The sequence below is a fragment of the Clupea harengus genome, chromosome 2, assembly GCF_900700415.2.
Source record: "Clupea harengus chromosome 2, Ch_v2.0.2, whole genome shotgun sequence".
NCBI classification, from domain to species: domain Eukaryota; kingdom Metazoa; phylum Chordata; class Actinopteri; order Clupeiformes; family Clupeidae; genus Clupea; species Clupea harengus.
This window is the reverse complement of record NC_045153.1, coordinates 19,110,518-19,182,427: the sequence shown is the minus strand read 5'-3', so window position 1 is coordinate 19,182,427 and position 71,910 is coordinate 19,110,518. Positions and strand designations below refer to the sequence as shown.

Sequence of the window (71,910 nt, the reverse complement as noted above, 5' to 3'; positions counted from 1 at the left end):
TCTTAAATTGTCTTAAATTTCACGTAAAGTTGCAGTAGGTATTACTTTTTTGCCGGTGCGCTTAATGACGATGAGAAAGCACAGTGGCGCATCGTAAAACATCTAATAGTTGATTAATTTAGTATTGTGTGAATTGAGTCTCCGCAATTTAATAGCTGTTTACGGTAGGTCGGCTACAGACGCTGACGTCAGGCTGCGTGTCGCCATTACGCGGTTGTCGATGTGAGGTTCAAAATGCAAAGAAGATGGGGAAGTGCAACGCAGATTTCGGTGCTTCATTTCGGTGCCTGAGCCAATTGAACATGGTCGCTAGGAAGATTCCGTGGGGCACATGTAAAACTGCCCCAGCTCCCAATGTAAACGTTTTCCTGTGTCGCTCACGCTCATTGGTGTTTTCATAGCAACAGTCTTATGACAGTGAAGAGCAGGCAAGCACAAACAGAACTAGCCAATCAACCTTTTAACAGAGAAAATACCGAAAGGTAAACGGTCAAAAGTGTCACTGTATTTCGCACAAAAAGATTAAAACATCGCGACGTGCAGCAAATGCAACAAAACAATTGCGTGAAAAGAGGGGAGAGAAGGCAAGAGTCAACAGCAGATCAGCAACCGAAGACTGAAAAATAAACGGAGATGACAGCTAAAGATAGTCTCTTAAAGGGGCAGTTCACATTTTCTCGTACTCAGTGTGTTCAAGTAACAAGATTAACTATAAACAAGATAGAAAAGATAGGTATAAACAAATCATAAAATGGTGAAATTTCATGAAATAAATGCAAACAAAATAATACATTTTTGACTCCAATAATACTATTTTTTGCAAAAGAAGTTTGAAGCTGTTTTTTGTATTTATTTATATTTATTTAAGTATACTATAAACTGTTGTTTACAGTTAATATAATGTTCATAGTTTGAAGTTAAAGAGTTTGAAGCTGTAGTTGGAAGCCAAGTGTTTTGTATGTATTTATATTTATAATATACTTTGAACAGTTAATATATCGTTCAATTTGAAGAAAAAAAATTGCCTTGGCAATAAAAAAAGCCTTTCTTTAATGTCGTCAATCGTCGCTTTGTGCTTTAAAAAAAGTATCGGTTCAGGCACCGTTTATGCACCGGTATCGTTTTAAAAGTATCGGTTTAGCACCGGTATCGGAAAAAACCCAAACGATACCCATCCCTACTAACGACGATACAAGTTCAGACGCCACCTCTCAGTCGGCTGTAACAAGTTTAATTTCACCGCCAGACACCCAAAAGGTAGAGGTACTGTGGGTTCTCCATACTGTGACGAGGCACAATTCATTTAAATCTAACGATGACATACGTGGCGTCTTTGCTGCCATGTTCCCCGATTCGCAGCTTGCAGTCATTCACCTGTGGTGAAAAAAAAACGGCATATGTCGCCAAATATGGCATCGCTTCATTCATCAAGAAGGAGCTATCGTGCAGCGTTAGTGAGAAACCATATTTAATCCAATCCGTAATCCAAACTTATGTATGTTATGTTGGCTCTGTTCTGCATCACAAAGGGACAAAACAAATGAAAATGCCAACTGTGAGCTTTGATTGTTTACATTTATATTGGCCAAACAGTGTTGGAAGGGTTATTGTCAGTTATTATACTGTCTCCTAATTTCAAAAAAAGGTCTCATGAAAAAGTATTTTTGCAGAGTTTACACATTTCACATAGTTGATAACAATTTGAAAACTTTAAATTTTGATTTCCATTGTAGGAGGCAATAAATTGAGTATTCCAAAGAAATTGTGACATTTTTGGGTCTTAAATTATATTTGTTGAGGTCTTAAAAAGGTCTTAAAAAGCATTACATTTTACTTTTGAAATGGTGCAAGAACCCTGCTCTTGACTTCTGGTTCAGGGCCTGTATTCACAAAGCATCCTTAGGCTAAAAGTAACTCCTAACTTGCTGGTTTAGGAGAAAGTTCTGATAATAATGGGTGTGGAAATACTGGGACTCCAATTTGTTTTGGCTTAGAGTAATTCACAAAGCCCCTTAGCACTTAAACTAGCACCTAAGACTGGGAGAACTAAGAAGTAGTCAAGGGGATTCCTAACCCACTAAGACCAACTCCCAAACGAAAAGGAAACGACAGTTTCTAATATTCCACATTTATAGTGTTTTTAGATGTAGATGCAAGATTACTGAAAACATACAGTCTCAATCGAGGGAGGGAGGGAATAAGAGTGTGTAAAGGAATCAATATGTCACTGACCAATCAAAACAACTGACTCAGTGCTGAAATGGAACTGAATGGAACGTTTTATTGTATAAATAAACCAGCTCCTGTCTACACAAACATGTCATACAGATGTATTTTGGAAAAACTGCAAAGATACTTGGTCTGTAGGAGCGTATTCTGTTATTATTTAATAATTATTGTTCTTTGCAGTAGGCTATGAAGCACAGATCTGTCACTCATCAACCACTGAGGTCATTGAAAAGCAAGCTTGTGCCTGAGACTTGATGTCAGCCGTGGCAACAGAGTCTTTCTCTGAGATTAGGAGTTCCTGCTTTTCCTTAGAAAAAGAAAAAGTCTCAGCAGCTTTGTGAATAGGGTTTAGGAGCAAGCTCTTAGTGCGACTTAGAGTACTCTTAGTGGTAAGACAAAGTGCTGGTCCTGCCCCCACATATGCAACTGTTTGTGGTGAAGAATTGTGTTGGTGCCACCTGGTGGTACTGTTGTTGTTTGTCTGACAAACTGGTCTCAAGCCTATCAACAGTAGTGGCTGGATACGGTGTCGCTGCCAGTCAAAATCATTCTCTTCATTATAGCTGTGTTTTCTGTATCTGTATTATAACAGTGTTTAGAAAAGGGCAAATAAAACAGACAATACAGTAAACTAATCAAAAGTAAATTCATTTAAATCTTTTTTGTCCTTTATACAGCTGTAATCAATCCTGATGCAACTGTAATTTGCTCAGATTAGATGTATTTATCGTGTGTGTGTTTTAGAGTCCACCCGCAGGAGAGCCTATGGGCTAGTGGCCCAGGCCTACACCTCCATCATGGCCGAAGACTTTGCTGCGTGTGTGGGGTATTCTGTTGAGGACGCTGTGAAGGGTAAGTCACTATGCTTTTAGTCAGTGAGTGGTCTTATTCTCAGAAATTAGAACAGTACTGTACTTTTTTGATGCATACATAGTGTAGAAGTGTTTTAACAAATTTACAGTCATGGTTCTTCCTACTTCTCCTTCATTTGTTATGTATGCAATATCAAAATAATTTATTATACTGTATTATTCCGTCTATTCCCATTCTTCTTGCCAAGGTCTTTGACCTTTATTGTCTCCTCAGTTCTCTTTTTCCCTCCATTTACCTTTTTAGTGTACTATTAAACCTCTCTTGAACTTTTTTCCACCTCTCCTCTCTTCTCCCCTCCCATCCCCCTCTAACTCCCTCTCCCTCTCTCTCTCTCTCTCTCTCTGCTCCCCCTTTTCTGCGTAGGAGTGGTCAGCCAGGGTTGGCAGGCGGACCCCAACACACGGATGGTGATGCCGCAGAAGCCAGGTAGGGGACACTGTTTCTCTTCCTATCTCTCTCTCTCTCTCTGTGTCCAGCACCCCTCACCACACTTGCGCGTCTGGTGCGGAGAGCATGTATCTAGCAGGCCGTCCATGGGCCTCCCACCCCCACTCCGTTTCATAACACTCACATGGAAGGAATTGTGTCCACCGCCGGGAATTATGGGCCACATTTTCCCTGTTCTCTCCCCCGGAGCCCTTCTCTGCCCCGTCATACTTTGCTGCTCTGCTTTCCCTCACACACGCACTCTCTCATGCACCGCTGTCCCACTTCCAAACATTTCCCATGTAAACACATTTGTCTTTAGGTAATGCTTTCTTTTCTCTTTTTTTTTTTTATAAACATGTTTATCCAAATAGGTAGCAGGAGGCGCACTACCATTGAGAAAATCAGTAAAATCAGTGGTGCATAGCGGTGAAACACACAATGGAAGTGTGCCCGATCTGGTAATCTTACGCGGTCTCACTCGCTAGATCCTCACTGACTTCCGTCAGGCATGGTCATCTGTCTTCATCTGACTTCCCCTGAGGATTTCCCCTAGCTGCATCCAACCAATGAGCCCTAGCCCAGAAAACCCAAGCCTCTCGGGCATCCATACTCCGTGCCGCTTGACTGAGACCCTTTCTGCCTGAGCTCAACTCATAGCTGCACGCAGAGAACAGAGGACGTTGTATCAGATATTGCACCGTAAAGCCCCGACTTTTTACATCATTGTTACGTCACCAGTTTCTCACAATCGGGTTCGCGTTGGTCCGTGGCACTTTCTTGGCTTTGATCAGTCATTGGCTCCATTTGATTCACATGCACTTTTTCTCTCTCTCTCTCTTCCCCCCTACAGATCCGCCCCCTGTCTCTCTGGTTCCAAACGAACAGCAGCTGGCCAGACTCACTGACTACGTGGCTTTCCTTGAGAACTGATAGATGGCTTCCCCCTCCTCTTCTCCTTCCCCTGCGCTTCGACTGCCTCAAAGATGACACTGCGAGAGCTGTCTCCTCTCCTGAATCTGGCCTAGAAGGACTTATTTCGCACAAGGACTCTGCCATCCAGTGTAATATCTGCACACCATGGTTCAGTTGCACAGCCCAGTCCTCTGCCGACCCAGAGTGCTCCAGTGCTTCACCCCCCCACCCCACCCCACCCCCGCTTACTCCAGATTGGTTTATCCTAAAACGTTTTCTTTTCTTTTTTTCTGATTTTTGTATTTGTCTCTTTTTTTGCTTGTTGACGTCATGATGTGGAAGGTCAAGGCGACACGGAAGGATGTCGTAAAGTGTTGTGATGTTAAGCGCTATCATAAGAGCATCGATGAAGGGTGACTTGTTTCCCATAAACCGCCTCTGAAACCTAAAACTGTTGTGTGTTTTGTCAGTTGTTAGGCACCGTTATTTGTGTGGTCCTCCAGCTGTGCTGAATCTCTCAACATGTGATAAAAACACACAACTCTCCAATTAAATTCTACAAGATACAGATTCATACTTTGGTTAATCATTTTATAAAGGCAGGTCTAAATTGATGTTTGAATAATAAATGATGGACTAAAGTAAAGGAGGTTTTTATTATGGGCAGACTGGATGAGCTATTCTGTTGTTTATTTAACACCAGAAATGCAACAATTGTATTGATTCTTTGCACTTAAATATATTGGTAATGACTTGGTGAAACAGGAACTCAATAATTCCATGGTTTAACATTGCATGTGGGTTTTTTTGTCTCTATTTTTAGAATATCAGTGTTGTTTGTGTGTGTGGTCTCCTCTCTAGATTATTGTTGTTCTTGCTGCCTCATACACAGATTTGACTCATGTTATTGTAGCATGCGGTTTCTGCATGTACACTCGAATGAAGAACACAAGGTGAAATTCAAGGTCATCTGGCTTTAACCCATTTTTTCAAATAGGTGAAGAGAAGTCTACGTTCAAAAAAAAGATTTTTTTTTTTCATTCATCAACATTCACATTAAAAAGCAGGGCTTTTTGTCTGGTCCATAAGGGAGTATGAGGTATAACATTATCTGTGTGGCATCTGCCCTTATTCAGAACGTGACTAAATTATGTGAAATGAATCCCAGCTTCATCAAAAGAGGAGCACACTTTAAGGCTCCCTTTGATCCTGTGGGTTAGTGAAAAGGACAAATGAGGTTCTTCAAACATCGAGAAAAAAAAAAGAGAAAAAGACATATTTCCTCTTGAGCGTTAGCCACCATAACATCTGGGCCCAACCTTAAACATGCGGACCAAATGCTCCGTCTGTCCATGCGATGAAAAGAATGGGTCATAGGAAATTAGTTTACCGTGGTTAAACAGGAAAATCAGGGCTGGCTCCGGGGGCTGTGTGTGTACTGCCCTGTTTACAGAAACAGGCCCACAGGGCTCCACGTGAGGGACCAGGAATTGTTTGCTTTGGATAATTGTGTCTTTTGCGTTTACCTCAGCAGTCTCTTCAGTTTATAGAGAACAAAAAGTGTGGGTTTGCCTAAGAGGGCAAGCGGAAATTATTTTTAGCCAATGAGAATTTGTTAACTGTCATGTATGCTGTGTCCCTCAACCAGCTTGCGCCTTTTCTACCCTCACGATTGCTTGTTTTAGTACCCCTGAGTGGCTCGATCTTAATGAACTTAAGGCATCACATAACAAAATGTAATCTTGACAAAATGAAATCTTATCTGTCAACTCTGAAAGTCCCCGAACCTGTTACAGTTCGTTAGAGCTTGAGGATTTCAAATCAAGAATTATTTATAGTTTATATACAATGGCAGAGAGCCGCCTATTATCCCACTTCTAAGTGATTGTTCCCTTATGTGTGATGGGGTTCAGCTACTGTCTATCAGAACTGGGGGTCCCCCACATCAGTGCCTTACACAATTCACTTGAAACTGATGGATGACTGATGCAAAAGGATGGGTGTCCACCAACTTTCCAACTTTGGGTGTCCACCAACTTTATGCCTGGATGGGTGCCAGAGGTATTTTTATTAGTGAGAGATCCTAGTCCATAGTGAAGGTGTGGGTTTACTTTAGAAACACTCACTGAAAAATGGTAGCAACCTTGTGTGAGGTCAGGCGAAGAGGCTCAATACGACCATGACTACAAAACTGAACCACATAGTACCGATCATTACTGCACTTAACAGGCTAGTTAAAACACTTGGTAATACGGAAATGGGTTGATGCTCACTCATTTTCAGACTAAGCATATGTAGATCATTTGGTGATTTCTACAGCTTCTACTTCAAAACCTGTAGCTATTCTATCTGTTTCTATAGTCAGTTTGGTATGAGACATAGGTGGATCTCATAGACATGCATTATTGGGGCAGTTTTTATTCATTTGCAACTAGTTTTCTTTTGCTGTGCGTCTAGTTCACATTTTAAGGGTTTTGCTTGACTCTTAATGACTGAAAATGTCTCATATTAAAGAACGTTAAACGTGGAAATGACTCTTAATTGGCATCACAGGCCGCATCTCGTGATACAACTGCAAATGGGCCAGCAAGTTGATTAGAGAGGGGTGACAGTAAACAAGACACCCATCCACAAAATGGCGGTGAATATCCAGTATAAATATTTGTCACAGTGCCCTCCCTCAACATTCCTGTGGAGAGGCTCTTCATTTTGCACAAGCTAAGGGTCCAAGAGTCCGAGTGCAGGAAATCAGGAATGTTTTTGAAATATAGGCTGGACGGCCCCAGGAAACTCGGCCACTTAGTGCTTGTCATCTGGGTAACACATGCCTGAGGGCTGTTTTATGCCTGTGTCTTGAAGGGTACCAACTACAGATGTAAACACGGCTGTTAAATATGTAAACTTGTACAGTATGGTGTCAAAGGAAAATAAATGGACTATGCATGTTCATGTTGGGAGTTGTTTAGAGGAGCTTATCTTATACTGTAAAAATACAAATGTGCTTCAACTTTTAGCTTTACAAATACACGTGTTTTGTGATTCCCGGACATTGTTTTTTTTTGCTTGTGGAGATAGTTTTATGTTTGTTCTGTTATATTTGTTTATTTATCAGGCACTTTCCCATGAGGTCTACTGCAAAGGTAAGATACAGAGTACCGATTACTTGACTAGGTAGTCTAGAAGGTATTTGTCCATAAAGATATACTTAATGTGATAAATGGTTACTGAACTAAACCCTTGCTTGGTCGAGTTAATGAAGCTTCTCCTACATGCTGTAGTGTACAACATATCTGGCCCCAGGTGGGTTATCCAACCCAAGACTATAAATACTGATGTTCCCACACTCATCCAGCATACCCTTTAGATAAACTCTTGATGAGAGGTTGTTTGAAACTGAGTGATAACCCTGTGGGCATAGTGAAATTTATCGCTGCACTTTTGACAGCTTTTTGTCATCATAGCACCTTCATGTGGCGACTGAAGCGGGGTCCCCTGGGGCGCGACTGACATCACATAGTTAGGCCAGCTGTTCGAACTCACTGAAGTCACGGATACAGCACACTTGGCCATCTGTTGGCCAATATGTGCCTCTCCTGAAGAATTCAGCCACAAGTGGCTCCCCCTGTCTTCTCTCCCTTTGTCTTTACAAGCACATGTTTCGGGTTAAAATACATCTTACCACGTTTGACACCAACTAACTTAACTAGCGACCATATCTGATGCAGAGCAGACACTGTTGGTTAGGACCATGTATTGTATTTTATGTATTTCAGCAAAACTAATGTGGAATGCATGTTTCAGGATAGTGAACTATTTGCAGACTGTGCAACAGGAGAATGTAGCAATGAAAACCTCAAAATTGTCTTTCAACATCGTTTCCTCATCCCAAGCTTTCAGACTTTGACTGTCGTGTCTGGATTCTAGAACTCATCAACACTGATGTCTTCATCGACTGTAGGCCTCCTTGTTGGTGTCCAGGAAATGACGATACAGCCCCATATGTATTTTCTTTATTTTACATCTACTACACTGGAATCGTTATAAAGAGCCCTTTGTGAATACTGCGAAAAATGCTAAACAGTGTGAATTTTAGGAAACAATTATGCATGCATGTATGTGTACCATTTTCAGTCTAAAAAGAGTGCAAAATAGGGAAATTCAGTCGTTTGAACAAAGCGGTATTGATCCCTGTCCTTGTGTCCTTTCACTGTGGAGGACTAAATGTTTCCATGCAGGCTGATGAGTCAGTGGCTGAGACGGGGGATGGGAGCTGTGGAGTAGAGGGGGAGAAGGGGGGGCCCTCCCCCAGCTTTAAGTATAAATCAGAGAAGATTTTATTGGAGCCTCCAAAAGAAGCTGCTTGCCTGGACCGTGTGATTGATGCAGTGGGCTCCAGACAATCTTTGAAGTCATAATTAACCAGTACAGATGTTGGAGGACGATGATGTTTTGATTCAAACAATATGGTGTGACCGACACAGAGAATTCCTCCCCAATGAGAACCTTGGTGAAGGCAACGACTCGATGAGCACAGAGCTCCAATTAGAAGAGAGGAAAATACCATCTCCTCTTATAACATGTGGCTGTCTTGTTGGTGACTTACACAGTTTTGTTTAAGATAGCAAAGTTACATGTGTGTCGGAGCAATGGAAGCCTGCTTCTAATTCCTTACTTCACCGGTAATACTCACAGATAATGTGAATAACACTTTTAAAAGTGTCTTCATACTGTTTCCTTGAGACAACCCTGCTGTTGTTCAAGCATTTAAGTTTGAGGCTCCTCTTGTACCTGTGCAATATAAAGATGGCAGGCGTGTCCTCATTTATCTCCCAGGGTTAAGTAGCATGACCTCTGACCTCTCTGAGTTCATGAGCTGGGGGCTGCAGGTTTCTCTGAAGTAGAGATGAGAAAAGAACTCAAACCTACAGTTGAGTGAAGATTCTTATAGACAATGTTACCTTCAAATCACACATAGCTTTTCTTTCAGCTACATTTCAGCCGTGCTTGATTGAAATCACCACAATACTCTGAGAATGTTTTGGGAATTATTAATCTCTTAATCTTAATCACATTAGAATGGGAGGACCGGTCGTTTTTTTTGCTGTGTGTTTGTGTGTGCGTTTTGGTTATTTTCAGACATGTAGTTGGCTTCAGAAATGCGAGTAGAGCTTCAGTAGCCCCTGGAACAGATACAGTCTGCCTCAGCAATGTCTAATAGCAGACTGGTGCAGACTGGGGATGCTGCACAGCTGCCACGGGTGTTTTGAAGATGGAGGGAAATGTTGAGCAAGGAGTTAAACACCAATCCGTCACTGAGAGAAATGTGTATGTAATTAAGCACAATTGTAAAACAGTGCAGGGTTTGTGTACTCTATAGGTTTCTATTGTAGCATGTGTTAGTGCTTGCTCTTGAAAAAGTCTGACACACAATTCCTTCTGGTAAGCTGTCTGAGAGTCAGTAGTCTGATAAGGCCTACATTGTCACAGGAATGGTAGATTCTACTAAATGTGTTTAAGTTTTAGTGTTTAAGTGGTGAAGTTACTTCTCACACCAACGTGACAAAATATGTTAAATGCACCAAAAAGGGTGGGAAAATGGAAACAAAGTAAAGCAAAACTTTCCACAACATAATAAATCCTCCTCTAAAACACCTCACTCATTTTTTCCACAACTAATTGAAAAATAAGGCTGTGATTAATTTTAAGAGGGAAAGGTAAATAGTTACCCACACGCTCCAGTATCGCTTAACCCTGGAGGTCAACTCTGGCTAAAATAAACTGTAATCAAAATCTGAGTCAACACAACTGATCCGTTCCATTCCAATCAAGGCCAAGTGTCCACATGCCTCTCTCTGAAGCACACACAGCAGGCTCCTGACTACTGCCTCTCTCTAAAGCACACACAGCAGGCTACTGACTACTGCCTGCAGGGAGACGCCTTGAAGTCACAACCACATCCAAGGGATACTGGGATGGACATCTTAAGACGATCACTGCAAAGTGAAGTGATTATAATAAATGTATAGTTCCATTATAATAACATATGAAATGTCATGCTGGCATTACAGTTCCATATCAGCATATTCTTTTCAAGCAGTGGTGAATTTCAGTGCTTGCAAATATGCAGCTGCTTTTTCTTTGAATATCCCCAATATATCCATCATTAGCACCCCTCTCCCCCAACCTCTTTGAAGTTTGACCTGGTTTTGACACTCCAGTATAAATCATGATATACTGACCTTTGTTGATAACCTGAGATCTCACAGGACACTCATATAACATAGCATAGCCAATCACAAGGCCGTGGCCAAGATGGTGAGAGAAAACCTGATCAACCTAGAACAGTCTCGTCCAGTAGGGAGGTCAGTGTAAATAAATTAGATTAGTCTAAAACAAATCAGTTCAGTGTGAAAGAAATTAACTCCATATATTGTGGAATCTAATTTAGTTTTGACCAAACTATTTGGTTGATATTAAGGCTACTACATCACGCCTGGCTTTAATTGTCCAGCACTGCAGAGGTGCAGCAAGCAGAGTGAAACATGGCCTGGCTGGCTCTCCACATGGCTATCCAGGCATCTGGTAGCATTTCTTTACCTGGAGAAAGAAGGCAAACTGGTCTGAACTGTTGCAATTTTAATGAATTGATATTTTGGCATTCTTTTTTAGAGTAGATTCAACTTTATTGTGCAGAGTATAGGTACAAAGCCAATGAAATGCAGTTAGCATCTAACCAGAAGTGCACAAAATTGTATTTTTCTTGAAGTACAGATAAGTGCATGCACAAGTAGTACTACAGCATAAGTGATGCTATATCTTACAGTATGTAAGGTGTTATTGACACTTGTGAGCAATATACATACAGATTATACATAGAGGGCGAGAGAGGAGGAGGAGAGGTTTTTCTAATTGAACAGATTGGGGTCTGTTAGTCAGAAAGTCCAAAATCCAATTGCACAGGGATGTCAGATTGGAGATCAGCTTGGAGGGAACCACAGTGTTGAATTTGAGCATCACATGGTGATATTTACCTGATATAGCCTCACAGAAAGACATGTTATCACATGGCTGTTGACACTGATCTGAATATCTTTCCGTCTTCCATTCTCCGTTTAAAGACGTTTTAGTGCATATCCTGCTCCTGTCCCTTGTTTCAGCGCATATCTTATTCCAGTAGATAGAACTCCACTTGTAAAATAAAATAATTAGTACTTCAGTTATTTTGCCTTTTAAGGTTCTAGGATGCTTCACCTCATGAAACATGTCTTTGGTATGTACCATCTGCACTTTAGGTAGGTGAGAATGCCAGCTCTGCTTCAGGGAAGGTTGGACTTTTTACAGCTATTCAGCTTTTATTTATTCCTGTCAGCTGGAATTGTGAATACCAGAACATCCTTAGTTATGCAACCCACTATATCACCTGTCAAATTAAACTGTCCCTTAGTAATGTATTCATGGCCAAGGAAGAACCTTTGCTGCCTCAAACGGTTTCTCCTCTCCTCTGTATCCACAGTAGGGGATGCTTTATCCCCTAGAATGAACAAAAAAACAGAACAGAAAGAAGCAACAGAATTTTTTTTTTTTTTTTTAGCAGACTTAGTAGTTGTTGCTGAGGTCAATGACTACATGAAGAGTTTTTCCACAGTGTTAAAGTCCTTGACTATACCTTTAGGTGGAAATAATTTAAAGCTAGGGTAGTCAATGTATTTCAGAAGCGTTTATTGTTATATTTCTTGAAATTATCTTTACATTCTGACAGCAATAAATAAATAATATGCTCTGACAATAAAAAGAAACAAAATCTTACTTACCTGCCTACTTGCGAGTACTGTGCCTGTGCACTCATTGCGCATGGCAGACATAAAGCTAAACCTAGTGAGCTAGTTGCACAGGAATGGCAGAGAAAGTGCAGCCAGTTCCACCTAACGTTATGCCTCCAACATTTACCTGAATTGTGTAGCTACTTTATGTATTAGCCCAACGTTAACGTTAGCTACGCTGTAGGTGTAAGCTAGTAGACAATGTAGCTATGTTAACACATACCTGTATCATATCTGTAATCTATCTGCGGCCTGGCATCGCTGTCTGCATTGTAGTTGTAAGCAGGTGTTGTTTGAGGGTATTAATCTAGGGTTAGTCTATATTAGCTATGAACGGGATGTTTTATAAATGTGGTGATGGAGTTTATTTGTGTGTTTTTGTAGTTGTGAGAATGAGACATGTGAATGAGACATGAGGTACGATCGGTATGGATGAGGTTGGATAAGGTTTACGATGCTCCCAACGCCTTCTCTTGTGGGCTCGTCCTCCAGCAGTAGCCAGGCCATGTGTGTTCATGTGTTTTGGAAGAGTGGCTTTGAGGGAGGCCTGAAGCAAGGGGTTGGGTTTTTTTTGGTTGTAGACTTTCAAAATCTATCTTTGTTTGTCTAACATTGCTTACTCTACCTTTAAAGAAAAAAGTCTTACTTTCACATGTTGTCTTGCAGCCACAGTTCACTGAATCACACAACCCGAAATATACAGCTAGCAACACTTATCCAAGCAGACTGAATTTAACTGATGTCCTCCTCAATCTCATTCATCTTCCCTTAAATACATTCAATCCATACTCCTAATTCACTCTATCCACTCCACAGTTTCTTTCCCTTTCTCACTCCCCTCTTCTCACTTTCACTCCCCTTTCCTCTCGTTCTCTGGGTAATAAACTCCAGGCAGAGTGGGCAGACAATGTCTTTCTTGGACATTCCTCGCAGAGTGAGTCATAGCTCTCACAGCTGCAGCTACTCCTTGTAGGATTTTCATTTTTCCATTATTTCTTTTCTTTTTTTTTTGGTTTGAAAGACCACTGAAAAATAACTAAAAATATACCACAACTTCCTTTTTCTTCTTCCTTTTCTCAGAGAGACCACAAGATGAAACTCAACACACAACAACAATAAAGATACTGGATGACTGTTTTGGTTTTGTATAAAGTCTAATTTATTTCTTTTTTTCCCCCTTTCCCCAAGAAAATGCACAGTGAAATGGAAACTAGCACCAAAAAAACAGCGGAAGGGCATTTCATACATTTCAAAATTTGAGACCTGACTTTTATGTTCGAGCCACTGGCCCAAGAGGTGCATTTTTTTTGGTTATACAAAAACAATTCCTTTTGTCAACAAGAGGTGAAACTGTAGCTTTGATATACAAAAACAACAATAGAAAAGAGATACAACTGTGGTGGTGTAAGTGACTATTTTGCTGGCTATGAATACACTGTCCTTGAGAGGATCATTTGTGTTTGACATTTCTCACTCGCAACAGATACTGATGCCAGCAAGCTTGTTTACTGTGAAGTGAATAGAGAGCGGTGACATCTTAAGAACTGTGCAAAATTTCCTGTTACTCTTAGACCAAGATATTCATATAAGGTAAATATCTTGTTTTTATTTCATTTTTTTTAAAAACCTTACAAATGAAACAATCATTTAAAAAAGATGTGTTGTTCTTGTCCTGGAACATTACAATATGGCACTGAAAACAATAACAACTAAAAACACCATAATAGAACTTCAAAACAAATATTACTTCAAGATTTCTATGGATTGTATCCTTTGTCAGAATCCAGTGCATGCACCTTCACTTTGGCACAGCGTCTTGGTGTCACTTCCTTCTCCTCTGCTGTCGGTTGAGGTTGAGAGCTGAATGTTCCCCCTAGGTTCTTACTGCTGCGATGACCCCTGAACTGGCTGGTGCTGAAAAGGTGAAAGAACAGTTCTATTTTAGGCTATATAATAGACTATATAATATCCTCATACCAAGGAAAATATATTTTTCCAATTCAATAATTTCATAAGAGGGCTGACAGTTTGTACAATATATTATGTTGCTATAACTGAAACATACTGCTTTACTGTGAAGAATGATGTGATGCGAGTTTAATTGTGATGTGATGAACACATGAACAGCCAATTCAGCAATATATCCTTTGGTATTACAAAATAGGCTTGAATCTAATGTCCTTTTTTTACTAATTGATTACCATTTTACTACACAATATCCTTGTTGCTCAGGTTTTAATACCTTGACTAGCCTGGATACCAGACCGAACTTAGCCCCGCCCACAACATTTGAAGTCGGGAGGTTCGGTCTGGCATTACTCCATTGGGGAGAAATTATTTTCGGACAGAAATTGCCGGACCAATCAAATTGTCAAGGCGGGCTTTATACGATGATGGACAGATGATCAACAGTAACGTAATCAAGCACGTCACCAACACACGAGTTGAATTCGTTTTCAACAAACATGGCTGCCGCTGGAGAGCTGAAATGTATAGATTCGAGTCTATTTAGACATTGACAGTGCATTCATTTTGAAAGAGGAACAGAGAAACGCGATCAAGGCATTTGTCAATCGAAAAGATGTTTTTGCCCTCCTCCCTACGGGATCCGGTAAAAGTTTAATTTATCAGCTGGCCCTGGTCACATACTACGTTGTTCTGATTGGTTGTAGGTAACCAATTGAGCGAAGAGGCCTTTTTTCTCCTGGTTCGGTTGAAACGCGCCCCATAATCACAGCCCAATGGAGCGATATCAGACTCATTCTGACTAGAATTATGAGTATGACATCGTCAGGCTATACCTTGACAGCAAGGCCGTCAAAATCATTGGTTCAAATCCAAGGAATACAAACGGAAACAGCTGCCTTCCTAGGCTGTAAGAGCTCTGTTAAATCACTTAAATCACTTCTGTAACCTGCTCTTTTATTTCTAATCTGTAATCTGCTGTATTACCTTAATGAGAGAAGACAAGCAATCAACAGTCAATACGAACACTGATGTTTTCACAGTGAGAGAGCAAAGAAACCTATGCTACGCATGAAAGACTGGAGCATTATCTGCATAGATAAAATTTAGATGTATTAACTTAGCAGACACTGTTTTCCAAAGTGACTTACAGTACAGATACATTTTCATTAGTAGCCTATGTGTGCTTTTCCAAGGAGTCAAACCCATGATCTTGTTGTTGTTAGCACCTTGCTCTACCTGTCTACGTGTTGAGTCACAGGAACACTAGTGGAAGAGTGTGTGTACCGTACCTGCTTTCCCACACGTCCTCTCACACTCCTCTTTGGTCTCGAAGCGGTTCAGGTTACCAGCGCAGCCTCCGTACCAGAAGCGGGTACAGCTCTTGCTGAGGGAATCGAAGTACCACTTCAGCACAAACTTCACACAGGTGCCCTCCTCTTTAGGCAGCTGACAGATGTCCACTAGTATGGTGAGAGAACATGAAGGAGGCATCAGAGACACCACCAGACTTAGACCACACACACACACACACAGACACACACCCCCCAAGTCCAGCCTGGCATGTAACATGTAATTTGAATGGATTTTACCCATAATCAAGTTTTGCATGCAGACTGTAATGCATATCTAAATGATGCACATCCCATAAATCCGTTGTCGACATCATAACACTGACCCATGTTCAGCCACATGAGGGACACACATTCCCCCCCCCCCCCCCCCCCCCCTCATCACTGCCAATTTCTCAAAGAATAGCTCCTTTCATCAACCTATTATAAACATATATGCAAGCTTCTGCCAGTTACAGAGGGTAATTTTCTTTGCCAGAGGTTTTTCATTCAAGATTTTAATGATTTTCAGAGGATCATAAAGGGGTCTTTGTTCACAAATCAAATACAGTTCAAACTAAACATAACCTTAACTCTGTGTTTTCCATGGAGCGTAATCTTTTCATTTTGGGTTGGTGTTATAACGGATGGCTGGTTTTATGTCAAACACAGCCATGCCCATAGAGGCTGCTTTCATGCAACTAAAACAGTCTGACACATTACATAAACATGAGGACATTTAGCTAATTACTGTGACCATGCATCTGCCTATTTTTTCCCCCTTTGCCTCTTTTTTTCCTAAAGGAACAAACTGAATTACCGCTATACCCAAAGCCTGTAACATATGGATTTTAATTGTATATGAAAGTATAGACAGTGAGGACTTACCAGGAACAGGGCCACTCTTGGTTTGGGATGACTCTGAGTGTATCTCAGACTCTATAAGATCAAACAGAAAGGGGCCATTTGTTAAAACGTCACCAATTCTGTCAACGGACTGCTCTAGTAGGTACTGACACTTCACTTCAGCCTGACGACACAAAGGAACACGCAAACCCTGACTCTTTACTTTATGCTTTACTTTATGCTTTACTTTCAAACCTTTTATGAATTACTGCCATGCGGAGCAGTGCCTTTCTCGGGTGCTTCCAGTGCAATGGAAACACAGTTTGAAATGTTTACTTTTACCGTGCTCTCATCCCGATCAGCTTGCATAAAGATGACTGCTAAATCCCAAACCTCAGCAAGCACAGCTGCATACAGTGTGACAGATCCCATTTATTCTGACAAACAACCACACAGTCCTCTCTCACAGTGTCACTCTGGGGTGAAACGGAACCGTACAGTGGTCTGCATGACAGACTGGAACAGCAGAGTGTGGTGTTAAGATTTATACAGATTTAGGTGTGTTATACTAGTCACGATTCTCACTAGTGTATCTCTCGTGCAACCCGCTCTTTTCTATGGAGCAGTGCATGTGATGCAGGCTCATTCCAGCTGCGCCGAATGAAACAGGACTGACTTACAAGACAACTGGGATGTGGGGGTGTTTCTGTGTAAAAGTACACACTGCTGCTCCTCCAAAAGTCTCTCAACTTTTGTACTTTATTATCAAGTCTCTGTGTTCTTGGAACTGGTGTGGTTCGGGTGTTTAGGACGTTTTCTTCCTTTGCCTGACATTCAAGTCGAAAAAGTGTGACCCCTGACTACTTACTCCCACTGAGTGCACAGAAAAGGATGATGACCTGGGCCAGGTTTTATTTCTCAGTAACTTAACAACATAAATCTTTCTACTTGAGAATAGCAACTTTATCCTCAGAGATAATATATAAGGGTCTCTGATCAGCATAGCATGATCAGAGTTTGACATATTCAACAGAATGAGTAACAGTGCTGAAGTAAAATTTATATCCATAAACTAATCTTTTGTTTGCAGGTCGGTATTGACCTAGCCAGATTTGTGTGTGTGTGTGTGTGTGTGTGTGTGTGTGTGTGTGTATGTGCATATGTGTGTGTGCATGTGCGTGGGCGCATGTCTCTGTGTGTGTTAATCACCAATAATACTTGCATAGACATCACCTCCTCTAAGGTTTCAGCAAAGGCCAAGGGAAGCTTGGAAACAAGCCACCAATAATTGAGCTTTTCAGCAGTGCAGGAAAGTAGGCTCAAGAATAGTTATTTTTAAAAAGTAGCAGCATATCCAGTTTCCAGCGCTGAAAAGCAAACTGTGCTCCCTGACATCATCAGTCACATTAAACTTCACTGACATCAACATGCAGGTGAACATGCTATAATACTATTATTATATAATATATATATTATATATTATATAATATATAAAAGTCGTACAACTTACCAACTTGTGGTTTGCTCAAAGGGGCTGTGGAGGCAACACCGGTTAAGTGAACCCCTGTTGTAATCTTTGGCTTTACCCCTTCTGTAAAAATGGAGACAGAACCATCAGACACTAGCCAAACTGAATCATCTGAGGATTAGATAGGTATGCACGGCTATTTCAAACTCATTAACCCTGCAACAGGCGAGTTTGGAACACTCTAATAAAAGAATGCGTACATCAACAATGTAAGATTCTAAAATTCTACGTTATACTCAAAGGACCCAGCTATTCTTTAGAACGTTCATTCGGCAACATTCTTAACACACAGGTGTGGCGGTACCTGCTGAAGGGCTAATATGGTGAATGGGCCTGAGCAAAAGCAACGCTGCTTCCTGATACTCACTGGTAGTGAAGATGCCCTTGAATATTCCTAAGACTTCTCCCTTAGCGGACCGGGCCGTGATGGCCACGTGGTACGTCTGAGCGGGCTCCAGGCTGTGGAGGTTGATGTGGGCTTGGGTGATGTTCTTTCGCAGCACTGGGGTATGATCCTGCAGCCGCACCACGTGCACCTCGAAGTAAGCGCCATCGGGCTGCGGGGCACTGGCCCAGCGAAGGCTCAGGCTGTGGGAGGTGACGTCGGACACGTGCAACTCCCCTGGATGGAGGTCTGTAAGTATAAGCAGGCATGAGACACACAAACCCATGAGACACTCACACACAAAAATGCACAAACCCCCCCCCCACACACACCCCCCCCACACACACACACACACACACACACACACACACACACACAGAGGCATGATCAGTTGGAACAAACGTGGGTGAAAACCACTTTAGGTATGCATGCAGTACACAGCTAACAGAGTGCGGAGCACCACAAGCACCTAAGCTCTAGTCTATGAGATAAGTGTAAAAAACTTACCTTTGGGGTGTTTCTCACGGCCTGCCTGCTGTTCATGGTGAGTATGATGCTTCCTTTAAAAAGAAGAAAATATGCACATAATATTTCATGTTTCAAGATGACTATTGTCCCCGGTAAGATGTATCTTGCTTATAAAGTGCATGCCAAAAATATGTATTACTACATTCAACTACACCAGGCAAAATGTGGTCCCAAAATGCACCATGGAATATCTTAACTAATAGCATCTTAGTTTATTTACTTGTACTGTTTTGTACTGTTTGCTGGTTTGTAATACAATGTATATGTTGTTGATTCAATTCCTACATTATTGTTTCCCAAGTTAATCAAGATATAATGTACTTACTCGTGCATGTTGTTCACAGTTTCTGGCATTTTGTGGGGCTGGTCATTCTGGACCCACTTGCAGTTTTTAGCTACCTCAGGTGACATGTAGAAGGCATTATCAACTGCAATGAAGACAGACACACATAAGATCAACCTTATAACACAACACTTCACCAGGCAGAAAAGCTGGCCAACACTTGAAGTAGAGAGATATATAGAAGTAGAGAAGTATAGTCTTATATTCTAGTCTTGGCTGGAGTCACAAAGTGAGCGGGATTCTGTGAAACAGAAAGCAGTGACAAGGCTGTGAAGAAATATGTGAGAAACACGTCAAGGCTGTTTACTTGAACTTTGTGAAGGGGGTAAATCTGGGAACAAATTACAATCCAATAAATTGACAGCTGGTGAGCGTGTACTGTCTCATCAAACTATCTGTGGTGTGACAATGTGAAACTAATGTGAAACTGCAGAAAGCAGAAAAACAAAACAAACGAGGTGACATCAAGCCACATGGAAGCAAGATGTTATGCATTTGACATCAACAGGAATAGTGACCAGACATAACTCACGGCTTAGATATTTGGGCAGCAAGCGGGCAAAGTTCTGAATGTAATCTTCATAGAAGCCAGCGTCTTTGTTCACCCTCTTGAAGAAGACGTCGGCCGGCTCGCTGGCCACACGGGTCAGGACACGGGCGTCCCCGGCGCTCAGCCGCTCGCCGACGCCAAGCACCACCAGGAAGTAGCCCTTGCACTTGACCTCTGTGGCGGCCCTCACTAGCCTCTCCTCCTGCGCCTCCACCGAGCCCGTCACCATCAGCACCATCACCCGCAGGTTGCGTGCGTGTGGAACCGTCTCAAACACGTGCTCTGCCGTGCCCTCCAGCGCCATCGCCAGGTCGCGACCGCCCTCCAGCTGTGGCGTCTTCTCCAGCAGGAAGTTACGGATGGCGACGGCCGAGGTGTGCTCAGTCAGGCCAAAGGCCACGTGGACGGGCAGCCCAGTGTGGTTGTAGAGGTACTCGTAGGGGCTGTGCTGGACCACGGCCACACGGGCGTGGTGGGCAGAGTTGGCTGGGTCTGTGGAGATCTTCAGTTGGTCCACCATGTGGGCCACGTAATACTTCATTTCAGCGAAGACAGACGGCCATGTGCTTTCTGAGCTGTCCATCACGAAGGCCATGTCAATGTCCAGGTCCGACTTGAAGGACCTCTTGTCTCTGGAGCTGCTGGGTGGTGTGTAGTCGCACACGCTATCTGGAGCACAGAAATCTGAAAAAGAAAAAGAAAAAAAAGAAATGTATTCACATAAAATGTATGTAACCTACATTGCACCAGCCACTGAAAAACACTGAGAAATTACTATTCTCACACATTAATAATGCATTGCCAAATATCAACAGCTTGAGGTTCATTAGGCATAACATTGTTATTGTGTTCTATCAAATTTAAACTCTGAGCCCAATTTGTCACACATTTTCACAAAGCAAAGGAATCATGGCAAGAGTCCATTGAGATTTAGCAGTAAATTCCACTGCATAGCAGTCTTACCATAGCAGATGTGGCAGCTCATGATCTTGCTGATGACTGAGTTGTATTCAGCAGAGCCAGGAGAGGGAAGGACAATCACCTGAGCCAAGGCTGTGTTATTGACCTAGGAGGGTAAAAGAGGACAGGAGATCAAACATGAACACATGATATTGTGAAGTGACTGATTAAAACAATATGACACATTTCAAGGGCCACTGTGATTCCCTCGTGTCTACAGCACAAGCAGTTACACAAGACTTTTGAACTCTAGTGGCAGTAAACGAACGTGAAACGTAAAACAAAATCTGATTTATGCCTGATTTAGATCGTTTCACACAAAAAACAAAGAGAACACTAACTACAAGTGACAACAACACTCTAAACTGGCAGCATTTCCCCCTTTGTCAATAGTTTTCAAAACACATACAACATCTTATACAGTAAATTGGCAGGTCATTTGAAAGACATGGTGCCGTTACTCCAAGTACAGACTAAGGTAATTGATTACAGGGTGATACCAGAGTGTGTGTCTACCCTGGTGGCGTAGGCTTTACCCTTAGTGCTCTGGTGAGCGCGCGATCGTCACGGTTCAGAAGGAAGACTGTGGCAATGCCTGCATCGTTCAGGCGGAGTGCGGCAGCGCCGAAGGCCGACGTGACATTGACCGGGCCGCCCACGAAAAACACGGCCACCTTGCGGACCAGGAAGCCGCTGCGCACGCGCTTGAAGGTGTTCTGGGCCAAGAAGTTCATGGCGGTGGCCAGGCTGCGCTTCTTGCGTGTGGTTTGTGGCTGCAGGCCCTCCACAACCTCCAGCAGGCCCTTCTTTTTCATGGCGTCGGCGAAGCGCACCTCCGTGGTCACTTCGTTGTTGTAAAGGGTCAGGGCCACGCGCGCGCCGCGGGGACACTTGCCCTGGGCGATGGTGATGTTGCTCACCAGTTGGGTGATGGTGTTGCGCATGTTGTTGAAGAACGGCCTCGCCACGCCTTCAGATGCGTCCAAGGCGAAGGCCATCTCGGTGGGGTAGAGAGGGCACTCTTGGGCACCTGGCAAGGAGGGAAAGGGTGGTGTCATGATTTCTGTGTTCATATTGTAAAAAAACTAAATGTTACTGTGAATTACTATTCTGTGTCATGTTCTGATGCAGATGTGTACTGTACACTTACCATAGCAACAAGCTGAAAATGAGAATACAGGATATGCATTATTATTTTATTATTATAGGAAAGATTAAGAGTCACTCATAGAAAGATATCAATCAGCAGTCAAAGCTGGTATTTGAATACATATTATACATTTCACAATAATATCAACATGCATAATGTATTATACTTACGACAGTTGTCACGAATCTTTTTGACCAGGTCACATTGCTGAATACAGAATAAAACAAAAACAAATTAAAAGATTTCTCCATTTGCGTGAGACAAAGCATTTTGAGAATAACCAGCAAATACTATGTAATGAATACAAAAGACAGTGTGACCAAAAGCAACCATACCACCACACTCTGTCCTCGAGGTCCTTTTTGGCCCTGTATGGACACAAACATGGCTTTCAGATTAGTGGAAACAGATGAGCTCAGTTCCCTGTTACATAATCTAGTGGTTTAGGTTCCTACTATCGTATGTAATAGGTTACAGATTACTAGTTCTACCCTTTTAAAATAAGTAAAAGTAATAAGCAAGATAACTTTTTTTAAGTACTTCATCAAAGACGATATGCGGTGCAAAGAGAAACTAAAAAAACAACCCTAAAAATGTGAGCACATACTGTCAAATGAATGGAGGCTGTGTACATAACGAAAAGATGCAAAGCAACAGAATGGATGTTATATTCTACATATTCCGAAAAGAATACATTCAGATGTAACCCCTTTGTAATCACCAACATTTTGATAACTGTAATTGAATTAAAGATGTTTTATCAGTAACTGTAACTGATTACAATTCTATTTATCTATTTTGTAATTTAATTACTCATTACTTCCCACCCCTTCCTATTATTCATGAGGATGTTTTTAGAATGTGCATTGTAAAATTACATGTACTTGAAACGAGAACTTGAGAACTTAATTTGTGGGTTAAGTTGTGGGGGTTAAGGAGACAATACATGGTCAAACATTAATATTACAATTTCAGGTGTAAACAGGACTCCAGAACACAAATGGGCTCTTACATAAGGTCCAGGGTAGCCAAGCTCTCCTTTCTGACCAGATCCACCAACATCCCCTGAAACACCCTGAAAGAGTCAAAATGTATGAGTCACAATGCAGCTCACTATTCTGCAGAAGAATACATGAAGAAAAAAAAAGGCACATATCCATACATGGAAAAATGTGACACATTAAAGGGTCTTACCCGCTGTCCGCGGTTTCCTCTGGGTCCTGGTCCCCCATTAGTTCCAGGATCACCGGCAGCTCCCTTATGGGCATCAAGAGGTCAAAGGTCAGAAAACATCAGGCCTGATTCTCTTACTCAGTAATAGTTTTACACACATACACTATATGGCTCGTCCTAAAGCCATGTGCATTTGAACAAATCATTGCCATACTGCTAGAGGCCATACTGCTGAAGGAAAGGAGTGTATCTTGTAAAGTAATGTTTTGGTGTATTGATGTCTGACATGAACAGCAATGAGAATCCATGTCAAAGTTAAGCAGAACACTGTCACACTTACCTTTGGTCCGGGGAATCCAGGGAAGCCTTCATCACCCTAAGGAGGCAATGCAGCCAAATTTAATTTCCTCATTTTAACATTCAACTTTTTTTTTTCAGGTTTAAAGGAACTTTATTGACAGAATTATTTCTGTGAATAATATGCAAATCGAGAAAAGGTTTACCCTTCTTCCTTTAGGTCCAGAGACGCCAAAACCATCACGACCATCCTCACCCTGGGTCAAAGAATGAAAAGAAAGTGTGTCATTTACATTTATTCACTTAGCAGACACCTTTCCCCAAAGTGACTTCCAGTATGGTACAGATTTACAGTACATTTTTTCATCAGTATGTGTGCTCCCTGGGTAGTGAACACATGATCTTGTTGGCACACTATGAGTGGTACGACACTATGAGTGGTACGACACTATGAGTGGTACGACACTATGCTGTTCTGCTGATCAAACACTATTTTCAAGTCAAGACATTAAAGTTGGCATTAAAGTTATCCATTTGCTCCACACTACTATAATTAATAACATCTCTTCATCATTTGACAGCAATATTAAAAGGGGTTTTGTATGTCATCTTAAAAACTTGCCATAATGCTACAATGGCCAGTGTCTAGTGTAAATGGGTCTAGGTGGGTCTACTGCAAGAAAAGGGGGTCGTCCTCTTAAACACAACTGAAATACATCAATCCAATGTAATGTAATGTAATGTAATGTAGGCATACCTTTGGGTACGCACATATGGCACACAACCCTAACCCTAACCCTAACCCATAGACTAGACAGATGTAGTTTGCAAGACAAATGCAAGTTTCAGTGTAAGGAAAGTTGTCTGGTAGAAAGAAAAAATGAACACAACAGGAAATAATTAAATTAGTAAAATGTTCAATTTGTTCTGGTCTTTCAGCAAGTCGCAGCAGGAAGCGCAGGAGGAAAAATTCCAGAGCTTTACAGACACTGGCACTATCTTAGGGTCACCAAGTTCCCAGATCTACATATGGACAACACCTTTTACCCATTAGAACATATGGCTGAAGAGAAAACATCCCTCACGACCCGTTAACAAACAACAGAGCCTCACTATTACCATCAGAGATGGGAGGTTAAGGCAGATAATCCTCAGTGATGACAGAGTGGAGTGAGGTCAGTGATTTCTGACACCATGTGAAAATGAACTATGAGCGCCAGGCCAAAGGAGAAAATAAACATGGTGCTAAGGAAGCTCTTATCGACAGCACAAACACTAGGAAGAGGGTGAAACTGTGCACTAATATACACAACCGTATGACTTCACCAAACATAGAAGTACACAACTGGCTAAAATAGCCTATGTGTCACTGTATGTTTGTTGGGATGACAAACAGAGTGCGAGTGCATAACAGCTTCCACATTTTTCTTTCATGTAGACGTTAATCTGAAGACATTATTTAAAAATCACTTTGTGGCACAGATGGTAAGTACCACACACCAGCATAATGAGGCCATGAGTCATTTACACGCAGAGCCAATATCAATAAATAGGACACACACAAAGTTAAAACTATGAATATACTTTGACTAAGTCAAGAGTTCCTTTATGCCTTCATCATAAAAATATTGTTATCAGAATGTGTAGAGCCCTGTTTGGACAGTCTTGTCATGTTAGTCAGCCAAGTGCAGAGAGATACCATATGCTGTCATGGCAACAAAGATTGTTTAATACATTCTGCACAGTCTAAGTGGTCAGTAATTGAGAGTAAATTACTTTAATGGTCATTTTTTCATTTGGACTCTGGTGTGTTTGACAGAGAAAGAGGGCAGCTTGTAACAGTCGTCATGGTCACAGGCTCCAAAATCACCCCACATTTTGTGTGTGTCACTAACTAGGACAACTAATAGATACAGATAAAAAGATAAGATCACATTAAGCCAGATTTCCTCACAACATTTTAGTTTAGTATCCCCAACAAATGTGCCAGTAACATTAAAGACCTAGCCAATCAGCTAGAGGTACAAAAATAACTGTGATCTGATCAAATCATTGACGTCCTATCCTCCAATACAGTGTGGGATTATTTTAAATGACAATCATAACAAATGCAAAATATCGGTGTCCTCCCCACTCCTCTCTTATCCTAAAATATAACATGCCAACCACAATGTAGTGTTTCTGTGCTATTCTGTCGTGTCAGTAGCTCTGTAAAGTTTTGAATCCTGACATATGACTTACAGACTCTCCTCGTGGTCCCAAGGGTCCTACAACCCCCTTAGGTCCTGAATCTCCAGGCTCACCCTGTTGATGGAAAGAGAGAGAAAGACAGACAGAGGGGCAGGCAGACAGACACAGAGACAGTCAGAAAAACAAATAGGATGATTCAACCTCCTCATGTGGGATAACTGTTGCATGCCAAATGCATTGGCATGTCAAAGCATTAGACAGCTTTATCATAGTTAGTTATTAAACAGCTTGTGATGTCTTCTTCCGTCGGGACTGTCTGACATGATCATATGAGGTGCAAAACGTGTAAAAGATTGCTGTGACAAAAGTCCCTTATAGACATGTAATGAGGCTATGAGGTTTTAATTCCAGGCACCTTACGACCCACAGCTCCTCTTCTGCCTTTATCTCCAGCTGATCCAGGAACTCCTCCAGGACCCTACAAGACAGCAGTATGGTGGATAGTTAAAGGGGAGGCTAATGAGGCCAACCTCTTTAATGTGACACTTGTGCAAATCCCCCACTCAAAAGTCATCTGTTGTGAATGCTCTGTGAATTGTGCTGTAGGGGCCAACAACACTGAAGAGCACTGAATCTGCTGTGGCTAAAAGCTAGCGTCAACCATTTTGGCTTAAACATTCTTTCACTGAGAGACACATGGTTTAAATCTGTTTATTTGCATCTGATTTTGTTTAGGAAAAACATTGCAAACAACTCTAAAAAGATGCTTGTTCTCTCCACCAAAAACCAAATGCAAATGTTCAACCAGTACCCATCTGATCCACATGTATGTTCTAAATTTACTTTTGTGCACAAGCACAAAGGACATATTTTTTCATTTTTCTTTCATCTAGATTTTTGTTCTGATCACTTTTTTTAGACTCTTAGTTAAACCACTTTCCAAATCAACTGTTTCATATTATCATTTACAGATTGAGCTAAAAAGGGAATAACATGGATGACCTCAACATTAAACAATAGGCCATATGAATTTCAAACTGCCCATTTGTTGCCTCATTTTAATTAAAGTTGAATTGAATTGAATATTTGGTGGTAAGGCAGGATATTGAAGCAAATGAGTGAGAACTGACACAGTGAATACCAGCATAACATAAACTAACAACGTAGTCACCATCTTATGTCAGATAACCCTTTCTTAGCATCTTACTTTCAATGAAATCTTCAGTGAAAGCTCCTCTTTACAACTACCAACTGCATAACATTTTAAGTTTTTTTATTTTTTTAAAGAAACTGATCATTTGTTTTATCTGCCTCATCTGGAACATTTACGCTCATTGCTCAACATAAGTGCCATGTCAAATGTGGAACTAATGAGAGAGGCTTCAATTTCTCCTCTTACCCTTGGTCCAGGATTTCCAGCCTCACCCATTGGCCCTGGTGATCCATTAGGTCCAATAGGTCCCTGTAAATTAAAGTAAAAACCAGTCAAACAAATAGACACCATTTATTGTTTTTAGTGATATTGATTTATTGTTTGTCTTATTTATTTGTTTATAAACAAATACATATATTGATTAAAACATGAACATCAAGCAACCATATGATTAAACATGCAAAAAAAGATGACATCTTATGCTTACAGTTTAACCAGCACTTACATTGGGTATATCACACATATTTATGACTTATAAGACTTATAGCTTAGACATATAGCTTACTCTTGATCCTGCAATCCCAGGCTCTCCTGCCAGCCCATCTACTCCAGGTTTTCCAGGAGCACCCTTTAAAACAAAGCTCAGTGATGCAGCCATGGCGTATTATGTATTACCAGGGTAATTTCAGACCACAGATAAAAATGTACGTATTGGCTAGTGTGTACAGCACCAGCGTTAATAGTAAGTCTGCTGATTTCCCCCCGTCAGTTTTTGTCCAAGAAGTCTTTTCACTTGCCAAGTCAATTGGCTTGTTTTTCTTCTTTCGTTGTTCAAATGACTCAAATAATTCAGCCCTCGGCAGTATTTTACTTATGGGATGTTTCTTTTATGGATTAAGGCATCTTGTTTTAAGTATCACTGTTTCTGATTACAAGGTGCAAGCTGTAAACTTCTCACTTACAGATTGTCCAGGTGGCCCTCTTCTTCCATCGGCGCCCTGTTAGCAATACAAAAGTTAGAATACAAAATACAGATGTCATCTTTGACAGCAATACAAAAGTGATGCTAATCTACATCATGTTTAAATTTGTTCATTTTCTTTCAACACTTGAGACATTTTAATGAGAGTAGAATTGATTGATTATCCTCGTTTGATATTCATAGATTATGTTAAGTGTTTTAGTTGTTGGTGGTTTAGAATACCTTAGGTAATACGATGCAATTCTACTCCCTTTAAATTAAGTAAGTAAGATGGGACGGGTCAAATTCTCAAGTGGAGAAGACAAAGCAACTGGTCTAAGGTTAATGCTCAACAAAACAAAAATGAATGATATTCACTGGTATCACCTAGAATTAAACATCTGGACTTTCTACAAATGAAATCTGAGTGCCACTTGGCTGCCAATTATATTTGCCACATATGTATCATATCAAGAGTGTGAGGAGTTCTGACAGCTCAACAGATGTTGATTCATAAGAGATAAAGCCCAGATCCTTTACTCAGAAGGCTGCTACCTACTCTAAGGTCATGGGTTTGGTTCATGAGATAGACACTAATCAAAATTAAAAATACATTGTTAGGCTGTCATGGTTAAAGGCTTATTTGTAGTGACAGCATACACGTAAGCAGCATAACTCAGTTGCTTCTTAGGTATGTTAAACTGTCATAGTCATAATAATAATAATAATAATAATAATAAAATTAAAAAAACATTTTATCTGTATAGCACTTTTCGTACGAAGAATGCAGCTCAAAGTTCTTTTCCATTTCAGCAGACGACAAAAAAGTAAAAAATAGACCACACAGTAAGATCGTCTAAGGAAAATAATGAATCCATTTGAAGAAAAAATTATTCAAAGAATAAATCAAATAAAATAAAGTTGCCAATTATAGGCTAGATTGAAAAGGTATGATTTCAGCTGCTGTTTAAAAATGTGTACTGAGCCCACCTCTCTATTACTTTTAAGTGGGGAATTGATAAAGGCAGTCTTCCCAGTTTTATTTTGGGGGACTTTTGGAATGTTTCAAAGACCTGCTATGTAAGGGATAATGTATAGAACGCCGGTCATTATCGGGAAAATAAGCCCCGACAGGGCGAACAGCACCCCGACGCGAAGCGGAGGGGTTTTGCTTCGCCCTGAAGGGGTTTATTTTCCCGATAATGACCGGCGTTCTATACATTATCCCGCTTATTACACGGCTACTTGCCAAAACGAAAAAATAACTTAACACAGTGTGTCTTTTTATAATATTATTTTAATTACAATTTATTTGTTACCATTCGTGGTGTTAAAAAGCAGAGAAATAGTTCGCCAAAGACGTTGAACTTCAAAGACGTTGAACATTCTTTAGAACACAGCTGCTCAACTGTCAGCTGAAACTCAAGATCAGATCAGCTGACGTCGCTAAGCAACGGAATACACTGAGGTTGATAAATTACAGGACTACTTGCGGAGTGCTACGAAAGACGTGAATCCGAGGCAAAAAGGCCACTTCCCTTGACAGCGGTCAATTATGCATAGCAACGGTCAAATAAAGAAAAATAGTTGACCACAGAACGTTGGGAAGCCCCATTCAAGTGAATGGAGCATTCTACAGCATTAAGAAGAGCCGTGTAATAAAGAGGACCTAAGTGCTTGTGAAGAGATATAAAACGATAGGGAATCAGTGATGTGAGTGGGTGCTAGGCCATTCAAGGTTTTGTATACAAGTAGAAGGACTATAAAATCAATTAAAAAAGATAAAGAGAGCCAAAGCAGTGTAGCTAAAACAGCAGTAATATGAATTAGCTGTAGTTTCTCAAGTTACTTTTTTGGAACACTGGTAAAATGAGATTTCGGGGGGGCACTGTGGTGCAAGCAGCAGGCCGACCATATACGGGCTTGAACGCCCACGGGGACACGGCTTCATCGAGCGGACTAAATATGATGTTTGACTTTAGGAATAGTGCGAAGATGTCGTGACCAATTTATAAAGTTCAATGTAAAGTATGGTTGCACTATAATTTCATTATCATATCATTACCAAAAACATACCTCTCTAAATGATCAATAACTAAGACGAAAACTGTGATAAAGACTGAATGATAAGGGTTCATCTCATCAGCATCTTGATCTGGCTTGAACTACTGACACTAGGAAGGAAAATAGAATGTGAGCTAAAAAACATATATATTAGAATACATATTAGAGTATTCTAAAAGCATATAGATTAGAATATGGACTCATACCCTCCTTCCTGGTTCTCCTGCAGTTCCTGGTTTGCCATCCTCTCCTGATGCTCCCTAGAGGATATAAATTGAGCGTTCAGTTGAAAATCACTTTAAGATGACCACCATACATGTTCAGGGCTATTTCATTATTTCTGAAATTTTAAGAGATACAGAAATTAAAACAAAAACAATTCTGACATCTTATTGAGTAAAGTCAAATTAAAAAAAGCGTACAGCAGGGCCAGCATCGCCTGGATCTCCCTTTGGTCCTCCCACGGTATTGTCCTTCCCTGTGGTTCCCTAAAGAAGCATATTTGGAAAATTATTATAACAATTATTATGTTGAATATGTCTTATTGATTTAAGGTTTAACTTAAATAAAATATATATTCCTCACCCCCCCCCGCCCCCACAATCAAACTAAGCTCAAATTAGCAACCAAATCCTTGATTTAACGTCCACAATAATTATACAACGTTTTCATTTCTTTGACCAGCTGTTGTATTGGTCAGCCTGCCCGTGTTGTAGAATGAACCGAACACTATAATCATATACTAGATTAAAAAAGTTGAGATGGTAATAACAGCAATGAGGTATAGTACTTGTTAGTAGTAGCCAGTACTCACAGGATCTCCTGGGATGCCAGCTTGTCCTATGTCTCCAGCCTGTCCCTTAGTACCTTTAGCTCCCTGGACACAGGAGCATTCAGTGTTTTCTCACACATACAGGGTCAAGTAAACAACAACAACAATAAAAGCAACAACCAATCGTCTTTCCCATCTTCTTCTGAGAATGTCTGTTAATGATGTAGCCACTTACCAGTCCTCCTGGGTTACCACGTTCTCCTGGTGGGCCTACCACTCCGCTAGTACCCTGAAAGCGTTATTATTAAAATGAAGACCAAATGTTCTTTGCACAATGAACAATTCAGTAAAATGGCAAGCAGTCTTTGATAGACAAGTGAATGGACACAATTTGGATACACATGTTATACTGTTAAATAGAACAATAATCAAGTGTGTGATATTACTATGAAGAGGGACTTGGAATCCCTGTTCATTGTGTAATTTTATTTAGCCCGAAAGCTATATGAATTATGAATACAAAGTATGACATCTTACCTCCTCCCCGTTAATTCCATCCAAGCCGATTTCTCCGAATTCCCCCTGTTTGGAGAGGACTACTGCATTAGCAACTACTCAAGTTGATAGTCTCTTCTTAACACAACAATGAACAAATCAGCTCAGCAAGAACACACGTACCTTCTCTCCTGAATATCCTCGAGAACCCTTAAAAAGACAAGAACGAATGCTTAGAAATGTCAATATTTTACACTTATACACACTAATGTAACCCCTCAAAGTTATCGATACACTATAAAACAATATTGGTTGTATTCCAAGAATTGTGTGGATTTTTGTATGTGTATTAATTTACATTTTGTACATGCATTCATGTTCAGTCATCCAGATAGAAGGTCATATCAGCTTACCTTGACACCTCTTGGTCCAGGACAGCCTTGGAACCCATGGGTTCCATTGACCCCTGGAGGACCCCTCTCACCCTGAAACATAGTCAGCAGGAACAGCAAATGAATGAAGTAAAAAGAAAACACACAAGTGAAATATTCACTTCTGCAGTGACTGAAATCCTGTACTATTGTAGGATCATGAAAGTCAAAGCATTTTTCCAACATGAGGGACTCACCGGACCACCTTCATCTCCTGGATGTCCTCTATATCCCTGAGCTCCTGGTTCACCCTATAACATACACAGTCATGCATTAGGAAGCCAAAGAAATACAACTCTCCTTCATCTAAAAATGACAGAGAGCATAGCTAACACTGGAAATGTATCTATTTATTGATCATTAATATTCTTTCAGAGTTGGACTGTCAGTAGGTAACTACTACATTGACACTGGAAAGTATATAACCTGCCCTACATAGGTTTGTGACTTTGTGCATCACACATCAAACCCCTGACACAACACATAGTTTAGTAACCTTTAGTCCTGATTGTCCAACGCCACCTCGGTCTCCCCTTTGACCAGTGCATTTGCAGGGTACTGAGCAGCACTCTCTCTCAGCAATGTTGTCCTAAGAAAGAAGAAACATGACCAACTGAAGGTGAGAAGAGAGGCACTGTCCTTACCGATGCTGGTGTGAATAGCATTTAGCACTCCAGTGTGTGCCACAGTTTTAATTTGCATGGAATTGCTGTTTACACAACATACTGACTACTGAATACTGTACAAGCATAAAATACATACAACAGATGATACTTACCAACTCCTCCAGGATCTCATAGTCCAGATCCATCAGGTTAACACGCAGTGGGCGAGTGTATCTGAACCCACGGCCATATTCTAAAAGCACTGCCTCTTCAAATTGTGGCACCCTCTCCAGACCCACCAAGATGAAACTGTTCACACCTGGAAAAACAGCAGTCATTCAATTATAAAAACAATAACTTTACAACCGGTGTATGCTTAGTTTTCTTATCCGTGCACTTTTTTTTATTAAACAAAGTGTTGCATCACAAGATATCTTGTGTTGCAAGACAAGATATCTAAAATTCTTGGCATTCAAACGGGAAGAGAAATGTTGATGTGAGTTTGGGTAAATGCACCTTTTCCTCATTTTAAATGCTACCGTTTATCATGTGGTGCTACTTCACATGGGGGAGAAAGCAGGGTTTTATCTTACCGGAAAGCCTCAGGTTCTCAACCCGTGCCTTCATCTGACCATACTGTCCATCCAGACCGTCTGTCAGATGAATCACAACCTTTGAAAAGGCAAACACATTGTTTTGACTGATGCTTATGGGTAGTATGACAATACTTATGTAAATAAACGTACAGTATATCAGACAATAAACTACTTAAGAGGTATGTTCATAATCTATGAAAACATGCTATTCAGTGTGACCACATGCAGATCATAGAAAAAGGCAACGGACAGGCTTACCTTCACAGATGCCGCAGGCTCAGTTTTGAACCTAGCAGTGTAGGTATCGATGGTCTTTGCATTGAGGATAAATGGTCCGCGGCTGCGCAGGTTCTTGAAGGCTTCCAGAAGTTCCAAGTAGTTGTCCGTGAAGTCCAGATGCACAGGCTCAGAGGCTGAGTCCAAGGCCATCATGCCCACTCGGATGGTAGGAGCCTGGCCGGAAGTGCAGCTGATGGCTTGAAGTTTCATGATTCTCTGAAGGATGGCAGACATCTTTGTCTCCAGGTTTCTCTGGGAGGTAAATATGTTCTGCGAGGAGACATCGAATCCCAACAGGACATCTAGGCTGCAAGCTAGTGGATGGAAGAGTTAACACAGGATTAGAACAGACTTTGATATTTGGTGGAAGGTTATGCCCTGTGAAACTATGTTTACCCAGCATCATTCAGTGACTTCATGTTATATCTTACATCTTGTGGTTTCTTGCACCCCAGTGCACAGTTTAATGCCTTTCAGGTCATCGTCCAATGTCACCAGGATCTGCTCGTTCAGTTCTGAGAGCTCCTGGTAGATGCTTGCTCGTGCCACTGTAGCTGCCTCACTCGCCAGACCGGCAAGCTCCTCTTGAAGGTCACCCACACCAATGGCATAGACACGGACTCCAGTGGCCTTTATTCCAAGGGATGCTGACTTGCCATCGTCTGCTGATTTGCCGCCTGAAATGATCATCAGAATCTGTGGAATGCCCATATCCTTCCGACTGCCTTTCTCCTTCACAAAATGGTTCTGCTGTACATGACGGATGGCTGCTCCCGTGTTAATGCGGTTACCACCCTTGTATTCTGCCTGGTTAAGTGCGTTAATGATGTCATCCTTGTTTTGGTATGTATTCAGGAAGAAGACATCAGTCACGTCAGCAGCAAAGTGGGCCAGACCAATCTGCAAGCTGTCTTTATCATTGTAGAAGGCATCAATGAGGTTCACAAGGAAATCCATGACCTCTCTGAAGTTGTCCTTGCCCAGGTTGATGGATCCATCCACCAAAAACACGATGTCAGCTGCCCTGGCCTGGGGTAGTCCTTCAGCTAAGAAAACAAATTAAAAAGCACAACTGAAGCACAACTGTCAGACAACTGAAGCAGAACAATTATTATGCAATGTGTATTTTTCATATCACTTACTAGGCTCTTCAAAAATTGTTGGTGGTTCTTCTAATATGCCCCCTTTAATCCTTGCGATGAGCTGCTTCTCGATATTAGGAAGGTTGGGGAAGGCCTGCACTTTAAGGACATCATCAGCAGAAGTGGCAATCTGGGCAAGTTGTCTTGTATCAGCTGCACCAGCACCAACGCCAATGCAGTTCACCCCTGCCCCCTTTAGGATAGCGCCTTTACTGGACACATCTGAGATTGATCTTCCACCCGTCAGAACTACAAGGTGCTGAGAGGCCACAGCAGGCCGGAACCCTGCAGAAGCCTTCATTTCGTTCCTCATGACATAGTCGATGGCTGAAGCCAAGTCTCCTCCACGACCACCGATTTGACGAAGCCTCTTGACAGCTAAGACGATCGATTCCTTGTTGGAGTGGGTGTTAAGGGAGAATTCGGTTTTGGCTCTATCTGCATACTGAACTAACGCAACCCTCACTCGATCAGGATGCAGGTCTAGCTGCTGGACAACTTTCAAAATGAAGTCACGTATATGGGCAAGTCCACCGGAGCCAGCGCTGTCTGATCCATCAACAAGAAAGATGATATCCTTTCTTCCAAGGTCGAGCACCTCTGAAAAATATATGAGAACAAAATGTTTGTTAGATCTTTATACAACTTTATGATGTATATTGGAATTAACTAATCATGAAATTAGAGGCTTTGAGATATTTAAACTTTACAAAGAACTGAGTCAGTCAACTTGGTTCATTCCTAATTGCCTGACAAAATTTCTTAAATAGACAGATACTGTTTGAATTGGGTACATGGAACTGAAAAAAATAAAAATATTTAAATAATGACCAAGTCGGTCCAACTTTTTACAACCTGAAAAACTATAACCCTCCTAAACATTTGTTTTCCATTGTAGTCACCAATAATACTTGAATTCAGTCCATCTAACAATAATTCAACGCACACTACACTACATTTGAGCCAGTATCATGGTAAATATCATACCTGTGGTAATTGTGGTACCTATGGTAGTAGTCACATCTGTGATGTCCTTAGTCGTCATGGTCTTCACAGAGGACAGGAGCTGCTGCTCCACTGTTTGCAACTGTCTGAAGTCACGCACAGTGTATGTCAGCTCTGGCTTCAAAGCAATGAGCTTCAACTCATCAGAGTCAGCATTCTTGGCTCCGACAGTCAATGGTGCCACCATGTTGAGCTTCAGCTGGTTAGCAGGACCAGACACATCATCTGTGGACTTGCCGCCTGTAACCAAAACCAGGAACTGGGGTACACCCTCTTCAACACGACTGCCAGCTGATCTTTGGTAGATGTTCTTTGAAACCCAGTCAAGAGCATGTCCCGTGTTGAGTCGGTTGCCACCCTTGTTGCGCATTCGCTGCACAGCAGCCTTCACCTCATCTTTGGTAGAATGTTCATTGAGAAGGAACTCTAGCTTGGTGTCATCGGTGTATTGCACAACGGACACACGAACATTGTCTAGGCCAACATCCAGCTTATCCACGACCCTCAATATCATGTCACGAATGTTAGGGACGGCATTTCCTCCATCAACAAGGAAAACGACATCTCTCTTGTCTCCTGGAATTGTTGGTATTACAGGATCTGCAGGATAACATTGATATGCATTTAGGGCATGACCATGAAAAATAAGATTCCCTTTAGAGCACTCTGGAAATGCCAAATCTAAGGTCGTATTTGACAATGACTCTTGACTTCATCAATAAATTCACGAATATTATAACAACAACTTATTGGGTAATGAGTTATCTCATACTTTACCACATTCAAGCAAATCATTAATTAATGGCTGATGTTATTCCATCGGGTAAGCATGCAAGAAGTGTAACAAGAGCAATTACTTCATTATGTAGCATGTAGTTCTGGCCTGTAGTGTGTGAATTAATTCATAACTGTTACAGTGTACAGTGTACGAGTACAAAACATCAATTACCTTGATAGTCAGGGAAAACAGGACGAATCCGTGCTATTTCTTCATCTGACAATTCGGTTAGAGTGGTTACCAGAGTGCCTTGGACAGTGTAGAGGCCGGGGAAGTCATCCACAGGGTATGCGTAACTGGGAATGTAGGACATGACCTGAAGCTCTCTGGGATTAACGTCTCTGGTTCCAATGCTGAAGGTGAGAACCCCTGACCTTTTGAGGGCCGTTGCTGCTGTCTGCACTTCATCTGTGGACCTTCCTCCCGACACAACAATCAGGAACTGTGGAACGCCATCTTCCCGTCGGCCTCCAGATTGTCTGGCCAGAACATCACGACTGACAAATTCAACTGCTCTTCCCAGGTTGCGCTGTCTGCCACCACGCTGTCTCAGTCCCTTGATTGCATTCAACACTCCTTCCTTGCTTGTGTGGGAATTGAGGTTAATATCAGCACTGGGGTTGTCACCATACTGCACCACGCCCACGCGGATCTTGTTTTCACCAATGTTGAGGTTTTCTACCACGTTCCGCACAAATTCCAAGATGATAGGAAACTCCCGGCCAACTCCATCAGAGCCATCGATGAGGAAAACGACATCCTTCTTAGGACCCTGGGCATCAGCTGAAAACAAAACAAAGCATCACATCCAAATGAGAAACTCGTAACTATAAAATTATACTGGGCAAAGACATTTCACAAAACAAACACACTATTTTACGTAATCACTCACGTTTGCTATTACCAAACGTTGTTGATACTCATTACAAGTACAATGTCAGCATGGATTTTGAGAATTGTACATAGTTTTTGCTTTTGAAATAATTCAAGTTATTTATGTTTTTGTTAGATAATACCTGTGAAGGTACAATTTCTTAACACAAGCTAAAAGTAAAGAGAGGAGCTTATTATAGTCCTAAGAGAACATAGGTGGCCATTAAGGCCACTTTCCTGATAAACTCATACACATACACTTAGTACCCCACTACCAGATGGTCAATTTATGTTTTTAAATGTGTACAAGGGATGCTGCTACTGTCTGAATAAAACAGTACACTGAACACTGTACGAAGGTGTGTGAAATAAATAAATGGATGGTGTATAGCATGCCATTCATTTGGAAGGAATGTCACATAACAGTACTTTCTAACCCAGTGACACATTAATTAATTAATCATGTTTATCCATTGCCACCTGCCATGATTCGAGGCAGTAAACATTTTAATTAGGCATGGCAAGGCATTAACTGGCTTCTGGATCTAGGGTCTGGATTATGATGGAATTTAAAAATGTACTATGCAATTTAGTTTGTGAGAATCAGCTTTCATTGAAAATCTAGACTTCAATGCAAGGTCCATAGACAAGTGTTTGGACATGTTCTATGTTGTGGGTACAAATACCAACAAACAACAGACACAAGAAATTTTATGTTGTAAATATGAACTGGAAATTGGTGGGTGATGCACCTTAGTCATAATATATTTGTAGCAAAATGAGACCCGAACACACTTACTACAGATCTAATTCTACCCTGTTTAATATAAAACACAAAAGACACATTGAGATGACTGCGCTCTGCTAGCTGCAACATGTTGTATTTTACAGACAGATGAGTCTATTGTGTAGTCAGGGTGCTTCTTCATATATCTTTTGTCTTTGATCACAGGATAGATATAGATGAAACACATTGGTTGGAAACCCAGTACCAATTTACAGAATTCCTCATCGGAAAGTGTAATTATATTAAGGCAGTGGTTGTGAGATGCTCGTTAAATTATGCCATCTGACTTAACTCTTGGGCTTATGATTAAATGTACTGTATGCCCAAGTGCATGTAAACCAAGGCTTGTTGTCTAACTAGATAAATTACCATTAAATTGGGAGACTAAGACTTGTCCCAGATAGCGGGAAATATGGTTTGGCTGCCTGATAATGCTCCTGGTAGTGTTATAAGTAGCATGACAGTAGCACCAACAAAATATATCTATGTTTAGCAGTTTTCCAATAAATGAATTTACATGTCACAAATAATTCTGTAAATATCTGCTCTGGATAGCATTATTAGCTAGTCTTGTGCTATTTTCTGCAAGAACTGATTGTTGTTTCACATAACCACATGCTAGTTTATGTTTCAAGGAGAGTCATGGAAAAATGTGAAATGTAAAATGATCCTGATTGTATTCAACTTCAGCATACTGTATATTTTGCCACTGTATACTTACTCCATCGTGATACTTCATTAAACTTGAGCTTGCATGACAGGATGTCGTTCATAACAGACAGTAAGATAGAAAGGCTACGCTTCCATAGGAAGGAATGTAGTGACTTGATGAACTGAATACCAAATATTAATGATCAAAAGACTTTCCACCATGTTGAACGAAAATATGGAAATTCTTATCAGGTGTATACTTACCATACACTTTGATAGAGAATTGATTTAATGTAGAAATGACATTCTGTAATTTGTCTGGAAGATCCCCAAAGTCATTGATGGCAAAGATATTGCTTGAATCCTTAGGGATCATGGAAATGGAGCTGACATCTGTTCCAATGCCTAAACTTACAACCCCATTTTGTTGCAAAGTCATAGCAGGTTGTGTGACACTGTCACTGGATGGTCCTCCAGTCAGCAAGATAAGAATCTGTGGGACACCTTCTTGTTGTCTGCTTCCACGAGAAGCAGTAAAGACGTTTTCTCTTACAAACTGGAGAGCTGCTCCGGTGTTGCGAGGATCTCCTCCCTTATGTCTCATGCCTCGTATCTTCTTGATGATACCGCCCATGGTCAAGTAGGAATTCAGTAAGGAGTGGACAAAAGCGTCACTGCTAAACTGGATAACAGCAACCCTGTCTCTGTTTTCAGCAACATTGAGATTTTCTGTGACTCTGCGAACAAAATCTCGAATGGCTGGGAATGCAAGGCGACTTCCGTCAGAGCCATCAATGAGAAAAACAACATCTCGTCGACTCATAGTAGATTGCACTGGGAAGAGCATAATATGGGATGTACGTATTACAACCAAGCACATTGCATACATCTTAGTGTGAAACTCAAGCATCTTTAAACTTTAAGTCTAAAGATGAAAAGAAGCAATGAAAGGTCTTCAAGAGATGTATAACCATGCCATGTTGTAAGAGAAGCAAAAAAATCATGATTACTTCATAAAAGTATCAAGCCTAATCACTGTATGAAACAATTTCCTGGTTGCCTTGAGTTTGTGAACATCATGATTATTACACCCAAACAAACAAACAACAATCACACACGCACACTTTGTTTGGACAGTTGAAGAAAGATATTCCTCTGAAAAGTGTTTCAAGGAATTTTGTTCTGTGTACTTCACTGCAACTACCTTGCTTCAACATACCTACCTGGAAATTGAACATACTCCTTGCATGAATTCCTTCAGCAAACATTTTTATCGCAAGTGACTGTATAGGCAAGGTACACATTTTGAAGTGTACTCCTGACAATCCCACCAAATAGCCTCTATAGAGTGATAACCCTGGTACACCAGTGAAGCTTGTATGCTTATAAGTAAGTAATTAACACAACTACCCTTTCAACATGATGGTTGAGGATGGAATTCACATGAATATTACCATAGCGAAACTTCTAGAACATGTTAATAAACAAGGCTTATAAAACTTTTCCATTGTTAACATTTACCAAGCCTCTTCAATGCTCATCATTTTAATGGCCAAGGGTAAACTGAAGTTTGACATGAAAAGAAGTATACAAAAAAGACACTAACTAAATTAAGTTATCTTACCCAATATAGTTGGTGTGGGAGAAGTGGTCACCTCTGTTACATCACTAATAACAGAGAGAATTTGCTCTTCAAATCTGGGAAGGTCTCTGAAGTCAGAAACTGACATGGTATAATTAGGTAGGAATGAAATTCTCTGCAATTCTCTGCTGTCTGAGGATTTGCTTCCAATAGAGTAGGCTTTTACTCCGACCTCCCTAAGACTAGAAGCTCCTGTGTCCACATTGTCAGAAGACCTTCCACCAGTCAGTAACATCAGTATCTGTGGTACACCTTCTTGCCGTCTGCTACCAGAGGAAGGAGAGAAGGCGCTGTCTCTCACGTACTGGAGAGCGGCCCCGGTGTTGAGGGGCCTGCCTCCTTTGTGCCTCAGAGCTCTCACAGCGTCAAGAGTGTCTTCCTTTCCTGAGTACGTATTCAGATAGAAATGGGCCTCTGGGTCTCTGCTGTATTGGACCACAGACACACGATCTCTGTTCTCCATCACATTTAGCTTCTCCACTACCCTCTGAACAAAGTCCTTCATAGCTGGGAATGCATTCCTAGTGTAATCAGAGCCATCCAGCAGGAATACAACATCCTTTCTAGGAGCGGCATCGTCAACTAGAAGGAAAACGACATGTTTAGCACGGAGCACACTTTGTTTTAGCACAGCAACCCCACTTGCCATTTAAAAAGGCCTACAAATGTTGGTGAGGGAAAGACGGCACTGAAGCAAACATTAAAGGGCTGGACAGTCGGAAAGATGTAAACATACCTATGACAGTTGGTGTCGTTGGTGTGACAGTTATGATAACATTTTCTACGGAATCGAGAAGTTGCTCCTGAACACTGGGGAGGTCACTGAAGTCAGACACTGAAAGTGCATTGGCAGGTTCTTTTGAAATCCTCTGCAATTCTCTACTGTCAGAGGTTCTGCTGCCAATGGTATAAATTTTGACTCCGAGCTCCCTTAGAGCAGAGGCTGGCGTGTCCACATTGTCATAAGACCTTCCACTGCTCAATAAAATCAGTATCTGTGGGACACCCTCCAGGCGTCTACTGCCAGAGGAATCAGTGAGGACACTGTCTCTCACGTACTGGAGGGCTGACCCGGTGTTGAGGGGTCGCCCTCCTTTGTGCCTCAGAGCTCTCACAGTTTCCAGAACCTCTTCCTTTGTGGTGTAGGTGTTCAGATAGAAATTAGCCTCAGGCTCTCGGCTGTACTGGACCACAGAAACGCGGTCTTTGCCTTCATCCAAATGCAGTTTCTCCACCACTCTCTGAACAAAGTCACGCATGGCGGGGAATCCATTCCTACTTCCGTCTGAACCGTCAAGCAGGAGTACGACATCTCTCTTGGCTGCACGGTCCTCGGCTATAGCAGATAAAGCATGTCAAAAGAGCAATCTAAGACTTTGCCAAGCACACACTTTGCAACTATCTCTACAGGCATCAAACCGTGTTTTGGCCCTAATGTCCTACTGAGTAGATAACTTAAAATGTTTTGCTTTCCGTCACTGGCACAACCACATTGTCTTACAGCCGGGACGACACAAGACACAACAGACACATGCGTTCTTACCTATGACTGTTGGTGTTATGGGAGTGGCCACCACTACTACAGTGCTCACGACAGAGAGAAGTTGCTCCTGAACACTCGGAAGGTCACTGAAGTCAGACACTGACAATGCGTAACTAGGGTCGTGTGAAATCCTCTGCAGTTCTCTGCTGTCAGAGTTCCTGTTTCCAATTGGAAGGATCTGCACTCCCAGCTCCTTCAGAGCCGAGGCTGGAGCGTCCACACCGTCAAAAGACCTTCCACCGCTAAGCAGGATCAGTATCTGTGGCACACCCTCCAAGCGTCTAGAACCGGAGGAGGCTGTGAACACGTTCTCCCTCACATACTGGAGAGCTGCACCAGTGTTGAGAGGCCGTCCTCCTTTATGTCTCAGACTTCTAACATTCTCAAGAACATCCTCCTTCCTTGAGTGGGTGTTCAGGTAGAAGTGGGCCACTGGGTCTCTGCTGTACTGGACCACAGAGACACGGTCTTTGCTCTCACCCACATTTAGTTTCTCCACCACTCTTTGAACAAAGTCAAGCACTGCTGGGAACACGTTTCTTGTTCCATCGGAACCATCCAGCATGAACACCACGTCCTTTTGGGGCATTCTTCTGTCAACTAAGGATATTGAAATGCACAGACATACACCCATATGAGAACTTTACCCTCCATAGTATGGAAAACCTACGAAAGCACTCAAATCTCTATCTTCTCACTAGGATGCCACTTTTCCCCTTCAACAGCAACCTGATTTAAGATATGTCTTGGTATGTAACACCCTGGCCTGACATAGCTGCTTTCTTTTTGATACATTGGGGCAGGTAGGAATATGTAAAAAAAAAAAAAACACAACCCACAGTCAAGCCAATTTGAAGAGATGAAGAACAATATGGTTAAATCAGTCTTACCTAAAACCGGTGGTGATGTTTGTGTTACCTCCAAGACAGCAGTGTTCACTGAGGCAAGGAATTGCTGTTGGACATTTGGCAGCTCCGAAAAGTCTGACACAGACTGGGCATAGTTGGGATAGGAGGCAATCTTCTCAACCTCTCGGCTGGAATTTTTGGTGCCAATAGCAAAGATCAAGACGCCACTCTCTTTGAGAGAGGTGGCTGGTGTGTCTACGTTATCGCTAGACCTCGCTCCGCTCAGCAGAATTAGGATTTGAGGAACACCCTCTTGCCGTCTGCTACCAGAGGAAGGAGAGAAGGCGCTGTCTCTCACGTACTGGAGAGCGGCCCCGGTGTTGAGGGGCCTGCCTCCTTTGTGCCTCAGAGCTCTCACAGCGTCAAGAGTGTCTTCCTTTCCTGAGTACGTATTCAGATAGAAATGGGCCTCTGGGTCTCTGCTGTATTGGACCACAGACACACGATCTCTGTTCTCCATCACATTTAGCTTCTCCACTACCCTCTGAACAAAGTCCTTCATAGCTGGGAATGCATTCCTAGTGTAATCAGAGCCATCCAGCAGGAATACAACATCCTTTCTAGGAGCGGCATCGTCAACTAGAAGGAAAACGACATGTTTAGCACGGAGCACACTTTGTTTTAGCACAGCAACCCCACTTGCCATTTAAAAAGGCCTACAAATGTTGGTGAGGGAAAGACGGCACTGAAGCAAACATTAAAGGGCTGGACAGTCGGAAAGATGTAAACATACCTATGACAGTTGGTGTCGTTGGTGTGACAGTTATGATAACATTTTCTACGGAATCGAGAAGTTGCTCCTGAACACTGGGGAGGTCACTGAAGTCAGACACTGAAAGTGCATTGGCAGGTTCTTTTGAAATCCTCTGCAATTCTCTACTGTCAGAGGTTCTGCTGCCAATGGTATAAATTTTGACTCCGAGCTCCCTTAGAGCAGAGGCTGGCGTGTCCACATTGTCATAAGACCTTCCACTGCTCAATAAAATCAGTATCTGTGGGACACCCTCCAGGCGTCTACTGCCAGAGGAATCAGTGAGGACACTGTCTCTCACGTACTGGAGGGCTGACCCGGTGTTGAGGGGTCGCCCTCCTTTGTGCCTCAGAGCTCTCACAGTTTCCAGAACCTCTTCCTTTGTGGTGTAGGTGTTCAGATAGAAATTAGCCTCAGGCTCTCGGCTGTACTGGACCACAGAAACGCGGTCTTTGCCTTCATCCAAATGCAGTTTCTCCACCACTCTCTGAACAAAGTCACGCATGGCGGGGAATCCATTCCTACTTCCGTCTGAACCGTCAAGCAGGAGTACGACATCTCTCTTGGCTGCACGGTCCTCGGCTATAGCAGATAAAGCATGTCAAAAGAGCAATCTAAGACTTTGCCAAGCACACACTTTGCAACTATCTCTACAGGCATCAAACCGTGTTTTGGCCCTAATGTCCTACTGAGTAGATAACTTAAAATGTTTTGCTTTCCGTCACTGGCACAACCACATTGTCTTACAGCCGGGACGACACAAGACACAACAGACACATGCGTTCTTACCTATGACTGTTGGTGTTATGGGAGTGGCCACCACTACTACAGTGCTCACGACAGAGAGAAGTTGCTCCTGAACACTCGGAAGGTCACTGAAGTCAGACACTGACAATGCGTAACTAGGGTCGTGTGAAATCCTCTGCAGTTCTCTGCTGTCAGAGTTCCTGTTTCCAATTGGAAGGATCTGCACTCCCAGCTCCTTCAGAGCCGAGGCTGGAGCGTCCACACCGTCAAAAGACCTTCCACCGCTAAGCAGGATCAGTATCTGTGGCACACCCTCCAAGCGTCTAGAACCGGAGGAGGCTGTGAACACGTTCTCCCTCACATACTGGAGAGCTGCACCAGTGTTGAGAGGCCGTCCTCCTTTATGTCTCAGACTTCTAACATTCTCAAGAACATCCTCCTTCCTTGAGTGGGTGTTCAGGTAGAAGTGGGCCACTGGGTCTCTGCTGTACTGGACCACAGAGACACGGTCTTTGCTCTCACCCACATTTAGTTTCTCCACCACTCTTTGAACAAAGTCAAGCACTGCTGGGAACACGTTTCTTGTTCCATCGGAACCATCCAGCATGAACACCACGTCCTTTTGGGGCATTCTTCTGTCAACTAAGGATATTGAAATGCACAGACATACACCCATATGAGAACTTTACCCTCCATAGTATGGAAAACCTACGAAAGCACTCAAATCTCTATCTTCTCACTAGGATGCCACTTTTCCCCTTCAACAGCAACCTGATTTAAGATATGTCTTGGTATGTAACACCCTGGCCTGACATAGCTGCTTTCTTTTTGATACATTGGGGCAGGTAGGAATATGTAAAAAAAAAAAAACACAACCCACAGTCAAGCCAATTTGAAGAGATGAAGAACAATATGGTTAAATCAGTCTTACCTAAAACCGGTGGTGATGTTTGTGTTACCTCCAAGACAGCAGTGTTCACTGAGGCAAGGAATTGCTGTTGGACATTTGGCAGCTCCGAAAAGTCTGACACAGACTGGGCATAGTTGGGATAGGAGGCAATCTTCTCAACCTCTCGGCTGGAATTTTTGGTGCCAATAGCAAAGATCAAGACGCCACTCTCTTTGAGAGAGGTGGCTGGTGTGTCTACGTTATCGCTAGACCTCGCTCCGCTCAGCAGAATTAGGATTTGAGGAACACCCTCTTGCCGTCTGCTACCAGAGGAAGGAGAGAAGGCGCTGTCTCTCACGTACTGGAGAGCGGCCCCGGTGTTGAGGGGCCTGCCTCCTTTGTGCCTCAGAGCTCTCACAGCGTCAAGAGTGTCTTCCTTTCCTGAGTACGTATTCAGATAGAAATGGGCCTCTGGGTCTCTGCTGTATTGGACCACAGACACACGATCTCTGTTCTCCATCACATTTAGCTTCTCCACTACCCTCTGAACAAAGTCCTTCATAGCTGGGAATGCATTCCTAGTGTAATCAGAGCCATCCAGCAGGAATACAACATCCTTTCTAGGAGCGGCATCGTCAACTAGAAGGAAAACGACATGTTTAGCACGGAGCACACTTTGTTTTAGCACAGCAACCCCACTTGCCATTTAAAAAGGCCTACAAATGTTGGTGAGGGAAAGACGGCACTGAAGCAAACATTAAAGGGCTGGACAGTCGGAAAGATGTAAACATACCTATGACAGTTGGTGTCGTTGGTGTGACAGTTATGATAACATTTTCTACGGAATCGAGAAGTTGCTCCTGAACACTGGGGAGGTCACTGAAGTCAGACACTGAAAGTGCATTGGCAGGTTCTTTTGAAATCCTCTGCAATTCTCTACTGTCAGAGGTTCTGCTGCCAATGGTATAAATTTTGACTCCGAGCTCCCTTAGAGCAGAGGCTGGCGTGTCCACATTGTCATAAGACCTTCCACTGCTCAATAAAATCAGTATCTGTGGGACACCCTCCAGGCGTCTACTGCCAGAGGAATCAGTGAGGACACTGTCTCTCACGTACTGGAGGGCTGACCCGGTGTTGAGGGGTCGCCCTCCTTTGTGCCTCAGAGCTCTCACAGTTTCCAGAACCTCTTCCTTTGTGGTGTAGGTGTTCAGATAGAAATTAGCCTCAGGCTCTCGGCTGTACTGGACCACAGAAACGCGGTCTTTGCCTTCATCCAAATGCAGTTTCTCCACCACTCTCTGAACAAAGTCACGCATGGCGGGGAATCCATTCCTACTTCCGTCTGAACCGTCAAGCAGGAGTACGACATCTCTCTTGGCTGCACGGTCCTCGGCTATAGCAGATAAAGCATGTCAAAAGAGCAATCTAAGACTTTGCCAAGCACACACTTTGCAACTATCTCTACAGGCATCAAACCGTGTTTTGGCCCTAATGTCCTACTGAGTAGATAACTTAAAATGTTTTGCTTTCCGTCACTGGCACAACCACATTGTCTTACAGCCGGGACGACACAAGACACAACAGACACATGCGTTCTTACCTATGACTGTTGGTGTTATGGGAGTGGCCACCACTACTACAGTGCTCACGACAGAGAGAAGTTGCTCCTGAACACTCGGAAGGTCACTGAAGTCAGACACTGACAATGCGTAACTAGGGTCGTGTGAAATCCTCTGCAGTTCTCTGCTGTCAGAGTTCCTGTTTCCAATTGGAAGGATCTGCACTCCCAGCTCCTTCAGAGCCGAGGCTGGAGCGTCCACACCGTCAAAAGACCTTCCACCGCTAAGCAGGATCAGTATCTGTGGCACACCCTCCAAGCGTCTAGAACCGGAGGAGGCTGTGAACACGTTCTCCCTCACATACTGGAGAGCTGCACCAGTGTTGAGAGGCCGTCCTCCTTTATGTCTCAGACTTCTAACATTCTCAAGAACATCCTCCTTCCTTGAGTGGGTGTTCAGGTAGAAGTGGGCCACTGGGTCTCTGCTGTACTGGACCACAGAGACACGGTCTTTGCTCTCACCCACATTTAGTTTCTCCACCACTCTTTGAACAAAGTCAAGCACTGCTGGGAACACGTTTCTTGTTCCATCGGAACCATCCAGCATGAACACCACGTCCTTTTGGGGCATTCTTCTGTCAACTAAGGATATTGAAATGCACAGACATACACCCATATGAGAACTTTACCCTCCATAGTATGGAAAACCTACGAAAGCACTCAAATCTCTATCTTCTCACTAGGATGCCACTTTTCCCCTTCAACAGCAACCTGATTTAAGATATGTCTTGGTATGTAACACCCTGGCCTGACATAGCTGCTTTCTTTTTGATACATTGGGGCAGGTAGGAATATGTAAAAAAAAAAAAAACACAACCCACAGTCAAGCCAATTTGAAGAGATGAAGAACAATATGGTTAAATCAGTCTTACCTAAAACCGGTGGTGATGTTTGTGTTACCTCCAAGACAGCAGTGTTCACTGAGGCAAGGAATTGCTGTTGGACATTTGGCAGCTCCGAAAAGTCTGACACAGACTGGGCATAGTTGGGATAGGAGGCAATCTTCTCAACCTCTCGGCTGGAATTTTTGGTGCCAATAGCAAAGATCAAGACGCCACTCTCTTTGAGAGAGGTGGCTGGTGTGTCTACGTTATCGCTAGACCTCGCTCCGCTCAGCAGAATTAGGATTTGAGGAACACCCTCTTGCCGTCTGCTACCAGAGGAAGGAGAGAAGGCGCTGTCTCTCACGTACTGGAGAGCGGCCCCGGTGTTGAGGGGCCTGCCTCCTTTGTGCCTCAGAGCTCTCACAGCGTCAAGAGTGTCTTCCTTTCCTGAGTACGTATTCAGATAGAAATGGGCCTCTGGGTCTCTGCTGTATTGGACCACAGACACACGATCTCTGTTCTCCATCACATTTAGCTTCTCCACTACCCTCTGAACAAAGTCCTTCATAGCTGGGAATGCATTCCTAGTGTAATCAGAGCCATCCAGCAGGAATACAACATCCTTTCTAGGAGCGGCATCGTCAACTAGAAGGAAAACGACATGTTTAGCACGGAGCACACTTTGTTTTAGCACAGCAACCCCACTTGCCATTTAAAAAGGCCTACAAATGTTGGTGAGGGAAAGACGGCACTGAAGCAAACATTAAAGGGCTGGACAGTCGGAAAGATGTAAACATACCTATGACAGTTGGTGTCGTTGGTGTGACAGTTATGATAACATTTTCTACGGAATCGAGAAGTTGCTCCTGAACACTGGGGAGGTCACTGAAGTCAGACACTGAAAGTGCATTGGCAGGTTCTTTTGAAATCCTCTGCAATTCTCTACTGTCAGAGGTTCTGCTGCCAATGGTATAAATTTTGACTCCGAGCTCCCTTAGAGCAGAGGCTGGCGTGTCCACATTGTCATAAGACCTTCCACTGCTCAATAAAATCAGTATCTGTGGGACACCCTCCAGGCGTCTACTGCCAGAGGAATCAGTGAGGACACTGTCTCTCACGTACTGGAGGGCTGACCCGGTGTTGAGGGGTCGCCCTCCTTTGTGCCTCAGAGCTCTCACAGTTTCCAGAACCTCTTCCTTTGTGGTGTAGGTGTTCAGATAGAAATTAGCCTCAGGCTCTCGGCTGTACTGGACCACAGAAACGCGGTCTTTGCCTTCATCCAAATGCAGTTTCTCCACCACTCTCTGAACAAAGTCACGCATGGCGGGGAATCCATTCCTACTTCCGTCTGAACCGTCAAGCAGGAGTACGACATCTCTCTTGGCTGCACGGTCCTCGGCTATAGCAGATAAAGCATGTCAAAAGAGCAATCTAAGACTTTGCCAAGCACACACTTTGCAACTATCTCTACAGGCATCAAACCGTGTTTTGGCCCTAATGTCCTACTGAGTAGATAACTTAAAATGTTTTGCTTTCCGTCACTGGCACAACCACATTGTCTTACAGCCGGGACGACACAAGACACAACAGACACATGCGTTCTTACCTATGACTGTTGGTGTTATGGGAGTGGCCACCACTACTACAGTGCTCACGACAGAGAGAAGTTGCTCCTGAACACTCGGAAGGTCACTGAAGTCAGACACTGACAATGCGTAACTAGGGTCGTGTGAAATCCTCTGCAGTTCTCTGCTGTCAGAGTTCCTGTTTCCAATTGGAAGGATCTGCACTCCCAGCTCCTTCAGAGCCGAGGCTGGAGCGTCCACACCGTCAAAAGACCTTCCACCGCTAAGCAGGATCAGTATCTGTGGCACACCCTCCAAGCGTCTAGAACCGGAGGAGGCTGTGAACACGTTCTCCCTCACATACTGGAGAGCTGCACCAGTGTTGAGAGGCCGTCCTCCTTTATGTCTCAGACTTCTAACATTCTCAAGAACATCCTCCTTCCTTGAGTGGGTGTTCAGGTAGAAGTGGGCCACTGGGTCTCTGCTGTACTGGACCACAGAGACACGGTCTTTGCTCTCACCCACATTTAGTTTCTCCACCACTCTTTGAACAAAGTCAAGCACTGCTGGGAACACGTTTCTTGTTCCATCGGAACCATCCAGCATGAACACCACGTCCTTTTGGGGCATTCTTCTGTCAACTAAGGATATTGAAATGCACAGACATACACCCATATGAGAACTTTACCCTCCATAGTATGGAAAACCTACGAAAGCACTCAAATCTCTATCTTCTCACTAGGATGCCACTTTTCCCCTTCAACAGCAACCTGATTTAAGATATGTCTTGGTATGTAACACCCTGGCCTGACATAGCTGCTTTCTTTTTGATACATTGGGGCAGGTAGGAATATGTAAAAAAAAAAAAAACACAACCCACAGTCAAGCCAATTTGAAGAGATGAAGAACAATATGGTTAAATCAGTCTTACCTAAAACCGGTGGTGATGTTTGTGTTACCTCCAAGACAGCAGTGTTCACTGAGGCAAGGAATTGCTGTTGGACATTTGGCAGCTCCGAAAAGTCTGACACAGACTGGGCATAGTTGGGATAGGAGGCAATCTTCTCAACCTCTCGGCTGGAATTTTTGGTGCCAATAGCAAAGATCAAGACGCCACTCTCTTTGAGAGAGGTGGCTGGTGTGTCTACGTTATCGCTAGACCTCGCTCCGCTCAGCAGAATTAGGATTTGAGGAACACCCTCTTGCCGTCTGCTACCAGAGGAAGGAGAGAAGGCGCTGTCTCTCACGTACTGGAGAGCGGCCCCGGTGTTGAGGGGCCTGCCTCCTTTGTGCCTCAGAGCTCTCACAGCGTCAAGAGTGTCTTCCTTTCCTGAGTACGTATTCAGATAGAAATGGGCCTCTGGGTCTCTGCTGTATTGGACCACAGACACACGATCTCTGTTCTCCATCACATTTAGCTTCTCCACTACCCTCTGAACAAAGTCCTTCATAGCTGGGAATGCATTCCTAGTGTAATCAGAGCCATCCAGCAGGAATACAACATCCTTTCTAGGAGCGGCATCGTCAACTAGAAGGAAAACGACATGTTTAGCACGGAGCACACTTTGTTTTAGCACAGCAACCCCACTTGCCATTTAAAAAGGCCTACAAATGTTGGTGAGGGAAAGACGGCACTGAAGCAAACATTAAAGGGCTGGACAGTCGGAAAGATGTAAACATACCTATGACAGTTGGTGTCGTTGGTGTGACAGTTATGATAACATTTTCTACGGAATCGAGAAGTTGCTCCTGAACACTGGGGAGGTCACTGAAGTCAGACACTGAAAGTGCATTGGCAGGTTCTTTTGAAATCCTCTGCAATTCTCTACTGTCAGAGGTTCTGCTGCCAATGGTATAAATTTTGACTCCGAGCTCCCTTAGAGCAGAGGCTGGCGTGTCCACATTGTCATAAGACCTTCCACTGCTCAATAAAATCAGTATCTGTGGGACACCCTCCAGGCGTCTACTGCCAGAGGAATCAGTGAGGACACTGTCTCTCACGTACTGGAGGGCTGACCCGGTGTTGAGGGGTCGCCCTCCTTTGTGCCTCAGAGCTCTCACAGTTTCCAGAACCTCTTCCTTTGTGGTGTAGGTGTTCAGATAGAAATTAGCCTCAGGCTCTCGGCTGTACTGGACCACAGAAACGCGGTCTTTGCCTTCATCCAAATGCAGTTTCTCCACCACTCTCTGAACAAAGTCACGCATGGCGGGGAATCCATTCCTACTTCCGTCTGAACCGTCAAGCAGGAGTACGACATCTCTCTTGGCTGCACGGTCCTCGGCTATAGCAGATAAAGCATGTCAAAAGAGCAATCTAAGACTTTGCCAAGCACACACTTTGCAACTATCTCTACAGGCATCAAACCGTGTTTTGGCCCTAATGTCCTACTGAGTAGATAACTTAAAATGTTTTGCTTTCCGTCACTGGCACAACCACATTGTCTTACAGCCGGGACGACACAAGACACAACAGACACATGCGTTCTTACCTATGACTGTTGGTGTTATGGGAGTGGCCACCACTACTACAGTGCTCACGACAGAGAGAAGTTGCTCCTGAACACTCGGAAGGTCACTGAAGTCAGACACTGACAATGCGTAACTAGGGTCGTGTGAAATCCTCTGCAGTTCTCTGCTGTCAGAGTTCCTGTTTCCAATTGGAAGGATCTGCACTCCCAGCTCCTTCAGAGCCGAGGCTGGAGCGTCCACACCGTCAAAAGACCTTCCACCGCTAAGCAGGATCAGTATCTGTGGCACACCCTCCAAGCGTCTAGAACCGGAGGAGGCTGTGAACACGTTCTCCCTCACATACTGGAGAGCTGCACCAGTGTTGAGAGGCCGTCCTCCTTTATGTCTCAGACTTCTAACATTCTCAAGAACATCCTCCTTCCTTGAGTGGGTGTTCAGGTAGAAGTGGGCCACTGGGTCTCTGCTGTACTGGACCACAGAGACACGGTCTTTGCTCTCACCCACATTTAGTTTCTCCACCACTCTTTGAACAAAGTCAAGCACTGCTGGGAACACGTTTCTTGTTCCATCGGAACCATCCAGCATGAACACCACGTCCTTTTGGGGCATTCTTCTGTCAACTAAGGATATTGAAATGCACAGACATACACCCATATGAGAACTTTACCCTCCATAGTATGGAAAACCTACGAAAGCACTCAAATCTCTATCTTCTCACTAGGATGCCACTTTTCCCCTTCAACAGCAACCTGATTTAAGATATGTCTTGGTATGTAACACCCTGGCCTGACATAGCTGCTTTCTTTTTGATACATTGGGGCAGGTAGGAATATGTAAAAAAAAAAAAAACACAACCCACAGTCAAGCCAATTTGAAGAGATGAAGAACAATATGGTTAAATCAGTCTTACCTAAAACCGGTGGTGATGTTTGTGTTACCTCCAAGACAGCAGTGTTCACTGAGGCAAGGAATTGCTGTTGGACATTTGGCAGCTCCGAAAAGTCTGACACAGACTGGGCATAGTTGGGATAGGAGGCAATCTTCTCAACCTCTCGGCTGGAATTTTTGGTGCCAATAGCAAAGATCAAGACGCCACTCTCTTTGAGAGAGGTGGCTGGTGTGTCTACGTTATCGCTAGACCTCGCTCCGCTCAGCAGAATTAGGATTTGAGGAACACCCTCTTGCCGTCTGCTACCAGAGGAAGGAGAGAAGGCGCTGTCTCTCACGTACTGGAGAGCGGCCCCGGTGTTGAGGGGCCTGCCTCCTTTGTGCCTCAGAGCTCTCACAGCGTCAAGAGTGTCTTCCTTTCCTGAGTACGTATTCAGATAGAAATGGGCCTCTGGGTCTCTGCTGTATTGGACCACAGACACACGATCTCTGTTCTCCATCACATTTAGCTTCTCCACTACCCTCTGAACAAAGTCCTTCATAGCTGGGAATGCATTCCTAGTGTAATCAGAGCCATCCAGCAGGAATACAACATCCTTTCTAGGAGCGGCATCGTCAACTAGAAGGAAAACGACATGTTTAGCACGGAGCACACTTTGTTTTAGCACAGCAACCCCACTTGCCATTTAAAAAGGCCTACAAATGTTGGTGAGGGAAAGACGGCACTGAAGCAAACATTAAAGGGCTGGACAGTCGGAAAGATGTAAACATACCTATGACAGTTGGTGTCGTTGGTGTGACAGTTATGATAACATTTTCTACGGAATCGAGAAGTTGCTCCTGAACACTGGGGAGGTCACTGAAGTCAGACACTGAAAGTGCATTGGCAGGTTCTTTTGAAATCCTCTGCAATTCTCTACTGTCAGAGGTTCTGCTGCCAATGGTATAAATTTTGACTCCGAGCTCCCTTAGAGCAGAGGCTGGCGTGTCCACATTGTCATAAGACCTTCCACTGCTCAATAAAATCAGTATCTGTGGGACACCCTCCAGGCGTCTACTGCCAGAGGAATCAGTGAGGACACTGTCTCTCACGTACTGGAGGGCTGACCCGGTGTTGAGGGGTCGCCCTCCTTTGTGCCTCAGAGCTCTCACAGTTTCCAGAACCTCTTCCTTTGTGGTGTAGGTGTTCAGATAGAAATTAGCCTCAGGCTCTCGGCTGTACTGGACCACAGAAACGCGGTCTTTGCCTTCATCCAAATGCAGTTTCTCCACCACTCTCTGAACAAAGTCACGCATGGCGGGGAATCCATTCCTACTTCCGTCTGAACCGTCAAGCAGGAGTACGACATCTCTCTTGGCTGCACGGTCCTCGGCTATAGCAGATAAAGCATGTCAAAAGAGCAATCTAAGACTCTGCCATGCACACACTTCACAAATAACTACACAGGCATCAAAGCGTGTTTTGGCCCTAGTGTCCAACTGAGTAGATAACTTAAAATGTTTTGTTGTCCATCAATGGCACAACCACATTGTCTTACAGCAGGGACGACACAAGACACAACAGACACATGCGTTCTTACCTATGACTGTTGGTGTTATGGGAGTGGCCACCACTACTACAGTGCTCACGACAGAGAGAAGTTGCTCCTGAACACTCGGAAGGTCACTGAAGTCAGACACTGACAATACGTAACTAGGGTCGTGTGAAATCCTCTGCAGTTCTCTGCTGTCAGAGTTCCTGTTTCCAATTGGAAGGATCTGCACTCCGAGCTCCTTCAGAGCAGAGGCTGGAGCGTCTACACCGTCAAAAGACCTTCCACCGCTAAGCAGGATCAGTATCTGTGGCACACCCTCTAAGCGTCTAGAACCGGAGGAGGCTGTGAACACGTTCTCCCTCACATACTGGAGAGCTGCACCAGTGTTGAGAGGCCTTCCTCCTTTATGTCTCAGACTTCTAATATTCTCAAGAACATCCTCCTTCCTTGAGTGGGTGTTCAGGTAGAAGTGGGCCACTGGGTCTCTGTTGTACTGGACCACAGAGACACGGTCTTTGCTCTCACCCACATTTAGTTTCTCCACCACTCTTTGAACAAAGTCAAGCACTGCTGGGAACACGTTTCTTGTTCCATCGGAACCATCCAGCATGAACACCACGTCTCTTTGGGGCATTCTTCTGTCAACTAAGGATATTGAAATGCACAGACACACCCATATTAGAACGTTACCCTCCAGAGTATGGAAAACAAACGTAAGCACTCAAATCTCTATCTTCTCACTAGGATGCCACTTTTCCCCTTCAACAGCAACCTGATTTAAGATATGTCTTGGCATGTAACACCCTGGCCTGACATAGCTGCTTTCTTTTTGATACATTGGGGCAGGAAAAAATATATAAAAAAAATAAAACACAACCCACAGTCAAGCCAATCTAAAAAGATGAAGAACAATATGGTTAAATCAGTCTTACCTAAAACCGGTGGTGATGTTTGTGTTACCTCCAAGACAGCAGTGTTCACTGAGGCAAGGAATTCCTGTTGGACATTTGGCAGCTCCGAAAAGTCTGACACAGACTGGGTATAGTTGGGATAAGAGGCAATCTTCTCAACCTCTCGGCTGGAATTTTTGGTGCCAATAGCAAAGATTAAGACGCCACTCTCTTTGAGAGAGGTGGCTGGTGTGTCTACGTTATCGCTAGACCTTGCTCCGCTCAGCAGAATTAGGATTTGAGGAACACCCTCTTGCCGTCTGCTACCAGAGGAAGGAGAGAAGGCGCTGTCTCTCACGTACTGGAGAGCGGCCCCGGTGTTGAGGGGCCTGCCTCCTTTGTGCCTCAGAGCTCTCACAGCGTCAAGAGTGTCTTCCTTTCTTGTGTATGTATTCAAATAGAAATGGGCCTCTGGGTCTCTGCTGTATTGGACCACAGACACACGATCTCTGTTCTCCATCACATTTAGCTTCTCCACTACCCTCTGAACAAAGTCCTTCATAGCTGGGAATAAATTCCTAGTGTAATCAGAGCCATCCAGCAGGAATACAACATCCTTTCTAGGAGCGGCATGGTCAACTAGAAGGAAAACGACATGTTTAGCACGGAGCACACTTTGTTTTAGCACAGCAACCCCACTTGCCATTCCTCAGATCGTTTCTTACACACAAATGAAAGGACATGGCTCCTTCAAACCCATCCCCTTTTCCTCACCCACCCCCACAATTTTTGCCTGCCTTCATCCCCTGGATATTTCTATTCAACTCCAATTAAACGTCTTTGCGTTAGAATTTAAAAAACGCCTACAAATGTTGGTGAGGGAATGACGGCACTGAAGCAAACCTTAAAGGGCTGGACAATCGTAAAGATGTAAACATACCTATGACAGTTGGTGTTGTTGGTGTGACAGTGATGACAACATTTTCTACGGAATCGAGAAGTTGCTCCTGAACACTGGGGAGGTCACTGAAGTCAGACACTGAAAGTGCATTGCCAGGCTCTTTTGAAATCCTCTGCAATTCTCTACTGTCAGAGTTTCTGCTGCCAATTGTATACATTTTCACTCCGAGCTCCCTAAGAGCAGAGGCTGGCGTGTCCACATTGTCATTAGACCTTCCACTGCTCAGTAAAATCAGTATCTGTGGGACACCCTCCAGGCGTCTACTGCCAGAGGAATCAGTGAGGACACTGTCTCTCACGTACTGGAGGGCTGACCCGGTGTTGAGGGGTCTCCCTCCTTTGTGCTTAAGATTGCGGACAGTTTCCAGAACCTCTTCCTTTGTGGTGTAGGTGTTCAGATAGAAATTAGCCTCAGGCTCTCGGCTGTACTGGACCACAGAAAGGCGGTCTTTGCCTTGATCCATATGGAGTTTCTCCACCACTCTCTGAACAAAGTCACGCATGGCGGGGAATCCATTCCTACTTCCGTCTGAACCGTCAAGCAGGAGTACGACGTCTCTCCTTGCAGCACGGCCCTCGACTATAGCAGATAAAGCATGTCAAAAGAGCAATCTATGACTCTGCCAAGCACACACTTTGCAACTATTTCCGCAGGCATGAAACCGTTTGGCCCTAGTGTCCAACTGAGTAGATAACTTAACATTTTTTGCTTTCCGTCACTGACACAACCACATTGTCTTACAGCAGGGACGACACAAGACACAACAGACACATGCGTTCTTACCTATGACTGTTGGTGTTATGGGAGTGGCCACCACTACTACAGTGCTCACGACAGAGAGAAGTTGCTCCTGAACACTCGGAAGGTCACTGAAGTCAGACACTGACAATGCGTAACTAGGGTCGTGTGAAATCCTCTGCAGTTCTCTGCTGTCAGAGTTCCTGTTTCCAATTGGAAGGATCTGCACTCCCAGCTCCTTCAGAGCCGAGGCTGGAGCGTCCACACCGTCAAAAGACCTTCCACCGCTAAGCAGGATCAGTATCTGTGGCACACCCTCCAAGCGTCTAGAACCGGAGGAGGCTGTGAACACGTTCTCCCTCACATACTGGAGAGCTGCACCAGTGTTGAGAGGCCGTCCTCCTTTATGTCTCAGACTTCTAACATTCTCAAGAACATCCTCCTTCCTTGAGTGGGTGTTCAGGTAGAAGTGGGCCACTGGGTCTCTGCTGTACTGGACCACAGAGACACGGTCTTTGCTCTCACCCACATTTAGTTTCTCTACCACTCTTTGAACAAAGTCAAGCACTGCTGGGAATGCCTTCCTAGTGTAATCAGAGCCATCCAGCAGGAATACAACATCCTTTCTAGGAGCGGCATGGTCAACTAGAAGGAAAACAACATGTTTAGTACGGAGCACACTTTGTTTTAGCACAGCAACCCCACTTGCCATTCTTCAGATCAGTTCATACAGACAAATGAAAGGTCATGTCTCCATCAAACCCATCCCCTTTTCCTCACCCACCCCCACAATGTTGCCTGCCTTCATCCCCTAGATATTTCTATGCAACTCCAATTAAATGTCTTCTTGTTAGAATTTTAAAGAGGCCTACAAATGTTGGCGAGGGAAAGATGGCACTGAAGCAAACATTAAAGGGCTGGACAGTCGTAAAGATGTAAACATACCTATGACAGTTGGTGTCTTTGGTGTGACAGTGATGACAACATTTTCTACGGAATCAAGAAGTTGCTCCTGAACACTGGGGAGGTCACTGAAGTCAGACACTGAAAGTGCATTGCCAGGCTCTTTTGAAATCCTCTGCAATTCTCTACTGTCAGAGGTTCTGCTGCCAATGGTATAAATTTTGACTCCGAGCTCCCTTAGAGCAGAGGCTGGCGTGTCCACATTGTCATAAGACCTTCCACTGCTCAATAAAAACAGTATTTGTGGGACACCCTCCAGGCGTCTACTGCCAGAGGAATCAGTGAGGACACTGTCTCTCACGTACTGGAGGGCTGACCCGGTGTTGAGGGGTCGCCCTCCTTTGTGCCTCAGAGCTCTCACAGTTTCCAGAACCTCTTCCTTTGTGGTGTAGGTGTTCAGATAGAAATTAGCCTCAGGCTCTCGGCTGTACTGGACCACAGAAACGCGGTCTTTGCCTTCATCCAAATGGAGTTTCTCCACCACTCTCTGAACAAAGTCACGCATGGCGGGGAATCCATTCCTACTTCCGTCTGAACCGTCAAGCAGGAGTACGACATCTCTCTTGGCTGCACGGTCCTCGGCTATAGCAGATAAAGCATGTCAAAAGAGCAGTCTAAGACTCTGCCAAGCACACACTTTGCAACTATCTCTACAGGCATCAAACCGTGTTTTGGCCCTAATGTCCTACTGAGTAGATAACTTAAAATGTTTTGCTTTCCGTCACTGGCACAACCACATTGTCTTACAGCCGGGACGACACAAGACACAACAGACACATGCGTTCTTACCTATGACTGTTGGTGTTATGGGAGTGGCCACCACTACTACAGTGCTCACGACAGAGAGAAGTTGCTCCTGAACACTCGGAAGGTCACTGAAGTCAGACACTGACAATGCGTAACTAGGGTCGTGTGAAATCCTCTGCAGTTCTCTGCTGTCAGAGTTCCTATTTCCAATTGGAAGGATCTGCACTCCCAGTTCCTTCAGAGCCGAGGCTGGAGCGTCCACACCGTCAAAAGACCTTCCACCGCTAAGCAGGATCAGTATCTGTGGCACACCCTCCAAGCGTCTAGAACCGGAAGAGGCTGTGAACACGTTCTCCCTCACATACTGGAGAGCTGCACCAGTGTTGAGAGGCCGTCCTCCTTTATGTCTCAGACTTCTAACTTTTTCAAGAACATCCTCCTTCCTTGAGTGGGTGTTCAGGTAGAAGTGGGCCACTGGGTCTTTGCTGTACTGGACCACAGAGACACGGTCTTTGCTCTCAGCCACATTTAGTTTCTCCACCACTCTTTGAACAAAGTCAAGCACTGCTGGGAACACGTTTCTTGTTCCATCGGAACCATCCAGCATGAACACCACGTCTTTTTGGGGCATTCTTCTGTCAACTAAGGATATTGAAATTGTATGGACATTGATCGTTACAAACATTTTATCAATCTGGAAATACATCCATTTTCTTACCATTTTCTTTTCAATTTTCTAATTTGTTATACAATAACTGGTTTTACCTTTAATCAACGGATTTGAAAATACACCTATCCTTACCCATGATTGTTGGTGATATGGGTGTGGTCTCGATTTCAAGGGTGACAATGGCAGACAGAAGCTGTTGTTGGATATATAAGAGACCAGTTGAATCTGGCAATAATTGTAGATGTTTTGGGCTGACCGCAATCCTTTCGAGCTCCCTTCTGTCAGAGTCCCCCATTCCAATAACAAATGTCTGCACTCCAAAGTCCTTTAGAACCGAAGCTGGAGCCTCAACATTGTCTCTGGACTTTCCACCCACTACCAAAACCAATATTTGTGGCACATTCTCCTTGTATCTACTCCCAGAGAGAGTGGTTACTATATTGTCTTTGACAAACTGCAGGGCTCTCCCAATGTTTAGGGGCCTGCCTCCTTTATGTGTAAGTCCTTTAATAGCATTCAAAACATCTTCTTGTTTCAAAAATGAATTGAGATAGAAATTGGGCACTGCTACATTGCTGAACTGAGTCACTGATACTCTATCTCCAGTTCTTCTTACATCAAGCTTCGTCACGATATTGAATATGAAATCTTGTATAGCTTGGAATCCACTTCTTGTGTGGTCTGAGCCATCCACAAGAAACATCACATCCCTTTTTGTCACATCACTTCCAACTGAAATGTAAATTCATGAGATGAAGTACATCATAAAATGTATGTCATGTACTACAGCATAAAATGTAAATAAGATTTATAAGATTAAGATGAATGTAGATATGCCATAATACTCACAACCATCAAATGTAATGATCTCCCCATCTTTGATGGTAGAAAGTTTTGTCATCAAACTCTGTTGAATGTTTTTGAAGTCAACCAAGCCAGGTGATATGAAAGCATCTTCAGACTGAGAGGCAATGACCTGCATTTCCATACGGTCAGTGAGCTGTGAGCCAACAGCAAATGTCAACACTCCCATTCTTTTCAATGCACCAGCTGGTCCATGAGGGGAGTCTCTAGATCTACCACCAGTGACTACCACAAGAATCTGAGGTACACCCTCCAGGTGTCGACTCCCTGCACTCTGTGTGAAAATATTGTCTTTCACAAACTGTAGGGCTTTTCCAGTATAATGTGGCCTTCCCCCTTTTGGTCTAAGGTTTTGCACGGCATTTAATACACTTTCTGTTGATCTATGAGTGTTCAGGGTGAATTCAGTTGTTGGGATGTTGCTGAACTGAACAACAGCAACTTGATCTTTATTTTGGTTCACATCAAACTTCTCCACCATGCTCCCAACAAACGCTCGTATGGCAGAAAATCGATTTCTCATATCATCTGACCCATCAATTAGGAACACAATGTCTCTTGTCATGCCTGTGGTGGGAGCTGAGATGTAAAACAAACAACGACAACTAAATCAACACAATGTGTGAATTGAAAGCGCTCTGCACACTCCAAATTGGCAGGCCTTTCATACTTGCTTTTGATGGGAAAAAAACAATATTACAGCCAATATTACAATAACTACAAAGTTATTGACTTCCTGTCTTGAGAACTACTGTCAGTAATGATTAAACAGTAACCTGTTCACTTACTGTATAGTTAGTTACTACTTAAAATTCCTCTATTTTCTTTGAGAACAAAACAAAACAACTCTAAAATGAACTAGCACTACTAGCACTATTTTTTGCTAACTGATTTTTCAACAGACAATCTCTTACCCAAAATGGCTGGTGTGGGTTCCACAAATTCTTGAGTGTAGGTCATAGATGATATTAATTTGTCATGTACATTTTCAATGTTGCTGAAGTCAGACACAGAAAATGCATGAGCAGGTGTGTAAGACACAGTCTGCAATTCTAGCGTGTCAGCATTCTGTGTCCCAACAGCAATTGTTTTGATGTTGCTGTCTCTTAAAACTTGTGATATTGCTCGCACATCATCATTAGACCTTCCACCACTAAATATATAAAGTATTTGTGGTACACCCTCCAAGACTCTGCTTCCAGATGAAGTAATGAAGACATTATCTTTCAGAAACTGTAGAGCTGCTCCAGTATTAAGCGGTCTTCCTCGTTTGTGTCTCAAAGACTGGACCACATTAAGCATGTCGTTCTTTGAGGAATACGAGTTTAAGTAGAAATTGGCTCTTGCTTCCCGACTGTACTGAACAAGGGCCACTCTGTCACCATTTTCCTCTATGTTGAGGTTTTCAATAATTTTTTTAACAAGGCCACGAATCCATTCAAAACCAGCCCTAGTATCCTCAGAACCATCGAGAAGGAACACAATGTCTTTTTTGGTAGATTCTGTAGAGAGTAAATAATAAAAAACACAATAGCATGATGACAGTGACTTAATTTGTATCTCTCCACATCCCCAACCAGCCTTGTCATGTTAAAAGAGAAAATAATTAACTTTCTTACCAAATGAAGGTGGTGGCAAAGTTGGTCTCTTTTGAGGAGAAGTACTCCTCACCAAAGACAAGAGCTTCTCCTGTACCGTTGGAATGTCATTGACGTCATTTATCATAAAGTAGTAGTTTGGTTGTTGTGATATTGTCTGAAGCTCAAGGGTGTCTGCGCCTGCTGTGCCAATGCTCACCGGGATCACTCCCGTGGCTTTCAGGGAGGCAGCAGGACCTCTAATGTCATCATTAGACCTTCCACCACTCAAGAGAACCAACAACTGAGGGACACCCTCAAGACGCCTGCTCCCAAAGGACTCAGTAAATACTTGATCCCTCACATACTGAAGAGCTGTCCCAGTGTTCAGAGGTCTTCCACCTCTTTGCTTCAACTGTCTCACACTTTCAATTATGTCATCCCTCTTGGAGTGTGTGTTGAGCAGAAAGGCAGCTGATGCCTGATCACTGTACTGGACTACTGCAACCTGACATTTATTTGGTCCAAATTCAAGTTTCTCCACAACTCTGAGTACAATATCTTTCATCAGCGGAAAACTCAGGGCATCAGAGCCATCAATCAAGAATACAACATCACTTCGCCCAATATCTTCTGCAAGGAATATATGTACAAAAGGTGTAAGTGTGTTTTCCCCGCACAGAAGAACTCAATTATCACGTTAACCACAGCTAGGGATATTCAGACAGGTGCAAGGAAAAGAAATATATTCAGGGACTACATTACCGTTGACAAAATGCTTAAACCAAATATTGTCTACAACAAACATGTAATCAGTACAATCCAATTCACATTTAAACCAGAAAATAATCAAACATAAATTGTTCCTTACCTACTACAGGAGGAGACTGCAATCTTGGTGAGCGAGGGACATGTTTTACAAATGACAGAAGTTTGAGTTGAATACTTTGAAGGTCTCCAAAGTGAGGAATAGAAATAGTGTAGCTAGGGATGTGAGCTACTGTTTGTAGTTGAATTATATCTGCATTTTGTGTTCCAATTGTGAATGATAAAATCTTCTCCTCTTTCAGGCCCAAAGCAGCATGCCTAACATCATCTTGTGACCTTCCACCCGTCAACACAATGAGAATTTGGGGAACACCTTCAAGACGTCTGCTTCCAGTTGAAGGGGAAAAAACATTTTCTCTTATATAGTTAAGGGCCGTTCCCATGTTCTGTGGACTTCCCCCTTTGTGTTGCAGGTTCCTGATAGCACTGATGACATCTCTCTTGGACGTGTAAGTATTTAGATGGAAATGAACCACTGGGTCATTGCTGTACTGTACCACAGACAACTGGTCATGATCCTGATCCACACTCAGTTTCTCTGCCACATTTTCCACAAACTGCAGTACAGCAGGGAATCCATCCCTTGTGTCATCAGATCCATCCAGCAGAAAAACAATGTCTCTTTGTGCTGCGTCTAATTCAACTAAAACAAACATTGAGCAGCCTCATCAATAATGCTTTTTTTTTTACAAACAATAACAAATACATTTATAACTTACAACATGCATCAATTATTTAGCTTGTTAACTACATCACTAGTACTACTACTACTTCTAAATTCAGTGATAATAGCAATAATAGTTTTGCAAGAGTATCTACTGACATCTGATCCATAAATGAAATTAGATCTAGATGATCGCAGCTTCAAGAGCACGTTAAAGTCCATCAAGGGGAAGAGATAAAAGGTTTGCTTCAAAGCCACAGCAAACACTAAGAAAAACATTCTTTCATTCCCAAGGTAAGTACTGGTCTTGGAAACAAGCGGAAAAGCTGCAAAAAAGCTTGCAATGATTAAGAAAATCATTGGCTCAAGGTAGAGCATAAGCTGAAGTCATCTAATGTCAGAATGGAAAGGTTCTCAACTAGAGAACATAAGAATAAAGGCAGACTCAAATGATTGAATCATTATGAATCTGACAACAGAAGTTCATGAGTCCATGCGGTGTAGCTTCACAGCATAGCAGATGCTTTGATGAAAATAATCTTTTGCCATCAAATGAAGATACAATTTCATTTGAGACGTCAGGGATTTGGCGGAAAAGAAATAGGCCGGTACGAAAATAGATGCAATTCTTACCAACTATGGTAGGGGGCTCAATCTCCATTTTTGACTGGACAAAGGAGAGGATATCCGTTTGTATGGATAAGAGTTCTCCAAAGGAAGGCAAATTGAAAAGAAACCGAGAAGAATAGGCAATTTTCTGTAGCTCAGTCTGCATGGCATTCTTCATTCCAATTGCAAAGGAGAGAACTTTTAGTCTTCTAAGATCAGTGGCAGGGCCCACAACGTCGTCACTCGATACTCCACCCGTCAAAACGATCAGCACTTGAGGAACACCGATGTGACGTCTACTTCCAGAAGATGGCATAAGGACATGGTCCCGAACATACTGTAATGCAGCACCAGTATTAAGTAGTTTTCCTCCTTTGGGTCGAAGGCTTCTGACAGCATAGATAACTTCCTTTTTAGTTTTGTATGTATTAAGTAGAAAATGCGGTAAAGCGTCATCACTGTACTGCACCACAGCTACACGAGTATTATCCTCATCAATGTCAAGCTTTTCAGTCATTCTTCTAATGAACTCTCGCATGGCTGGTAATCCACTTCGGGAGTCATCAGAACCATCAAGGAGAAAAATGACATCCCTTTTGAAATTGTCGGAAATAACTGAGAATTCAGGACAAACAGAAAAGGAACAATGTGCTTTACTATAAATAATGTTAAGATGTGCAAAATAAGAGCAAGGTGCCTATAAATTTCAATATCAGAGTTTGCAAGAGGAAGGATTTACTGCTGAGGCAAATTGATCGTTTTCTGTTGAAGAACAGAACTGATCGTTGAGAGGACAAGAATCGATCTTTTCAGTCAAAAATATGCAATTTTGTTAAAACCCACAGTTGAACCCACAAACTGAAGCAAGTAAACAGGAAACCAACAGAGCACAAAATAAAAATTAAACACTTGATAAATCAACATCTTATTTACATTAACATTGCATGGACTGTGTGTACAGTATGTTGCATGTGTTGTAGCAATCGATAATATATTAAAGGTAACCAGGGTACAACTTGAATGACTTAACATGCATCCTTGCATGTGTCAGGGAGAAGTGTAAACATGTGTCCTTAATGGTTAAATGTGTTAAATGTTCCAAAACTGACTTAGCAGACATTCTGAAGTAGAACATTATATAGTTACTACATTTAACATACATTCTATTTCGTAAATAAAATACCATTTAACATAGAATGTTTGTTTGTTCATGTTGGACGTACCCTGGGTACCTTTAATGTGTTTTTGGTATCATAACAAAATAGTATTCCAGGTTTCAAACAAACATACAGCTCTTACCTATAGTGTCAGGCAACTCTCCAGCAGCTTCCATGGTGTCTTTTGAAATGCTTTGAAGTTGAGCGACAAGCAGTGGCTCAATTAAGGGTATGAAAGAAAACCCAGAGATCTTGTGCACAAGATTCGGTGTGCCCGTAATCATTTCCAGCTCATTTTCATTTGTGTTGCCCACACCAACACTTATTGACAGTATTTCAAGGTCTTTCAATGCTTCTGCGGGACCCTCAACATCATCACTTGATGATGAGCTACTTATCAGAACTAGAATCTGAGGGACCCCTTTTAGTCTTCTACTTCCAGAAGATGCCGTAAATATACTGTGCCTCACATATGTGAGAGCAGCCCCAGTATTACTTTGCGTGCCACCTTTGTGTTTGAGACTTCTTATAGCATTGAGAACGTCATCTTTATTAGAATAAGCATTCAGATCGAAATTGGTCTCTTGGTCTCCACTGTACTGGACCACTGAAACTCTGTCATTATTTTCATTGACATTGAGAGTTTCTACTAGTCTCTGAATGAAGTCAACTAGATCTCTGAATCCATTCCTTGTTCCATCAGAACCATCCAGCAGGAACACAACATCTCTCTTTACATCAGAGGCATGAACTAAGACATAAAATTGACAGCATTGAGGCACACAGCAGATATCCCAGCATTTGCCAATTTCAAAATTGAGATTTGACTTACCTTGTTCCAGAACAAGTGCCAGTTCTTCTTTGGGAAGATTCACGATCTGGTTGAGCCTCTCCTGGACCTTGTCAAGCTCACTGAACTCGTTCACTTTGAAAGCAAAGGATGGATTGTGAGAGATGGCTTCAATCTGCTTGATATCCGCATCCTTTACACCAACACCAAATGGCACCACTCCTTTAGTCTTCAGATCTCCAGCTGGGTCCTTCACATTGTCTCGTGATCTTCCACCAGTAAGCACAATCAAAAACTGTGGGACATTTTGGGATGCTCTGCTGCCATACGATGGTGAAAGGATAGTGTCCTTCATGAACTTCAATGCAACGCCAGTGTTCAGACTCCGCCCTCCAGCCAGGCTCAGCCCACTAACAGCGTTCAGCACTTCCTCTTTGGTGGGATAGGTGTTCAAATAAAAGTTTGGTGTAGGCCTCTCACTGTGTTGCACCACTGAAATTCTAACTTTGTCAATCCCAATGTCAAGAGGCTCTATGACCTTTCTGATGAAGTCGCGGATGTAGGGGAAGTCTGCTCTGACAGCGTCAGTGCCATCAATCAAGAATGCCACATCCCTCTCTCCTCCTAAAACATGCAGAAACATTGATCAATACTTTCGCATGACCGGTTTTAGACATTAAAAAACAGCTAGTCATGTTACAAACAGCAGCTATTCAGCCATGTCAAAACACCGACTTCTCTAAACTCCAAATCAAGTACATACAATGATGAAGACATTGTTAAACAGACACACAGTGGATCATTTGTTACCCGACAGAGATCTCTCAAGCAAATATGAATAATCTGTAGTAACAACACAAGATGTAGTAACAACACATGCAACCTAACATGGTTCCCACAACCCTGTAGGTAACATTTGAGCTTTGCTTTGAAGTACAACTTTCAGTGGTGCAGACAGAAAAAACATTTCACAGGCGCACACAATCAATTAAACTTAATAACACTGTGCACGTACATTGGCCACATGAATCGCCAAACCACATGAAAGCCCTTCAGGCTATTCTGCAGCTACAGAACTTACCAGGTGGTGCTGGAGGTGGTGTTACATTCTCTGTGTCTCCAACCACTGTTATCAGTGGTGTAAATATCCGATCAATAACATTTGGCAGGGAATCAAAACGGTCCTCATAGTAGGCCAGTTGTGGTACAAAGGCTACAGTTGTAAGGAACCTTTCATCAGCTTGGCCTGCACCGACTGCAAAGGTTAAAACCCCTTCCACTGCCAGTCTGTCTGCCACTCTTTTCACTTCATCTTGGGATGGACCTCCAGTGATAAGAACAAGCACCTGTTGGACTCCCGATCTCCTACGAGACCCAGCGGAAGCCTGGAAATTATTTTCCAGGGCATTCGCAAGGGCGGCACCAGTGTTCAAAGTGCGACCTCCCATCAGGCGAAGCTGTGAAATGGCAGTAAGAACGTCTTGCTTAGACTCATAGGTGTTCAGGGAGAATTCTGTCTTTGGTCTGTCAGAATACTGCATGAGCCCAATCCGTGCACGTTCAGGCCTCACATCCAGGCGGTTAACAATACCACTGATGAAACTCTGGATAAAGGGCAGGTTTCTACCACCAACGTAGTCTGACCCATCCACCAGGAAGATAATATCTCTGACCACCTTCTGGGTCTGCACTGTTGTTATTTCCACCACTAAATAGAAATAAATAAAAAACACTTTCAGTAAAAGTTTCAGTAACTAGTGTTAACAACCAGGTAACCCACTACAACTGTTAGCAATAATACCATCAGACTACAAAGTAATTAGTACCTGAAACTATCAAGTTGACAAATTTGTCATCATAACAGAAAGCTTACCTGGCTCTGTCGGTCCTTCTGTAACAACAACTCCTGATAATGTAGAGAGTGGAGACACTATCATTTTTGGGTTGCGTAGCAACCCTCGGAAGTCCTTTAGCATGAACACCAGACTCGGATCAAAAGCAATAGTCTGAAGCTCTGCCTGATCAGCTGATTTTTGCCCCGCTGCCATGGTAAGAACTCCCAGACGCTGGAGGGCTGTTGCTGCTTGGTCCACGCTGTCGGTTGACTTCTTGCTGGTAAACAACAACAAGAGCTGGGCCACACCTTCTTGGATGCGACTGCCCTTTTCTTGTTTCAGCATGTTGTTCCTTACAAAGTCTAACGCGGCACCGATGTTCACCGTTGTCCCAGGTTTAGGGCGAAGTTTGGCCAGCGCATCACTTATTGTGGCGCTTGAGCTGTGTGTGTTCAGGTCAAACACTAAACTGGGGGTTGAGACAAATTGTGCCAAACCAATTTGCACTTGGTCAGAACCTATTGGCATAGTGTCGACAAACTTTCTGATAAACTCACGCACTGCATTCAGAGAAGTACTCCCCATAGTGCTGTCAAGTAGGAAAATGATGTCCCTTGCCCCAACTTGGATGGCTGTAAAACATAACAAAATATAATGTTAATATAGTTATATTACATGATCGTAATGTCACTAACCATACAGAAAAACATAATGAGACTATGTTTTTCCATTCACTTCCCCAAAGGGACTCTGTGATAAATATTTTAGTACCTAGAATATAACTGAGGCAAGGCCATGATGTATATGTCCTCAGCAGAGATGAAGAACCAATTTGAAATTATCTTCATTCACACCAGAGTGTCAAAAGTCTTTGTTGCATAGTTTTTTATCATATGCAGATGTTTATGTTGGAAAAGATTTAAAATTTACAAATTTGTAGTCCAGAAATCAAAACGGGATGGTAAATAAAGAAATCAGTCTATTAGTTATTGTATGGTGGTAAGCAATTTCAGCAATCTCATATTTGGACCCTATGAACTCTTTTCATATTGAGGTTATTGAGTTTTGAGTTAAAACCTTTTAGTTATATTGAGTTATTCTGTTGTGACTATGCCTGATTTTCAAGGGAATATTATCTCAGATTACATTGTCCTGGCCGCACAAGTAACATCTACTTATGGTTTTGTGTGTTGGCAATCATAAAGGTTCCATTCAATTCCAATTTAGCTTACTTCTTACACACTCACCTTTATCTAAGCACATATACAGCTTAATGGCAATTACAGAGACCATGTTGTCTCCTCAAAACCTTCTAACATGATCACATGTGAAGATTACATTAATCTACTTAAACATGTTTGTTAAACATGGCACATGTAATAAACTGAAAAATTATCTCTAATTATATTTTTATAGTGTTACGACCCTGGCGGGTCTAGGCCCCGCCCCCATGAGATTTGCATGCCTGTTCTGTCTATCTCTAAAGCAGGTGATTGGGATCAGGTGTAGCCGGTGATTGGAACCAGGTGTAGCAGTAATTGGAGGGGCTACAAAAGCCCTGAGCAGATTGCATTCGTGGAGCGTTGGATTGGAGTTTTGGATTGGTCGTTGGTGTTTGGATAGGAATTGGATTTGTGGATACTCGTTGGATTTGGATTGTCGTCGTCGTCGTCGTCGTTTGCTTTATATTACCATTTAACTGACTTTACATTACATCTTTTGTTTCTCTCCACAACACTGACATTCACCACACGTTTTCCTATAATTAATAGATAACTATATACTTGTAACCCTTAATAAATAACGTATTATTATTATATCAAATATTCTGCGTGGCCTCCCCTTTATGTTTCGTGCCCGTGAGCTGGCTCGTTACAATAGATACACACATAGAAATACATTTATTCTCAAAATGTGACATTCTGCTATATCACAAATAACAATTCAACCAAATGAATTAAACTAAACCATGTACACTTATTTACTGACACCATTTACTTTTTTAAGTGGCCAAAGAAACTAACCTAATCACTAGAACCACCCATGGCTGTTTTAACCACAATGGTGTCTAAAGGTGTTTAGCTTTCTTTGCAAAGCAGGCAATTTTACTGGACCAAAACCTGGCTAGATTTTCAAGCCAATTGCTTTCAGCACAATCACATGTCAAGTGAGAGGATGTGGTAAATAGATTATTAGACATGAATTTTACTTATTAAATACTGCATCATTGGAGTTAGAGCTGCTTACTAAAGTTCAGACAGCTGAGTGAAACTCATGATCACATTGCCATCTTTCAGTGGTATGAGCTGATAAATATACTGACAATGTATTGCAACAAGGTACATTCAGAAAGATTGAGCAGCAGCTTGAAGGTGTGCCCAGGGTCTCTGCCTCAGCAACTTGCTCTACTCAGTGTTCCAACAGTAACAGTGAGGTTTCTCTCTCAAAACCAAGACATCACACAGCTGGTTGTGTATAAGGATATGGCAACTGGATCATCTGTTATCATTATCAGAGATTTTTTTTTTCTAAATGCTCCTGTAAAATATCTACCACTTGAACATTTCAAAGCTATTTAATGACATTAAATGTCTCTGGATCCTAGTACATTAGTGCCTTTGAGAGATTAACACCAATAACTGGTTGCCTCAGGCATCATCCTTTACCATCTTCCTACCCCTATAGGCCTATCGATACAGATCGAGACAGGGAAATAGCCCCATAGCTACATAAGCATATTACTGACCAACCATAAAGCCCCATTTTTAACAACTGTCATATTGTAGTAAGATGGTGTCAGACTTATGACTAGATTCTACTTACTTGGACTGTCCCTATTTTGGAAGTCAGACCGTCAGAGATTTGCAGCAAAGCTTTCTCTGTATCTTTGATGTTATTGATATATTTTGTGTATTTATATTTATGAAGAAAATTATCAAAGGTAAAACCAGGGTCTACACTGATATTGTGAGAAGCATTATACATACTAGAATTGTACTCAAATGTATTTAAATTTATTGTATTTATTATATTTATTAAATGATCAGTTATTATCCCTACCCTTTTCACTGGTTCATGTTTGTCAGCAGTAAATTGTCTGAAGAGTCTGAATATAGACATTACAGATATCAGAAACTTTGTCAGTGACAAAAACATTTTGAGTTTGAAAGCCCCCTCTTGTTTACATAAGAGTATATACACATGTTTACATACCTTGAGTAATTTGAGTGTGTAACACAATTTCCCGTTTAGCCACACCACTAATGTATGGTAGCAGTTGGTCAGCCATGCTATCCACAGCTGTCAGATCAGGAGCATTTACCACAAAGCTTGAATCGGATGACACCATTTCCATAGTGCTTCTTGCCGTCTCACCAATGGCCACACCAAAAGTATAGATATTGGACTCCTTTAAGGCCTGCTCCCCTAAACTGATATCATCGCTGGATAGCCCTGCACTGATTACAACCAGGATCTGTGGCACGCCCTCCTCTGCCCTTCCCCCTGCCTCCGTAATCAGCAGGCTTTCAATTACTTCCTCCAAGGCAGCGCCCAAATTTGCCTCATCGCCACCTGGGAACGTGAGCCCCTGTATGGCAGTCTGGACCGACCCTTTGTTGTCATGGCTATTGAGATAGAACTTAATCTCGGGGTCGGCGCCATACAGTGCCACGGCCACGCGGATGGCATCTCTGCCCACGTTAAGGCTTTCGATCACTCTCAGGGCGATATCGCGGACATGGGGGAAGTTGGCAGCTCCAACGTTCTCTGATCCGTCAATTAAGAGCACAAGGTCAGCGGACTCTTGTGCTTCAGGTGTGAAGAGGACAGGAAGGGGGAGAGGGAGACAAAGGGAGGGACAAACAGAAGACAAATCCATCAAGTGAGTGTTAAAACAGACAGAAGAAGAGGGGAGAGAAAAGGCAAGCATCACATATTGGTCATAACTATAAGCAAAAATCATCATAAAACACAAACACAAGCATGTCATGCTGCATGTAGACTGAACCAAGGAAGATGCTCTCTCTCTCTCTCTCTCTCTCTCACAGTGTGATATTGGATGTTTTTGACTGACTTTAATATGTCATACAGTATGTGAAGTGGAGGATAGATATGTGTTTCTTCTAAAATGAATTTGAAAGGGTCCGTTTCCAATTACAGTGTTTGTCATATTCTCAATATGGAACAGTTTGTGTTTGTGAGAGAAATAAAGTGTCATTTTGTCATCTTCGTTTTGAGTTCAGTCACCCCATGCAGGATCATGTTACAAGATTCAGTGATAACAGTACCGGTCATGACTCATACATGTCTCATACTTGTTGATGCATCTTTCAAGAGGCTCCGCTAGTTTTTATATGAAACCATATTTGCATTGGAATTATCGTCAGTTATTTGGGTTGTTGTATGATTCCACAATGAACTGACGTAATGCAATGCTTACATGGTCATTGTTTGTCACTCATCTCCAAATACTAAAAAGATCAACCCAGAAGAGGGGTTAATACACTAATGTTAATTTACTTTCATAAAAAAATCGAAATCACCCCAAAATCCTATGTTATGGCCCCTGAATGATTTAAATGCATTCCCTTAAACCAATATGTGTGCAAAAAATAAGTAAAGACTAAAAAAAGATATGTGTTACATTAATCAATCAATTAAATGAAGCACACTATGTACTACCCACCACTGGCTGCCTATGTGTTTAACATGGATAAACTGGTATTTGATAACATAACATAACTGATGATTGTCATATATTCTGCAGCATAATCAAGTATGAGCTCAGGTAGGTTCATCACCGTTTCAATTTCTACACAGATTGCACACATAAGAGTTGCACATGAACAAACAAAAACAAGATGTACTGTGTTCACAAGATGCAAGCAGTGATGATGAAAGCTTAGCTATAATTATTAAGCTTCAGAATGGTGATATTGATCCATTGGATCAGTATTATTTATTCTTAAGGAGGCACTACACAATTACACTTAGTCAGGAGCAAGTTATAGGCGTGATCTTTTAACCTCTTCTTAACATGAATAAGTGTAGTGCACAGGTAGAGACTCTCACATGTTACCTTCTATTAAATAACATGAAACTAAAACAAGAGTAAGATAGAAGTTTTTAAAAGGTA

General features: G+C 42.7%; 3 protein-coding genes across 3 annotated transcripts in view; 1 reads left to right on the top strand and 2 right to left on the bottom strand.

Moving 5' to 3' along the window:
- Positions 1–5,229, top strand: part of cops8 (COP9 signalosome subunit 8) — a 12,900-nt gene extending 7,671 nt beyond the window's left edge. The window contains exons 5-7 of the mRNA XM_012834046.3: positions 2,974–3,081; positions 3,466–3,528; positions 4,382–5,229. Coding sequence (XP_012689500.1) covers positions 2,974–3,081; positions 3,466–3,528; positions 4,382–4,461 — 251 coding nt within the window. The 3' untranslated portion in view covers positions 4,462–5,229. The remainder of the gene's footprint in view (positions 1–2,973; positions 3,082–3,465; positions 3,529–4,381) is intronic.
- An 8,169-nt stretch (positions 5,230–13,398) lies between these two features.
- On the bottom strand, positions 13,399–55,925 carry col6a3 (collagen, type VI, alpha 3). Its single transcript, XM_031577964.2, has 59 exons — positions 55,311–55,925; positions 54,413–55,009; positions 53,526–54,125; positions 52,719–53,318; positions 51,968–52,564; positions 51,078–51,677; positions 50,271–50,870; positions 49,520–50,116; positions 48,630–49,229; positions 47,823–48,422; positions 47,072–47,668; positions 46,182–46,781; positions 45,375–45,974; positions 44,624–45,220; positions 43,735–44,334; positions 42,928–43,527; positions 42,177–42,773; positions 41,287–41,886; positions 40,480–41,079; positions 39,726–40,325; positions 38,321–38,935; positions 35,962–36,573; positions 34,995–35,612; positions 34,008–34,607; positions 33,297–33,911; positions 32,845–33,179; positions 32,584–32,662; positions 32,164–32,309; positions 31,882–31,974; positions 31,583–31,636; positions 31,368–31,439; positions 31,138–31,164; positions 30,997–31,041; positions 30,695–30,748; positions 30,502–30,564; positions 30,110–30,175; positions 29,894–29,947; positions 27,625–27,660; positions 27,228–27,290; positions 26,909–26,971; positions 25,925–25,987; positions 25,561–25,623; positions 23,526–23,576; positions 23,363–23,398; positions 23,044–23,106; positions 22,862–22,924; positions 22,185–22,217; positions 22,020–22,056; positions 21,850–21,861; positions 21,236–21,729; positions 20,703–20,805; positions 19,722–20,423; positions 19,172–19,274; positions 18,826–18,878; positions 18,301–18,567; positions 17,916–17,996; positions 16,448–16,498; positions 15,521–15,691; positions 13,399–14,177 (listed from the first exon to the last, which is right to left on the bottom strand). The coding sequence occupies exons 1-59, from the start codon at positions 55,831–55,833 to the stop codon at positions 14,137–14,139; spliced, it is 18,702 nt and encodes a 6,233-aa protein (XP_031433824.1). The 5' UTR covers positions 55,834–55,925; the 3' UTR covers positions 13,399–14,136.
- A 25-nt stretch (positions 55,926–55,950) lies between these two features.
- Positions 55,951–70,668, bottom strand: LOC105899358 (collagen alpha-3(VI) chain). Its single transcript, XM_042709354.1, has 12 exons — positions 69,983–70,668; positions 69,597–69,607; positions 66,812–67,405; positions 66,020–66,646; positions 64,291–65,562; positions 61,762–62,361; positions 60,933–61,523; positions 60,228–60,815; positions 59,299–59,892; positions 58,582–59,181; positions 58,308–58,421; positions 55,951–56,600 (listed from the first exon to the last, which is right to left on the bottom strand). The coding sequence occupies exons 1-12, from the start codon at positions 70,651–70,653 to the stop codon at positions 56,047–56,049; spliced, it is 6,816 nt and encodes a 2,271-aa protein (XP_042565288.1). The 5' UTR covers positions 70,654–70,668; the 3' UTR covers positions 55,951–56,046.
- Between the last annotated feature and the right edge of the window lie 1,242 nt (positions 70,669–71,910).

Excerpts from the sequence above, each read along its gene's own strand:
- col6a3 (XM_031577964.2), bottom strand. The coding sequence starts at position 55,833 with ATGCGTGACTTTGTTCAGAGAGTGGTGGAGAAACTCCATATGGATCAA. Across the intron at positions 46,782-47,071 it reads AACATCACCACCGGTTTTAG|TTGACAGAAGAATGCCCCAA; the intron begins GTAAGACTGATT and ends CAATATCCTTAG. Across the intron at positions 35,613-35,961 it reads TGTTTTCCCTGACTATCAAG|ATCCTGTAATACCAACAATT; the intron begins GTAATTGATGTT and ends GTTATCCTGCAG.
- LOC105899358 (XM_042709354.1), bottom strand. The coding sequence starts at position 70,653 with ATGGATTTGTCTTCTGTTTGTCCCTCCCTTTGTCTCCCTCTCCCCCTT. Across the intron at positions 66,647-66,811 it reads AGAAGGACCGACAGAGCCAG|TGGTGGAAATAACAACAGTG; the intron begins GTAAGCTTTCTG and ends ATTTCTATTTAG. Across the intron at positions 58,422-58,581 it reads CATATCACCAACAATCATGG|TTGACAGAAGAATGCCCCAA; the intron begins GTAAGGATAGGT and ends CAATATCCTTAG.